The sequence below is a fragment of the Bos indicus genome, chromosome 16, assembly GCF_029378745.1.
Source record: "Bos indicus isolate NIAB-ARS_2022 breed Sahiwal x Tharparkar chromosome 16, NIAB-ARS_B.indTharparkar_mat_pri_1.0, whole genome shotgun sequence".
Classification (NCBI taxonomy): Eukaryota; Metazoa; Chordata; class Mammalia; order Artiodactyla; family Bovidae; genus Bos; species Bos indicus.
Window position 1 is genome coordinate 26,091,234 of NC_091775.1, and position 72,089 is coordinate 26,163,322.

The 72,089-nt window shown below is 43.0% G+C and overlaps 1 protein-coding gene across 2 annotated transcripts; it reads right to left on the reverse strand.

The window, feature by feature from the left end:
* Positions 1–3,588: 3,588 nt before the first annotated feature.
* On the reverse strand, positions 3,589–43,908 carry DUSP10 (dual specificity phosphatase 10). 2 transcript variants are annotated; one of them, XM_070767984.1, is made up of 4 exons: positions 43,772–43,908; positions 40,690–41,543; positions 7,833–8,204; positions 3,589–4,127 (listed from the first exon to the last, which is right to left on the reverse strand). In XM_070767984.1, the coding sequence occupies exons 2-4, from the start codon at positions 41,498–41,500 to the stop codon at positions 3,862–3,864; spliced, it is 1,449 nt and encodes a 482-aa protein (XP_070624085.1). In that variant the 5' UTR covers positions 41,501–41,543; positions 43,772–43,908; the 3' UTR covers positions 3,589–3,861. The 2 variants fall into 2 exon arrangements, with proteins under 2 accessions (XP_070624085.1, XP_070624086.1); XM_070767985.1 differs by lacking the exon at positions 43,772–43,908 and adding an exon at positions 43,058–43,179.
* Positions 43,909–72,089: the final 28,181 nt, after the last annotated feature.

A 72,089-nucleotide genomic window follows, 5' to 3' on the forward strand; every position in this document is an offset into this window, starting at 1 on the left:
TTTCTGGATCCTTACTCATCATTTTTGATGCTCTCTTCCATTCACATCCATATATTATGACAGTCTCCAATGAGACCTTAAAAACAAATATCAACCCATATTTCTGGAGATTGGATGTTACAATGCTTGGGGAATAAAATATAATGTGTTGTGGCTTATGTATAAGAGCCTACTCACAATCAGGGTGACACCCATATTTCTTGATTTCTATTCAGTTTTACTTGTCAAACTTCTCATCTTCCAGAAGATCTAGTTAGAGCAATTTACAAGCATTCTATCTTATTCCACTTCTGAAGTGATTGTTTTCCGAGTTCTATATAGTCTTTTTGTTTGTTTTACTATAAACTCCCATTTTCTCCTGTTCCCCATATTTTATCACCTTTCAGAGGGTTGCCTTTTCTCATTTACCATCAACATGTGGTTTGGCAGACATGTACATTTCCTCTTTCATATCTTCCCTTGTACATGTCCTCCTTTTGTCAGCTTCCCCACCCTTGCCGTACATGTCCTTTTCCAAAAGTTGCTAGCACGAGCTCTTCCATGAAATGTGAACTCTACATCTGGGTTAATATTCATTGATTGGAAACATATTAACTGGGGGGGGGGAGATGCTTATAGAGGAGCTGAAGCTGCTATTCTATTTAATTTAAAGTAACAATGCCTTTTTTTAAAAATTTGATTAGATATGTTACAGATTCATTCTATTGTTAAATTAATCCAGCATGAAATAATTCTTGCTGGACTCAGAGAATAATATGTGCATCAGTTATTCAGAGACCCTGTTTCTCAGGAAGACAACAGTGAATTCCCAGCTCAGTCCCAAAGCTCCGAGACAACAAATGAGGCTCAGAACCTCATTTGAGGTAACAGAGCAGAACCCTAAGGGACCTTCCCAGGGCAAACTCCTCCCTCATATCCTTGGCTTAGATCCTTTTTGAAGTGCCTAGATGATAGTATTGATGCACATTTCCTGAGTTGTTTCACAGGTGCTAAAACCACCATCAAAGAGAAGAAATTAACTACTTGATGCTCATGAGCACACAGCCCCCAGACCTACTGGCACCTAAGCAATGATAATGTTAAGCTCTGTGACGCTGCACTATTACCTCACCATCAATCGATCAGAGAATTGCACAAGCTGATCACATACCTCGGGACTCCAGTTCTTTACCTTGTCCTTAAAAATGCTTTGCTGAAACCCATCTAGGAGTTTGAGTGTTTTAAGTACCAGCTGCCTTGACACCTTGCAATAAACACTGCACTTTCCTTCACCACATCCTGGTGTCAACAGATTGCCTTTACTACTTGAGGGTGAGCAAACCAAAGTTTGACTCAGTAACAAAACCTGGGGAGTCTGGTTTCTGGTGCAATGGCTTGGTTAATCCATGTAAATTTCACTAAGTGGTTAACATTCCTCATGAAGAAAGAGGCTAAGTGATTCAAAACAGATTAGTAAAATAAAGACAAGTTTCTCAGAATTCTTGGTATGCTCATTGGCAGAATTCCTATCTGCCCTAGGACAATCTTGCTCTCAAAAGCATAAAGTTATAAAGTTCAAAAATCATAAATTATTTTCATATTTTGCTCAAGAAACTATAGCAATTCTTATTTTGTTAAAAAGAAAAAAAAGGGGGGGAATAAAACTCACACTATCAGAACTTTAATATTTGAACTTAGAATAAAGAAAAAGAAATATATAGTAAATCCTTATATATTTTAAATCCCTAATTACACATCAATCCCACTTCTTAAATACGTTCTAGCACCAAGAAAATTGTTAGACTGAAGAGTAGAAAGCACCATAGAGAAATTTGCTTTTCACCTTATTAATGCTTTGTAATAAACCAAACGAAGTCAAAACAACCTTCAATTAATTCTTGTTAAATTCAGTCTCTATTTTGCTAATCAAACAAAAAGTTAAATCACTTCTACTAGAAAAGCTATTTTTTAAATATTAAAAAAATTTCATTATAATACTGGTCGGCAAATGTTCACAAGGATATTATGTCCAAACGTACTCATATAGAATTGGAAATTTCAAAATCATTCTACTTTTTTACTCACCTTGGGCAAATTTTAATCTGCTGTGAATCCTCCCTATGGCCAATTCCCTGGAGGCTTCTATTTTCAATAAAAAGAGAAAACATTTGATTTGTTTTCTTCCCCTACCCCCTCCGTACTCCTCTGTGGACTGAGAACCCATGGAATACCAACTCTGTATTAACCAAGTGTGATGGGGAAGCTGTACTTATGAAGTTGAATTCAGTTTGCTGGCAGAAAAGTAGGAAACAGCAGTGTGTTGCAGTGCATACCAGGTCTTCCCTGGCGGCTCAGAAGGTAAAGAATCTGCCTGCAATGCTTCCTGATTAACGTTACCAAAGGTGCCAAGTGGGTAAGTGACAATGGAAGGGGGATATCAAGACCCCCACAATATTGATATTGTAGGGGTCATACTGTAGGGGTCACAGACATTGATCAAAGAGCCACTGGGGAGATAAGAGAATTCTAACCAATCAATCTGGCAGTGACCTGGTCACCAAGGCTCAAAGGCTGGTGTCAAACCTCACACCTTTTTCAAGGAGATTACCTGAGGTTTCCCCTTTGTAAGAGGAATTACATTGGCAGAAGTGGATGGCAGGACTGTGACAATAGAGGGGACCATGACCTGGCCGACTAGAGCTTTTTCACTTCCTTGCTAATTCTCTCTGCTTCACACTGAGGCCAGAGAATATTTCCTTTCCCTCATCTCTCTATCCCTGTATCAAAAATTTGTGTTTACTTCCAGTTACGTTACATGGACAGCTTATAAGAGGTAAGAGATGCTTGAACTTGAATTGAGGAAAAGAAGAGGAAATAGACACATTTCCAAATGATTTTCATTTATATAATGAAAATAAAATTTTTACACAATCAACAGAAACACACCAAGATTTTTTGCGAAAAATATTTTTAAATAAATTTTTGTCTTTTTTTTTTACATTCTGATATACATATGTAACAAGGTTTATGGCACTGTAACCAGAATCAAATCAAAGAGAAAAAAAAAAAAGGAAAAAGGTGGGAAAGAAAGTAACTGGTTTTGTTAAATTCCTTTCTATCTCCAAGCTGGCAACTTTGCACTATTTGTCTATTTTTCAGCTGCCAGCTCTAACTCATTTGCACACTCAAAACACCATATTATTGCACAAGAAGCCATTGAAGGCATATGGTATAATGGTCAGTTCCTTGCTATTTGAAAAAAAAAAATCTCTTAAACACAGAGAGGGAAGAAAAGTAATCCAGAGTATGAAACACACAAAATCAACAGTATCCTTTGTCTCTTTAAAGAATGTGAAGGGTTCTTAGACCACTTAAGCTGCCCTGGTCTTCTCTTTGCACCAGTGAGCACAGCAGGGCTTGGTTTGGTTGGGTTTTTGTTTTCTATAAGGACAGGTCAGGCAGATCCTAGGTCTTCATGATTCAATGTCTTTTCTACTTACTTTGGGTTCTTTTTAATTGGTTTAAAGTATAGTGTCTTCGGTCTATGAACCTGCACAGACTAGTTAATCGTAAACTCTACAAATAGCTTAAAAGGAAAAGGGGAAGAAACAGGTTTTATGATATTTTTATTGTTGGCTTAAAAAAATGACTTCTTTAGACTCCCTGCTTTGTCAGTTGGTGGGAAGTAAATCTCAACGGCATCAAAAGTTAAATTCTTCTCACACTGGTTAAAAATAAAGTTTTTAAACAAGTTTGTTTCCATTCACAAACTTTACCCCCATCTAAAAAAAGAAGAAAAAGAAAAAAAGAAAAGAAAGAATCCATACTCCTTCCTCTTCATCTCCTGATGGAGAACAGTCATCCTTTCCAGCCAGACTATGGTCACACAACTGTCTCCACACCCATCAGCTTTGGTGTAAGGATTCGTGGTGTCACACCATTGTTCAGGTCTTCCTCAAACTCCAGCAACTGCCCCATGAAGTTAAGGTTTGGGGAAATAATTGGTCGTTTGCCTTTGACAAATTTATAAGCATCAGTCATGGTCATCCGCGTGTGCTTCATCAAGTAGGCGATGACGATGGTGGCAGAGCGGGACACGCCCGCCTGACAGTGGATGAGTAGCCCCTTCCCACACTGGTGAGCTTCCTCTGGAATGAGGGAGAAAAGCAAGAGGTGCAGGGCAGGGGACAGAGAGATGGAAGGAGAGAGGTTAACGTTTATCTAGACTTGATGATGTCATATTCTATAGAGAAAGATGACATGAAAATGGTTTGGAAACTAAGTATAATTTCCTACTTAATTGTGTCTGTTTATGGCACAACCTCCAGAACTGGCTAAAAGCAGCATTAGCTTGAATAAGAAGCTTATTTTACATTTAGAGGGATGAGTAGGTGAGAGTCATTCACCATAATAGTGGACTTCACAGGTGATGGTGGTCAACTGAGGAATGAGTTGTGACATAATCAGCCTAAATGTAGTCACTGGTTAAGTAGACCCTTCTGATTAAGGATGTTAATTCCCATCGTCACACTGTGTCATTTATTGAAACTAGTGTTATTAACAATGTCTCTCCTACCTGTGATAGAGAAAAAGCACTTCTTTTTTTTATATTGTAGAACTGCTCTGTACAGGAACTAGTATTAAATAGATAAGAGTGTCACCTCCATCTGAACTGTCCAATCCCCTCACATGCATACATGATGTTCTAACATGGTAATGATATGGATGACAGAGGAATTCCAGTGCTGGCTCAGAATCCAGGGCAATCGAAAAAGATAATACTTTAAAGGTTTTCAGATATATTAAAAACCCAGGAGAACAGCTTGTGGGCACTGTCTGAATGGATTCTCAGTGACACTTCTAAACTATTGGGTTGGCCAAAAAGTTCGTTTGGGTTCTTAGAGTATACAAATACCCAAACAAATTTTTTGGCCAACCCAATAAAATTCATCCCAAAGACAGTATCCCTGAAAAATATACCAATTAGAAGATTGGGAAAGGAGTATGTAAAGGAGAGCCAGATTTTAACATAAACTACTTCTACTGGTTACCCACTTATAGATCAACAAAACAATCATTGAGCAAATTTTCAACTTAAAAATTCAGAGATTTGACTTACTTCTTATAGATAACAGTATTTTACAAAAGCATCTCCTGTTTTCAATTTCTTCTTTTTAGCACACACTATTTAACGGCCTCCACCCCAAGAGTGGAAAGCATGGGGGTAAAGAAGATGAGCCACAAAGGGCTAGGTCTGGCCATGGTTCCACCTCATAGAGGACCTTGCGTGAATCCTGTAACTGCTCAGAGGCTCAATCCTCCTATCTGAATAATGGGAGTAATACTAACCAGGCATAGAGGAATACAGGAATAATATCAGCCAACGCAGCAATAACCAACTGTCATAGTTAAATCCTAAACCTAGACTCTGCTTAGTTTACATCAAACTCTCTGTGGATGCTATTATGTTTCTAAAACAGGGTGTATTTTTCTTAAAGCAAGACTGTAAGATTTCAGTTTACTCAATGATATAACAATGAAAATTTAAAAATTGTGCCTGTGCAGGGTGTGATGTGGAATTGTTTCCAGCCTTTAATGCTATTTATTTTTGTTTTGTTTTGTTTTTAAAAAACTAGGTAAGCCTGAATAATTTATAAGGAATGTGGATGCTTTGATTGAAATCCTTAGACCCTAAGCACATCTTATGCTACTCATTAAATAGAAAACAATTTCTTAACTTCCCCCAACTGGAACTAAGACAAAAAGTTGCACTCATGACATTATATGCCAACCAGGATGTTCCTCATCTACTTGGATGCAAACTTTTCTCCCTTGGGGCTCAAGATTTGATTCAGATATCATTAACAAAGAGTTTAAGGTATCTTTGCATCCACAAGCATTATGCATTACAACTATTGTAACACTTGACTTACAGAAAAATCCAAACAAATTTTCTGGCCAACCCAATAATAGAGCCTTGTAAACACTGCCCACACTTCTGGCCCCAGTGTCTGGCCTTGGAGTCAAGAGCATTAGGCTCTGGTCCCTTCTCTAACACTAAAGTTCCTACAATCTAGGAGAAGTCACTTTACTTTTCTGAGTTCAATGACCATTCAGAATTTCCTTCCAGATTGAACATTTCATAGGCCTGCAAAACCAGGCAAGATCAGCAAGAAAATGCCTGGGCCAAGTGACCAGAGCTGCCAACTCTACAGCAAATCAACTACTTCAGTGGCTGATAAATCCAAATTTTTGGTTTTTTTTTTCTGACAAAGGAGTATTGAACTTGAGTGCATTCTTCCTGAGACAGAGGCCAGTGACAACTTGCTACAATATTTAGGAAAAGGACTGGGTCACTCTTTTGTAGTAAGAAAGACTAGAGTCACTTGAGAAAAAAATTGTTGAGTGCCAGGTCCTCTCCAAGTGATCATTTAAGCCTTGCAACAGTTTGAGGCTTAGAAGCAGCAAAAGTTAAAGTTGAGGATTAGGGTTAGGCTGGTCGTTGCTTCTCTGTGGAGATTAAAGCCTGCTGCTGCTAGAATTTTCTCTCCTTGGGAACTACACAGGCTATACCATTCTCTTTTTCCTACTTCAATGAGCCTGGATGAACTAAGGAAATCTAGTATCATCTCATGAGCGCTCAACCTCACATGCTTTGGCTACACAACTTTTAAGAATGGAGAGACAAAGCAAACAGAAGGGGAATACTACTCCCCACTCCCCCCACCACCTTTGCACTGATGTGATACATAAAGATGTTCACTATAGCACTATGTTTCTGAAAAATATCCTTCAGAAACGATCCTTCAGCAAATGCTACCTTGACCTCAAGCATTGGCAATTAACTCAAGGTAAGATGAGATGGCTGGATGGCATCACTGACTCGATGGACGTGAGTCTGAGTAAACTCCGGGAGTTGGTGATGGACAGGGAGGCCTGGCGTGCTGCGATTCATGGGTCGCAAAGAGTCAGACACGACTGAGCGACTGAACTGAACTGAAGGGAGACATGGATAAGCTTAGAAGTCTGTGTCATACTTACAGCCAGCACTCAGTACCTGCAGGGCATCGGTTCCTGCATCCCTCTACTCCTGTGGATAAAATCCACGGATGTTCAAGTCCCTTTATATAAAATGGCACAGTGCAATCAGCCCTCCATATCCAGAAATTCCATCAGTGGTTGGCTGAATCTGCAGAGGTGGAACCTGTGAATCTGGTGCTGTGCTATGCTTAGTCATTCAGTCATGTACAACTCTTTGCGACTCCATGGATTGTAGCCTGCCAGGCTCCTCTGGGGATTCACGGGAAGCCCATGGGGATTCTCCAGGCAAGAATACTGGAGTAGGTTGCCATGTCATCCTCCAGGGGATCTTCCCAACCCAGGTCTCCCTCATTGCAGGTGGATCCTTTACTGTCTGAGACACCAGAAAAGCCCACCAGAGGGCAGGCTATATTTAACTCCCTACAAGATGCCAAGAAATCTCAGTAGACCATATACTCACGCACCTGTTTTGGCCACCAACTTCTTCCTTTCTACCAATTCTTTTGATATGATGTCATAGAACATCTCAATGCTAACCCCTGCCACTTTTTCACTGGGAACTGGAGACATGAGGTGGTCTCACTGAATGGATTCCCAACCCAGTTGAATGACTGTACTTGGATAACCATGGCTCCAAAACACGTGCTGGGTTATGACTTAGGAGAATACCCTGCACCAGGTGGGGGAGCCCAAAAACACTTCCGTGGAGCTTTTCTGCAACTCAGGCAGAAATCTTGGACCTGCTATCAAAGCAAAAAAGCCGGAGGGAAAAGGAAGCCAGAAGACGAGACTTCCCCATGGGAGATAGTTACCGATGAACTCAAAAGCCTCTTCAAAGTACTGCCGCAGGTTCTGCTTGTTGCTGTCGGTGGCCGGCAGCCGCTTGTAGTTGAACAGGCCTTTCTCGTAGTGGTAGAGGGGCAGGTGGGTGGTGACGTTGATGACGTAGCCAATGTTCAGCCGCTGCATCGTCTCCAGGTCCTGAGCGTCCTGCTCGTTGCCAAGGAACAGGAAGGGCAAGATGGGTGTCAGCTCCGCGTTCTCGATGTCGGGGGTGCTGGGGATGGATTGAGGTAGCATGCTCGAGGCCGCAGACGCGCCGCCCCCCACCTCCCGGCACTCTTGGAGCTGGAGGGAGTTATCACAGAGGTTTTCATGGTTCTGCTTAAAACTGCTAAGTCCACCTGGAACACAAACACAGGAAGTGAGAATGACTCCCCCCTTGAACTTCAGAGCTGTCAGAAGAATGAATGCGTGTAGTTGCTTATTGCATTTTTAGAAAGAAAATCAAAACACAAATGAAAGTCCCTTGGGAGACCCAGGACAAATTTTGGAGGCTGCATGCAGTACTTTGGAATTGTGCCTTTTATACAAACTGGGGCATGTTCCCCTGGAAAGAGTTCCACGAAGCATCAGGTAATTTCATTAGCCGCACATTTGATCTGCCCCTAAGAGTCATATGCTCAGTGGCCTATATACAGCCTTGCACTTTAGGAGCCCAGGAAGGCACAGATGACTTCCTCGGGTGTAGAATTTCTGCCAGTAACTAACTGGGCAGTGGAGGTGTGTGACTTGCACCCTTTGTAAGCTCACCTCACCCAGAAGGCCAAGTTTGCTCCCAAACAAGAGAGTGGTTACAAGCAAGGACCTTAGAAGAACCCAGATTATCTTGGTTATAATCCCAGTTCCACCACTTCTTGGGTCTGTGATCTGGATAAGTTAATTTCTCTTTCTTGGCCTCAAATGCCCCATCTGTAAAATGAGGGTAATGGCATATACCTCTTAGTATGATTAGGAATCTGGTATACAGGGATCCAGAGGAGGCAATGGCACCCCACTCCAGTACTCTTGCCTGGAAACTCCCATGGACGGAGGAGCCTGGTAGGCTGCAGTCCGTGAGGTCGCTAAGAGTCAGACTTGACTAAGCGACTTCACTTTCACTTTCATGCATTGGAGAAGGAAATGGCAAGCCACTCCAGTGTTCTTGCCTGGAGAATCCCAGGGACAGTGGAGCCTGGTGGGCTGCTGTCTATGGGGTCGCACAGAGTTGGACACGACTGAAGCGACTTAGCAGCAGCAGCAGCATATAGGGATCCATACAAAGTATGCAAACCTCCCCCTCATCAAATGCAAATCATTTATGGGAATATATATCTTAAGGAAATCATCTGACCAAAGATATCCAGCTAGATGCATAAAGATGTTCACTATAGCAGTATCCGTTTTCTAGAAAGGCCAAGTAAGAAACAAAACCATTTTTGAAAAGAGAAAAGTTGTCAGTCACCCAAGTGCAATATTATGTAGCCATTCAGAGTTGTGAAAGGACCATGAAAATAAAGACTATGTTTCTATTTAATATTAAATGAAAAAATCTGATTCAAAAATGTTCACCATCCACATGATCAAAAGCTTAAGAACCATGCAAAAAAGAGCACTAGTTTAAATTAGGAAATGTATGGATTATAGTCTATTGCTTAAATTTTTTCTTTAATATTTGTTAGATGTGTTTGTGGGTAAGCCAAAAGGATTATTATGAAGGTCAGATTACACAATGTACATGTAAGGGCTATGAAATCAGAGTTGACAGTATTACCTACTCAGTGAGCTCTAATTCTTATCCATCAGATACACTCTGGCCTTGCCTTTGAACACAGGCAGAAGCTGGAGATCGCCTAGAAGCTGAAAGTCATCAGAACACATTTACCACTCCCTCTCTCCTCCAGACGGATGCCTTACTTCTCTCTTGATAGTTTGAGGAGATAAGAGAGGAAACATAAGTGTGAACAGGATATGGTTGTGTTAAAATAAATAAAGGAAGTTGAACTGTTCACCAGTTTCTGAATCTATGTCCTTCTCCATTTCAAGTCTCATCTCTGTCAACCACATCAGGAAGCTCCAGGCTGTACCCCAAGACCAAGTCTCAGTGCTGCTCACAGCCAGTGCACACAAGTTGTAAAAACCCGGGAAATCATTATTTTTATTAAGATGCAGCCATGACTCAAAGATGATTTGAAAGGAGTAGTATCATGACCATCTGTGTCTAAGCCTATTTGAAAAGAAAAACAAGAGCTACAAATTCATTTTAATTAATTTCTAGAATTAAACTCTGCCTTTACATCTTATTAGTTTATTCTGCTATGAAATAATGATTAAAATAAAAAGTTTGTCTGGATCCAAAGGGATCATTTTTCAAGCAGACGGAAGAAATGGAGATTATCAGTAAAAACTTCATTAGTGAATATACCTAAACAAGAATTTGAAATTACCCACCATCACCAACACAAGCTCCATGAAAGAGACTGAAGAGTTATTTAGAAGTTTGCTCAGCTTTGGCTCCATAAAATCCTAGTAAACAGTTCCACACCAGTTCTGTAATGGGAACCTAGTTCACTTTTTTTTTTTTCCTTAAGAAAAAGACAGTCGTTACACTTTTCCATATAAGATGAGAGGACAGAACAACAAAACAAACTCAAAAGAAGCCTTTAGGGGGTAGGTGGGGGGGCAGGGAGACTTCTCTGTGTCCTTATTTAGGGTACTCAAGCTGTAATTTGTCTTAAAAGCAGCTAGTTTGGGGGAAAAAAATGCATGCCAGAAAACCACACACACAGAAAAAAAGCAACATAGAGCTTTTTAAAATTCTGTCTCTACACCTCCTTCCCCAATGACATCAGCTGGAGACTCCCCACCTGCCCAGTTGCCATAGCAGTTACACAAAGACATACAATGACATCAGTTGGCATGATATCAGCTCTTTGAGTGCAAACAATACAAGAAGAACTACTTTGTTTAAGGCCTTTGGTGCAACTGTGTTCTGGGGAGCCAATGACGTAATGCTAACAGGTGGCATGAGCCTTCCATTTGCCTAATGGGGGGAAAAAGCCCATGGGGGAGGGGAAGAGAGGGAATTGGAGACAGACAGACACAAAATGCTCCGGATCCCAGGGGGTGCTCACGTGCGAAATTATGTGTATGTTTAAGCCATGTGGGAACTCTGTTCGTCGAATCTTTGGAGGCAGAGTGCATAGAAAAGGAAATATTCTAATTCACACATATTAACTAGACAAGGAAACGTTCATTGAGGGATATGAACAAACAGTCTGTTCAACTGCCAGTCTGCTGACCAATGTCAGCATCAGTTCTCCCTAAGGGTCATGCACAGCAAGATACTGCAGTTAAAGAACTCTGAGGATGGTGCTTACAGCAAAATGAACCAGTAGAATCTTATAGTAGTGGCTTTGAGAGAGACGTCTGTAGGGAGGACTGTTTTCTTCCCTTAGGGCTTTGGAAGTGAAGGGAAGGAGGAGGGCTTATGTGGTTCTCTCTTCCAAAGACTTTCCCTCCACCCTACCTCACCACATCCCACAGAAGCTGAACAGACTAGTCACTTCATGAGGAGTTTTGATTACTTTGTATTTGTTAGGACAACATAGGAGCATTACAAGATGACAACTAACAACTGAAGTGGAAGCAGTGTCGCATGGTGGTTAAGAGAAGGGTGAGAGACAGTCAAATACAGACTGCAACTGTGATTATGTCTCATGAGAGCTGTAAGACCTGGTACAAATCTCTTTTCCTCATTAAGCCTCAGTTTACTGATCTGTGAAGTGGGCATAATATCACCTACCCAAATTGTGGTATAGGATACCTATGTAAACATATGATCGGGCATTTGATAAGTAATATTTCATTACTACAATGTCATCATTGCTGCTGCCCTCACCTTCAGCAGATCTGCTGACTCTGAAGTTTGTGAGAACCCTCCACGCAGTGCCGTGACTCTGAGGCCAGACTGAATCCCAGCGCTGCCAAACACTGGCAATGAGACCTTGTACAAGGTCCTTACCTCTCGGCTTCTTCGTTTCCCCGCAGGTGAAACAGGGTCACCTGCCTTATCGACAGTCTTGAGAATTAAACTGATTTATAAGAATAAAGTATTTTGAAACAATATATAGCACATATTAAGCACTTTTTTCATTACTTTGGAAAACTACCATTTTAAAGATCTAAAAAAAAATTCTAAGACAAATACCATGTGATATCACTTATATGTGGAATATAAAATATGACACAAACAAATCGATCTATGAAACAGAAACAAAATCATGGACAGAGAACAGACTGGCAGTTGCCAAGGGGGAGGAACTTGGGGGAGGGGTAGAGTGTGAAGTTGGGGTTAGCAGATGTAAACTTTTATATATGGAATGGATAAACAACAAACTCCTACTGTATAGCACAGAGGACTATATTCAATATCCTATGAAAAACCATAATGGAAAAGAAAATTTTAAAAAAGAATGTGTATATAGGTGTAACTGAATCACTTTGCTATACACCAGGAATTAATACAACATTGTAAATCAACTACATTTTTGTAAAAAAAAAAAAAAAAACTAGATATCTCAAAAAAAAAAAAAAAATTCTAAAGAAGCCAGAAAAGGAGGAAAAATAAAGTACAAACTGAATGGATAAAAGAGCTTTAAGATATGAGGTTATAATCCAGAAAAAAATCTGCTTAATATAAAGACTCTAAATGATAAATAAGCTAATGTTCCAGAGTTTTTATTTTAAAAGTTTATTGAAAACGAACTAGGAACCAAGGTATCTGAGCAATTTTATAGTTTAAATAATATACTTTTATTATAAAGAAAGCAACAGCATTCTATGTTTCCTAAACAATGAAATCTGATTTCATTTTCTTTGTCCTAGCTTTCCCAAGAAAAGTCTGCATGTCTTTGGATTCCTGGTTTTGCCAGAGGAGAATTGAGTGTTTTCAATAAAATCCCTCTTCTCCCCTCCCTCCCCTTCTCTCTCCTGTGCCCCTAAGTCCCACTGGCTGAGCGATCTCTATAGACACAGAACTGCTCGAAGTTATCAGTGCAAATATTTCCCAGGCATGGGCAACAGAACTGGAGGCAAACATTTCAAACCTTATCTCAAAACCAGGTTCTCTGCCAAAATGAGTATGGTCAGCACGTGGATTCTGAACGGCAACAACAAAGAATACACAGCACCCCCACAAAACACGTAAAAATGCAACTGGTGCGTTTCCTCCAACAGAAGGTCAGTGAGGTGAGAGTACCACTGAAGCAGTGGATTCTAGTTGAAGTGGGAAACCTCTCTCTATAGATGCATTTCAGCTCCTGTAGCTGTTTTGGCTATTCCAGCCCTAGAAACATAAGAGCCCTCGGTAATGTGATTCAGAAGCAGTGCTCTGGGTGGCAAAATAAAGAAACTGCATCCAAATGCAGAATCTATAAGCAAGACATTTCCATCTTTCAACGATGGCCAGCACTTTGACACACCAGCTTTTTGGCTGTACGCTAAGTTGAAAAGAGAGCATTTTCCGGAAATCTAATAAAAATGCTCACTGAAGGTCAGCAAATGGCATGAACATCCAAAGAAAAGTGGAAGGGGGTGCAAGATGGACTTTGCTACAAGCCTGCTGCGAGCATATTCTTTGTCACTTTTTGTCATCTAGATTTTCTTACTGGGTAACTCGTTTTTTAAAGTAAAGTGGTGCTTAATGATAGTAGTTAAGAACATAGACTCTGGATCCAGACTGCTTGTGCTGAGAATCATGGTTTCTCTAACTAGCTGTGTTACCTTGGTGAGTTATTTAACACCTCTGCACCTCAACTTCCACACCCATTATGTGGAGCTAACAGAAGTGTTTATGTCATAGAGCCCTTAATATGGATAAGATGCTACATGAGTTATTACCACTATAAATGAGAAAGCGATTGTTAGAAGATGGGTCCTTATGGATACTATTTTGTGGGTCCTCTGTGGAAACTGGAGTCCATCTGAGCAGACTCTCAAGATCCTATTCTCACAAAGCCTGAATAAATCGGAGCTGACGTCAGGCTTCCAGAGTTGAAAGTCTCAAAGACAGAAGATGGGATTGGGGGAGTGGGGGAGTGGGGGTGGAGGTGGGGGATTGTTTCATACTTTTCAGGGAAGAAAATCACCCACCTTAACAGGAGAGAGGAATATTAGGATATTATAGGATATCAGGCATATAATCTAGATCCACAAAGATTACTTCTACCTCTTATTCTCTAAGAAATTGTCTTCGTAAGTCATAGATGCAACAGGGGATTTTATGGTAGGAATGGTTTCAAGTTCAATACCAGAAGGTATCACCTAAACTGTTTTATGATCAGTTGTGCCTCCAGGGAAGGCATATCCTTTCCTGAGGGAGGTGGCATTAAAGAGGGAGAATGAGTCAAAAGTACTGAGTCACCAGGTGTAAGGTAAGAACAAAAGGGATAAAAGAAACGACTTTGTTACCAGGGGAAGAGAGAAACTTAGAAGGCTGAATCCAACCGTGTTGCCGGTGGAGACTGTGAGTCAGAGAAGAGTATCCCTATGACCCTTAAAATGCTGTCATTTCATTGCTTACATGTGAACTGTCCAATGTGTGAAAAAAACATAAGCAACAAGTTACCATAAACGTTAAAACTCTTTAAGAAAAATTAGGATCTTGAATTCAAAGGAGCACATTTTTATTATTTGGGCAATATTTGTGTTCTGGGAAGATAAATCTGTTCATTTGTTAGTCCCTTGCCTCATGGATTTTTTTACTGTCTGTTCTCTCTAATAGGAGATAGAATTTCTCTACAGATGTATTTTCAAAGCCAACTGTAGAAGGTAGTCTATTATATACCAGGCATCAGGGAAAGAGTGCAGGAATAACCTGATTTAAATCCTTTTGTACACAGGACTTAGCTATATGTTATAGGAAGATAGGTGATTTGTTGATATATTTGATACCAATAACTGTAGGTAAGAGATCAATCTCTCAGTCATGGATGGGTGATCAATCTCTTTTTGGAAATAATTTAGGTAAGTTAAAAGATATGTAAAAGGATCTCTCTGGTGTCTACTTTGCTGCTGCTAAGTCACTTCAGTCGTTTCTGACTCTGTGTGACCCCATAGATGGCAGCCCACCAGGCTCCCCCATCCCTGGGATTCTCCAGGCAAGAAAACTGGAGTGGGTTGCTATTTCCTTCTCCAATGGATGAAAGTGAAAAGTGAAAGGTAAGTCGCTCAGTCATGTCCGACTCTCAGCGACCCCATGGACTGCAGCCTACCAGGCTCCTCAGTCCACGGGATTTTCCAGGCAAGAGTACTGGAGTGGGGTGCCATTGCCTTCTCCGGGTGTCTACTTTACCTAGTGACAAATCATAGGTGGAAATTACTTCAAGAACGTCCCTCACAAAACTGTCTTTCCAAAATAACTATTACCCCTATCTTTACATTTAATAGTAATTTAACAAAGTTATATTTAGTGATGTTTTGAGAGGGGAAAAAAAAACAGAAAAGTCTTCAAAAATTTATGCCAGAATATTCTCAAATTTTGAGTTAATAATATGGTCCTTTCATTGAATTTTCTGCTGGACAAAAATCATAATTTAGACTATTAATGCTTACTTGAAATAGACATTCCAGATTATTTGCCATCCTTTCTACTACAAAAACTCAGTAGGTTATAAAATCTAGCACTGTGGATCAGCTAATACTTAGCTATAATATGTATCAAGAGCTATAATAATTTTTGCTCTTTCCTAAATCTTTATATAAGATGCAATGTGCTTTCAGCTAAATATTTGTTTCTACATACTTCTATACTTCTAATTATTAACTTGTTTGGGGGCTCTGACTTCTTGTGTTTTAAAATATATCACTTCCTTCTTTGACAGAATCTTTATGCTGCCCTTAATGGAAAGAATTTTTTTGTTGTTAATTCCTGCCTGAATATTTACCTCAAGAAAGCAAACAGAGTCAGAAAGATCCAATGACTTAGGATCTTTGATTTATAAAAACTGAAAATGAAGCTTTAATTGTATGCATTCCAAGAAACGCTGACAGGGGCATGTTTTTGTCAAAGTTTAAAAGTTTCTCCTTCTAACTTTATCACCCTATCCTCAGCTCAAAAGCTGTCCCTGCTCCCTCCACTCTGGCCACAATCAGCTTGTTCTCCGTATCTAATAAGTCTGTTTTGGTTTTGTTTTGTTTGTTTATTTGGTTTGTTAGGAGATAGACAAAGTGAAGGGGATGCAGAGGTATAAAATTCCAACTGTAAAATATGTAAGTCATGGGGATGAAATTCACAGCACAAGAAATATCAATACTATTGAATAACTCTGTATGGTGACAGATGGAAATGAGGCTTAGCACGGCAATCATTTTGCAGTGGATAAGAATATTGAATCACTATGTTATACACCTGAGACTAATGTAATAAATGTCGATTATAATCAACAAAACATAAAGTGAGCTGATTTTATAGTATTTAAATAATAGATCAACAAAGCTACTTTAAAAACAAATCAAAACAAAACAAAACCAAACAAACAAAAAGGAACAAAAATGAAGTTGAACATGGAATGAATTTTGAGTTTGGGATCAGCAGATACAAACTATTTTGCATAGAATAGATAAATAACAAAGTCCTACTGTATAGCACAGGGAAGTAAATTCAATACTCTGTGATAAACTATAATGGAAAAGAATATGAAAAAGACTCTGTGTCTAGGTAGAACTGAATCACTTTGGTGTACAGCAGAAATGAACACAACATTGTAAATCAACTATATTTCAATAAAATGAATTTTTTTTTAAAGTTACCTCACTACAGAATTGGTGGAGAAGAAAGCTGGGGATTAAATTTCAGCCTGCTGAAGTAACTCTCAACTGCACACAAAAAAAGCAGTTTCTTGTTACTACCCTTGAAGGGTGGTGCACTTGTGTTGCCCCTTCTTAGCATTCGTACTTTAAGGCTTTAATGAGTAACTAGTGTTTGGGATAGAGCAGTTTAATTTGTGTGTATTTGAAGAACGTGGGCAGATTGTTTGAGAGCATACTTCGCTCTCCAAGTATGTAAATACAGCCTGTTTCTTTAAATCTGTTACCTCATTTATTTACATTAGAACAGAAAGCACTGCCAGAAGCAACAGCTGATGACAGTCATACAATTTTCCACAAAGACAGCAATTAAACAGCTTTGTGTTCTTTTAATAAGCAGATGACTTTTCTGAGAGAAGGCTTCAAACTTAAGATCGCTGAGTTCCCACAGCCAGGAACCCCTCAGGTTTGGCAGAAATCACTGTGACTTTAAGGAAAAACACCCTTTGGCCCCCAGTCCTGCCAGCCTGCCTGTGTTAGCCTATCTTTCTCCCTGGCCACCCTCCCCCTGCCTCTCTCACAAAACACTTTGGAAAGAAAACAAAAGGGAGCTTCTACCTGGAACATGTCTGATGCTTAAATGTCCAATGAATCCGCAAAATATTTTTGAAACCTATTTTTAAAGAGTTGAAGTGAAGATGGGAAAAGTGGTCAAGCCTCCCTCCTGTCCCCCACCGCCCCCCACCACACACATCATGAGGCCCCTTAGTGTAGAGAACACCATCTTTACATCACCCTCCCCATTCTGCCTCCTAAAAGTTTCAGGAAGCACCATCTGGAAGGCAGAGAGATCAAGCCAGTTAATCCTAAAGGAAATCAACCCTGAATATTCATTGGAAGAACTGAAGCTGAAGCTCCAATATTTTGGCCACCTGATGGGAAGAGCAGACTCATTGGAAAAGACCCTGATGCTGGGAAAGACTGAAGGTAAATGGAGAAGAGGGCAACAGAGGAAGAGATGGTTAGAGAGCATCACCAACTCAATGGACATAAATCTGAGCAAACCCCAGGAGATCGTGAAGGACAGGGAAGTCTGGCAGGATACAGTCCATGGGGTCGCAAAGAGTGGGACATGACTTAGGGACTGAACAACAGCAGCAGCAACCTGGAAGGCAGGGGCTAGGCATAATTGATTTTTCCAAGTCACTTCTTCAGCCTGAGGGGCAAGAGAAGTTGTCCATGCTCCCTTAGGCCAAGCCTGGACTGGTCAGAGCTGACCTCTATGGGTCTACTTGTACCCTTCTTCCCCCAGTCTGTCCAAAGTCCCACATTATGGTCCTTATTTTCATTGGGAGTTCATCTGCCATGAGACTGAGCTTCACATCCACTCACAAAAATGCCAATTAAAGAAATTAATGCAATAGTTTTTCTTTTCAAGACAGAGCTTTGGGAATCAATCAAGGGAACAACTTTCTGCTACAAAGTGTCCCTATCAAACTACAGATTGAGTATATAAAGGGGCTGATAGAAAGACAGCCAAGTTCAATCCTCCTGTTCCTGAAAACATTGAAAGTTCAGATTTCCTTCTGGTCCATCCACATCTAAACTTTACCTATTTCATCCCAGGCCAACCAGTTCCCAGAGAAAGGCACATCTCGAACACATAGCTCAGGCCTATGGGTTTTCTAAACAGACACACCTGATGAACACAACTTTTAAAAACTCTTTTAGGGACTTTCCTGACAGTCCAGTGGTTAAGACTCTGTTCTCCCAGTGCAAGGGGCCTAAGTTCAATCACTGGTTAGGGAACTAAGAACCTGGAAGCATCAACTAAGACCCAACGCAGTCAAATATACAAATAAGTATTTAGAAAATCACTTTTATTTGAGAGCAAGTCCTCCCAGACATTATGAGATTTGAGTGACAGGCTCATGATGCCCCTTCCCTCTCCCCTCCTCTCTCCCTCCCCACCAGTCAGGGTCCGATGGGAGGAGATGGATGATCAATATATAAAACACAAATAAAAAGATAATGATTAATGACGATGAGGGCCATGAGGTGCCCTCCAGGTCTCCGGTGCTGTGAGAGGGGGCCGATTAGATCAGGTTTCAGAGCAGGCCTCTCTGGGGATAAAAAGGGATTGATTGGTTTGGAAAACGGATGGAGGGGAGGGGACTCAGGAGAACAGTTGAGGCAGAGAGGACCGCAACTAGAGGCCAAGGCAGGACACTCATGAGGCCTCGATGACTCAAAGGGACAGAATGTGATGAAGCAGAATAAGGGAGCAAGAGTGGCCAGAGGAGGCCCAGGAGTCTGCAGAGGGCCTGAGAGCCGTTAAGCAATTGGGATGTTAATCTAAATCATCAGGAAGCTCCTGAATGTTTAGAAGTCTGTAATATGTGATCAGTATGAGTTTGAAAGGGAAAGAGAGAGAAGAGTGAGAAAAAAATTATTAATAATTTGGCAGATGGTACAGTTTATCTATACTCCAAACCTGGGCGAAATTCATACCCTTCCTTTTGCAGAATACACGTTCTGTACCCACTATGGACTGACTGTGTCTCCCTCTGTCTCCACCCAAATTCTCATCCTGAAGCCCTAATCCCTAATGTGATATTATTTGCAGATGGGACTTTTGAGAAAGAGGTTTAGATGCAGTAATGAGGCGGGGTCCTTAAAAAGGAGGTTAGAACCTTATAAGAAGAGACACCAAATACCTTGGTCTGTCCCTCTGTGTGTGTCTCAGATTGAGGACACAGCAAGAAGGTGTCCATCTGCAAGCCAGGAAGACCTCACCAGCACCTGACCATCCTATATCCTGATCTCGGACTTCTAGCCTCCAAAATTGTGAGAAAATAAATGTCTGTTCTTGAAGGCACCCAGTCTATGGTATTTTGTCATGGCAGCCCAAGCAGACAAACACAGCAATGCTTTGAATTCCCATATAGCTTACTTTTTGAAAATATAAATTATAATGCTTACTTTTGAAGTACCACACCCATGGCTGTGGACTGCCTGAAATCTGACCCCTGGGAGCCAGCTCAAGTAGGTACCGTATCTCAAATTCAAGCCAGAAGTGGTCCAAGGTCAAGATGGGAAAGCTGCCTAAAGCATGCCTGTGGAATCTTCCAGAACCTTCGTGCCACAAGCCAGCTACAAGTAGAGGAGCCCATTTCTTCCCCAAAACACATGTCTCCTCATTAGTTATACTCTCCCTGTGGATCAGTGCTGACCCCTGTCCTTCCTGCAGCCTCTGTCTGAGTTGAAGAAAGGTTTAGCTGGAGACTTTCTGTGTATCATGGAGGCCACTCGATACCATGTTAGGGCTTCTCCTCTGTTCACTAAAAAGCTCAATACCGGTTAATCCACCAGGAAGGATTAAAGAAGGGGGAAAAAAAAATCCATGAGATCATGCTGGAAGACTAGAGAGGGAAGAATGTTAACAGGAGAAGAGAGCTATAAAACACAAAGCCATGTTTTCCCCAAGAGCTCAAGCAGATAGTCTCCATGCTTGCTTAGGTCTCTGAAGAGAGGGGAAAGCATTCTTTGCTTTGCAGGGCAGGAGTTTAACTAATGAAGCACTGCTAAACAAACAAACAGAGGAAAGCCCAGGCAAGTTATTCATTAAACAAGCCCACTGTACAAAAGGAAAACTGTTGCTTAATGATCCACCTCCCCTGAGGACCAGCATTTATCTTAGACCCCAAATTAAACACATCACAACTTCACGGCAAAAGTATGTTTCCCAGAGGGATTTAAGTAGAGTCCAATTAAATAAATCTCTAGAAATATCAAGAGCAGGCCTCAAGAGAGAACATATTTCTACTGTGAAACATTCCCATTGGAAATCATGTTCGTAAAAGGTCATCTCCAAACATCCATGACAAGAGGAGGGGAAGAAAGGCAGGAAGTGAGACAGGGTCATGTGAGTGAAGGGTGGGTTCCATCCTTACTATCACGTAGGGAAGCGCTGGGCAAAGAGTGCTGTGAGCATCTCCGCTAGCTGTGGGTGACACTCCCACGTCCAAACAAATAGCTTTTACAAGGATGTGTTTTCATATGATCTGAGGGTCAAAGGGCTGTGGCTTAGGGAATTCAGGAAGTGGCAGGGGAAAGGATCAAGTGTCAACATCAAACCATGAGTTGTTTTACTGAACCAGTGTTTTCAGTTCACAAAACGCATAGCAACAACTTCCTCAAGCCACTGAGCTGAATTCTATATTTGGCAAGAATACTAAGCAAGTCTGAGCATTAAGGATAAACTGCCAGAAAGAGCAGGCATGAGCTCTCTTGGCTCAAGGATTCACTGAGTCAGCTGTGCCCAGTGGTCCGAGCCCCACATGAGGGCTGAACTTGGAAAGATCAGCCTAGTGCCAGGTGAGGGGCCTTTGTGTGCCGAGAGATACATGAGTTTGCACCAGGTCAAAAGCTGGTGTGTCCCCATGTCATGGATCACCTTCTGGGATGAAAGGGAAGAAAAAATAAACCAGGAAGCCAGTACATCTCTGGCAGGGAGGACTGGGATCATATATTTTCAGTGTAGACTTGAGGTTCAGTGGAAGGTCAGCCAAGGTTGGTTCAGCCTGGGATGGGTGGAAAGGAGAGGTGACTTGAGAGGCACCCCACAGCTGGCACCCTCAGGTTGCCCAGCGCCCTCCCTTGAAGCCAGGCCTAACATTGCTCAGGGATCAGAAGTCCTGACAGCAGGGACTTGGAACACTGCCCCTCTCTCCATGCTGCATTCATACTGGGTGCTAGCTCTGTGACCCCTCTTGCTGCTTCTAGAAAACCAGGGGTTTGGATCGTCTGTAAGTTTCTCCCCAAAATTTCGGCATTCTATAATTTCAGCACAGTGTGGACAAACTGGACATCAATGAACAACCAAGAGAGACATTATCACGGGATTTGTGAACCCTAGATGACCTGCTTCCCACCTCAGGGCCTCTGCACGTGTTGTTCCCTCTTCCTGGAACTCCCTTCCCCTAGGTCCTCGTGTAGGTGATTCATACCTCAGATCAAACAGGATCCCATCATAAAGGTCTTCCTTTTATTTACAGCAACTCTCCCACAGATCTCTTTCACTATGCTGTGAAGTTTTAAAGTTTCATAGTCTTCACGGAGAAGACAATGGCACCCCACTCCAGTACTCTTGCCTGGAAAATCCCATGGACGGAGGAGCCTGGTAGGTTGCAGTCCATGGGGTCGCTGGGAGTCGGACACGACTGAGCAACTTCACTTTCACTTTTCACTTTCATGCACTGGAGAAGGAAATGGCAACCCACTCCAGTTTTCTTGCCTGGAGAATCACAGGGACGGGGGAGCCTGGTGGGCTGCCATCTACGGGGTTGCCCAGAGTCGGACACGACTGAAGCGACTTAGCAGCAGCAGCAGCAGTCTTCACTGATCGCTTATCTGAAATCACTTGCTAATTTCTTCCCTTGTTTTTGTTATTATTAAAGTGTGGATCCCAACAAAGCTGAGCTGTTGTGCATCTTAGAGGAAACACAACATCACTGCCCTGTGGCTCAGGCGGCCTCTGCACTTTCCAATAGCATGATCTCAGCAAAGTTCCTTAGCCTCCTTGGACCCAAGCTTCCTCATTTGCAAAACAGGGCTAATAATAGTTCCAGTAGGCAACAATAGAGTCACTTCAAGGATTTAATGAACTAATACTGGGAGTTATTCATAGAAATTGGAAGTATGCACTGTTTAGCACTGAGAGCCATACCTGATTTATTATAGTAGGTGCTCATTAAATGTTTCTAGAGTTTAAAGAAGACACACATTAGTTGTGATAGGAAATGTCACTGAGGGTGGAAGAATAACTTGTTTGAAGTCAGTAGACCTGAATTCCAATCCCATCTCTGTCAATTACTAGCTGGGTATCCTTATACTATAACTTCTATGAGTGTCAGTTACAGGTAAATAGCTATTCCTAACTTATATCTCAGACTTCCCAGGTGGCACAGTGATAAAGAATCTGACTGCAATGCAGGAGACATGAGTTTGATCCCTGGGTCAGGAAGATCCCCAGGAGAAGGAAATGGCAAACCACTTCAGTGTTCTTGCCTGAGAAATCCCATGGACAGAGAAGCCTGATGGGCTACAGCTCATGGGACCACAAAAAGTCAGACAGGACTTGGTGACTGAACAGCAACAAAACTTATAGCTTCCTTGTAAAGAATAGAAACATTGACTATGAATGACAGAATTTCTTGACATGTTGATTACAAACAATAAACAGTATGGTTACATATTTATTAAAAATGTTTCTAGATTATATGAGCTTTGGAATGAGAGGAGAAAGATCCAGTTCATTGTAAAGATGTACTATATGTTGCTCAGCATAAAGCTAGGAATTTAAAAGATTAAAATGTTTTTAAAAATATATAGTCTCTGAAGATAAATCAAATGAGAGAAAGAATGAGATGAAGGAAAAATTGAGGAAATTTAGCAAAAGGCCTGGGCAGAAGAAACGTTTTAAGACTCCTCAAATACCCTGTGATAAACCACATTGGAAAAGAACATGAAAAAGAAGGTGTGTCTGTCTAGATATGACTGACTCACTTTGCAATACAGCAGAAATCAACACAACATGGTAAATCAGCTATACTTGAATTAAAAAAAAAAAAACCTGAAATGATGCCATCCCATTGAGACTTGTATAGGACAGGTACAGGGCCAGCCAGGTGAATTTAGCGTAAGGACACAGAAATCCTATCCCTCTCCCAGACTGGGAAGGAGGGCTGGAAAGGCTCATGGGGAAGAATTAGCCTGTAGGCGGGACAGACAGCCATGCCTGAGGATGACTGGGGTCAAAGACAAATCATTCCCAGTGGCCTTTAACATTTTCTCCTCTCTCCATGCCTCCTTCTCGCTGCTGCAGCTGCAGCTAAATTGCTTCAGTCGTGTCTGACTCCGTGCGACCCCAGAGATGGCAGCCCACCAGGCTCCCCCGTCCTTGGGATTCTCCAGGCAAGAACACTGGAGTGGGTTGCCATTTCCTTCTCCAATGCATGAAAGTGAAAAGTGAAAGTGAAGTCGCTCAGTCGTGTCCAACTCTTAGCGACCCTGTGGACTGCAGCCTACCAGGCTCCTCCATCCATAGGATTTTCCAGTCAAGAGTACTGGAGTGGGGTGCCATCGCCTTCTCCACGCGTCCTTCTTGGAGGTTCTATATAAGCAATGAATGAATAGAAACAGCCATGAACAAGTAGAAGCTTACTTAGGAGGGAGCACTCAGCTTGTGGGATGTCAGGGAACAGGGGGAGAGACCCCCACAGTCCATTTACACACTCATTTATTAAGTATGAACATGTGGGCTGCGGGCGACAGTACTGAAATCTAGTTGGGCCCCCTCCCAGCTAACTGGCTTGCCCAATGAGACAAGCTGAGTTAACAGACAGATGAGTCACACAGTGTGAATTTACCAGCCCCAGGGCCATTTCTTCTGCCTCCTGTTGAAGGGACAGAAGCTGGAAGTAAAATCAGCAATTCTCGGTTCCTCCCATCCCTCCCTCTCAACCTTGCACCTTTGAGCAAATTACTTAACTCAGCAGCCATTTTAAAATATAATCATCTCCTAAGAGCTTTTTCTTCAAACATAGGAGTTCCCTCTTCTTTAAAAAAGACTGTTCCAGCCCTGGTTCTCTCACAGGGGTCACATTACTGGTGTTCTTGAAAGACAGAAACAAAGGCCTCAGAGACACTGGTCTTCTGGAAGGTGAGGATCTCAGAGACACAGAGTGAGCAGAGAACGCCCAGTTTTCTGTGTCTTTTTGGTTGGTTCTCACAAACTCTTTCTAACCTTCCTAGAAACTGGTAGTTAGCTCCCACAGTTACTGAGAGTGGCAGTTACCTAACTCTCTGCAACCTCAAAGCCGAACAGTTCTAAAGAGCAAGCCTGGCATAGTGGTAGTATGCAGAGTGCCCAGAGCTGGCCCAAGTAGGTAGAAATCAAGTCACTGTGGGCATTTCAAGAGACTTCTTTTCCAATTCTGGAAGAGTCTTTGTTTCATTCCTTGTTTTCACTGGTAAAGGAATCTCCCCTTGCAGTAACTACATAGCTTAAGTTTGTCTTTTCTTAGAAATGAGCCTTCTAGGGCAGCCCCAAGATGCCCTTGTAGGAGTCCACTTTCTAGGAGCTGGTGACCTAAGAGGGCCTTCAGGAAGAGAGCCAGGCCTCAGCGGTAACAGAAGGGTGACAGTTAGCAGGACCACAGGGAAGACAGAGTGTCTATTTTAAGAAGGAAGGCGAAACCAAACTGAAAAAGAAAACACATGGAATGATGGTTTAAAAATCCAAACCAAAGCCCCCAAAGAAAAGATCTGAACACAGCATTTAGGAGATGTCAATAGGACACATATGACAAAAGTGAGATTCAAAACATTGCTGCTGCTGCTGGGTCACTCAGTTGTGTCCAGCTCTTTTGCGATCCCCATGGACTATTTAGCCCACCAGGCTCCTCTGTCCATGGGATTCTCTAGGCAAGAATACTGGCAACCCATTTCCTTCTCCAGGGGATCTTCCCGACCCAGGCATCAAACCCGAGTCTCCTGTGTGGGCAGGTGGATTCTTTGCTACTGAGCCTGGGAAGCCCCAGACATTGCGAACTACTTAAAAACCAACCAACAAACAAAAATTACTACAAAACACACTTACCTATGTTATCACCCTACAACAGTTTCCGGTAAGGAACTTAATCCCAACACCAATATTTAAAAATCTCTGGTATCAAAGTGATAAAAATGTAATATATATGTCATCACCCTTTATGTGGTATTGTTGGACATGAAGAAGCAGAGGGACCCCAAGAGTTGCAGGCTGGAAGGTTCTGGGCATGGTGGTGTCAGAGGCTACCCTGTCTCAGGGCCAAGTCTCGTGGTCAACAGCAGTTGCCAGAAGACTGAGTCATTTCACAAGTCTAGAGCATAACTGGCCATTGTCACCTGAGATGTGGGGTTAGAGAAACAAGCAAGTTAAGCTACAGTACTCTGTTTTCCTGGACACTATACCCCTAAAACATACATCTCAATGGAAAGCAGTCTATTCTTATAAAACCACACTGTTAGGGGCAGCCTGTAACTGCCCCTAACAACACAGAATCAATACAGACTCCACAACTTAAGGGCATGGAACCCAACAAGACTGTCCCTTACTTCTGACGCCAGCCACAAGCCCAGGGGTTCCTAGGCCACCCGCACTTTTGACCAATCAGCTTAAAATTCTTGGCTTCCCACACCACTCCCCACTCAGGTTGGATAATTCACTAAATGGCTCACAGAATGCAGGAAAGAGCTTGATGGTTTTATTACAAAGGATACATATCAGGACCAGCCAAGTGAAGAGATAGACAAAGCAAGAGCTGAGAGGGTCCTAAACAAGGACCTTCAGTGTCCCATGGACTCATCAGCCTTCCACTGTGTTCATGAATCAGAAAGCTGAATGCAGCTCTGGAGTTGAGTTTTCATTAGGGCTTCGCTACTAGGCCCCACTGAGTGAACCAGTCACGTGACTGAATTCAATCTCCAGCCTTCTACTTCTTCCTAAGTGGAGCTCAAACTACACAGAGAGTCCCTTCCCTATAATCACATTGCTTTACATCGGCTTTGCAGTAAGAATTTGACTTTCTGCTGTGTGACTTTGGCAATTTACCTAACCTCTCTGAGCCTCAGTTTCCTTGTCTAAAAAGTAGAGATAGTAATACTGTTATCATACATAGAGATCAGCACTATTCCATAGAAGTATGATGACAGTTACTATGTAGCAAATCTTTTTTCTCATAGCTGCAGTTTAAAAAAGGAAAAAGAAATTGGTAGAATTAACATTAATTGTATATTTTACTTAGCTCAACATGTCCAAAATAGTATCATTCCAATGTGTAATCTACCATAAAACAATGATCAACACAATATCTTAAATGCTTTTTACGCAAAGTCTTTGAAATCCAGCATGTATCTTACACACACAGCACACCTCAGTTTGGACCCATCTCATTTCAAGTCCCATGTGGCTCATGGCTATCATATTGAGACACGGCTGCAGATAGAGATGACTATTGCTGTCTTCATTGAATGAGTTAATGCTGAATGTCCATTTCGCAAATGTTAACTAAAATATGTGTGTGCACATACACACACACAGTGACCAAGGACTACACCCTAAGGTGGTCTAAGCCCTGTGTTAGGCAACTCCCACACAACATCAAATATCCTCCATCTTCCCCGGAAAAGAATAACTTTAGTTTGGAGGAGAGAGGCTCTTGGGTGAATCATTTACAGTATGTCCTTTTATTCCCAAACTCCATCTCCCCAGCCCACATTTGCCCTTGGCAAAATCAAGTAGCCATGGACAATAGCTTCTGATGAGAAAAGAAGCCCTGAAAGCAGCCAGATGGGGAGTCTCAAGAAACTCTGAATAGCTGGGAGGTGGGGAGGAAGAAAATTACAGTGGGGGGGGTGGTGCTGTGGCTCATGAAGTCACTGAGTAGCCCCTCTGCTCCCCCTCAGGCCGTCTTCCAGAGTCACCGCTTAGACCTCAGCAAGTGTACTTGCCAATCACCCCACTCTTCGGTCCCTAGAAAACGCTCTGCATTGTAAATGCAAAAGAATGTCATGAGTAGGAGATTGATTTCAAGGCAATTATTTAGGCAGCTTTGTAGCATCTGATTTCTCAGGACCCAAAACATAATCAAAGTTTTTGTTTTTTTTTTTTTAAGATATAGATATTAATAAGAAAAGGACTTCCTAGGTGGTACTAATGGTAAAGAATTCACCTGCCTATGAAGGAGATGCAAGAGACACCGTTCGATCCCTGGGTCCAGAAGATCCCCTGGAGTAGGAAATGGCAACCCACTTCAGAATTCATGCCTAGAGAATCCTATGGGCAGAAAAATCTGGTGGGCTACAGTCCACGGGGCCACAAAGAGTTGGACACCACTGAGTGACTGAGGACATACAACACATTATTAAGAAAGCCCTGTCTTTGAATAGTGGTACCCCACATTCAGCTTCTCCCAACCTTTATAACAAAGCTGCCCATCACCCTGGCATTCATCCAATTCAGTCAGTTCTCACTGGAGTGGGATAGAAGTTCCAAGCCACCCTTAAGGTAGGAATGAAGAGATTCACCTAATAAGGGCAGACAAATGCATTTTTACATAATATGCAAGATTAATTATAATAAACTCAATCCAATTCACATACTTTATCAAGAAAGACAAGCTAATTATCTGTCAGAGAATTAGCTCCTATTTAAAGGGCATTTTACCTTAATTTGGCAAATGAACTAATGGGAATTGTCTTTCCATTCTGATGTATTCTTTTGACTGTTTAAGCATTCAAATGATTTCCAAGCTGCACTAAAACCCCAGGGTTTTAAAAAAATAGGAGAAAGAGGCAGGGGCACAAACACTTAATAGCTTCTCACAAAATCTAACTCTTTCTGTTGTTATTTACAAGGATATTCCTTTCAAAATGCCTTATCAATAGCATCAAACTGCGATTTGATTCAGTGACTCAGATTTCTGAAACAAGGAGCTGGTGTTGGTCCTGCCAGATCATTCACGTCCACAATATTTTCTGGTTTTTAATAGTATTGACTGGGTGCCTCTACACTCCCTTACTCTGCCCACCAACGCAGAAATTGGAAATTTACAGTACATGCCTTAGGGCACATGTGTGGCACACACAGAATTTGTGCAAAGACTTCGTGATAAAAGATAAAGACTTCCCTACAAACTAGTAACTTTAACAGGCAGTTGGAGCTTATTTTTGAAGAGACACGCAGGAATGAAAAAATGAAGGAGGATTAAAGGGAAAAAAGAAACCCAAGGTGACTGGCCCGGAGCTTCCATTCCTCAATGAAAAAGTGGAGAAACTCCCAAACAAGGGGTTCCCTCCAGAGAGTTCTCTTATAATATCAAAAAGTTGGGACTAATCTTAACTTCATGAGTAGGCAAACGAATGAAGTAAAAAGTGATACAACCATAAAATAAGACACGTTATACATTCAAAGAGAACCTGTGATGATTATACAGGAAGTAAAAGCATAGGCAATATAAAGTGAAAATGAATTTCAGTTTCTGTATGAAAAACTCTGCAAAATATGCACATATATGGGTAAGGAATGCAGAGAATATGTAAAAGTGAAACTAGGCCAGTCCGGGGGATTAGCGTGTCATCTAATTTTTCTTTCTAAAATTTTCTTAATAGTCCAGCAGTGGGTATATAATTGAGTCTTTGCTAAGACTTAATTTTATAAGATTTCCTTACAGAGAAATAGTATATAATTTTCCAGAGTAGCACTGATTCAGAAAAAAGTCCTGATGTAGTTACCTATCCACCCCACTAGAAAGGCTGGGTTTTTCCAAACCTTTAAACATAAAAAAAAATTGCCAAGCATCAAAGAGCCATTTCTACTTACATTCAGTGGTGATATCAATTCATTTGACTAAATTTATTACTTATATATCCCTTGGAGATAGATATATGATGATGAGCTTTTATTACAGATATATGGTATTATAATTATATACATTTGTAATAAATGTTAGCAACTATGTGTCCGGCATTGTTCATATATATATATATATATATATATAATCTAATTTAACCTCAAAGAATCCCATGAGAAAATTGTCATTCCCCTCCCTAGTTTATGGAAAAGAAAACTGATGCACACCAAATTTATTTCACTCAACTTCATGCTGCTAATCAGTGGCAAAATTGAGATTCAAACTCAGCAGGCTGACTCTAGAATCTGTGCTGTTAACTTACTATTAATATATTCTCTCTGCTAGAAAAGATGCAAATTTCTAATAGGAAAGCTGAATACAAATGCAAATCAGCCAATCAATTCACTGAAAAGTCACTTAATCAGCTCCTTACAAAGGGGAAGGGAAGGAAAACAGGAAGCAACCTGGCCAAACACGTGAACCCACAGAATTTGCTTATTTAGTAACAACTCAAATGCAAACTAAAGCATTATACTCCCACTGGGGTTTAAAGGATTATTACTAAACTGAGAGTTAGGAAATATGGATTCTATGCCAGTGCTGCTACCAACTACTTACGTTCTCTTGGGTGAGTAATTAGTTTCCATATCTGTAAAATGGGACAGTGTAAAAAAATGTTCAATAATTCTGCCTGAATGAATACCACTTCAAGAACTTGGTTCCCAGGGGTCCACTCTGCTATCCTTCAAGGATGTTATTTATGCTTTTCCTGGGGTCTGTCCCTGTCACATTTTCAGGTTACCTGAGCTGTACTTATAAGCTTAAATTATAGAACGGAAGAAGAAAGATAAAGAAAGTAGAAGAGGAAAACAATAAATAGTAAATAGGTTGATAAGATTCTTATTCACTAATCTCAAGAGAATTGACTTCCCAGAGGTAATGATAACAACAAGAAAGTCTTTACACCCTTGAGGGGAGAAAATAACATAGGTAATATTATTATCCATATTAATAGAACAGATAATGAATATAAAACATAAATAATCAAATACTGTCAGGTCTTAGAGTCTTTGCGATATAGTCATATATACCTATCAAACATGCCTTCTTACTTACTATGTATAATTTCATACCTGTCTTCCTTCTTCCTTATCTACTCCCCACTCTAGAAAGTGAGTACATTCATATGGACAAAAGAAGGAAACTTCATCTTCAGATCCACAGGCTACTAGAAGAATGGACTCTAAACTTCTCTGTGTTGAAAATACACAGAGCAGAAGGTTCAGAACGCTGTGCCCAGCAGTCTCTACCAGGTACAGCTGAGTGACCTTGGACAAGTATCTGGACCTCTCTGAGTCTCAGTCACTCATATGTAGAATGCAGTGTTATCATGAGAAACAGCGTTCCCATGTCAGAGTCCACTAGATAGCAAACATTTCCTAAATGCTACAAATAATCATTGCAGTTTTCAAATATTTCTTTCATTGATTGGTGGCTGTAGTTAGAAACCTCTGCCATGACTAAAATTTGAAGTTTCCCAAAGCTGGGATATAATTCAGGATGAGGTCACTGAGCAGCCAGCTCCTCTCTGAGGACAGAGTCAGCCACTCTGAGCACTGGAATTTTCAGTTGAGGAAATACAAGAAAATGGTGGGGTGGGGCTGGGGGGCAGCAGATATTGTAACCAAGGACACTTCATAGATAAAGCACAGTTAAAGGGACCCTAAGGAATGAGATCTATAGTTCGCTTGCAAATAAACATGTGGCCAGCCTGGAAAGAACTGAGCCTTTGAGGTCCTTAGAGCTGGGTTTCAGTTCTCATTCTGAAACTCACTGGTTAATAATCGCGGCAGGGGAGGGTATTGAATCTCCTCCTCTGATTCTCCCTCTGTAAAACTAGGAATCTAAAACCTCTCTCAGGAAGCTGTGCTGGGAACTAACTAAGATGCTGATGTGATATCCCGATGCCCAGCACATAGAAAGCTTTCACTTTTTTTTTTCTCCCCGCAAACTATCTGGAAAATAATTTTCTAATTTCAGGGATGACAGGATGGTCAGTTATATGTGATTAAACAGTGTTCCACTGTCAGAGTAAAATATCACTCCATGAGAATCATCAGACCATTCTTATAGATCTTACCATAAAAAATATGTTTTTTAATAAGAAATACAAGGCCCAGGAAGATGTCCTGGATCCCTTCAAGGAAGCCCCTCTGAGAAGTCTGTCTTGTCTTATTATTTTAAGAGGGACACAGACATGTTGTCATAACTAATGACAGTAATTCACGGCCTTGGAAACTGGAACCCAGGACTCCAGTCGAGGAGCCTGACAATCTGGTTTCTGACTCGGACAGCACCCTCTGCCCTCACACCGGTCTCTTTCCTCTGCACCCCTGCCCCTCCTTCCTTTCCTCCCAATCTACTTTTTCTTCCCTGTCTGCCAGGAGCAACAGCTGGTGATATTTAGCCCAGTGGTAGCAAACCCCAGGGCCAGAGTACAAAGAATGTGGGATTATTTCTCCCATAGAATAAGCACCGAGTACTAAAGAACTGGACAGTAATGTTCTGCCTAAAGTGGTGACCACCACCTTAGCCAGGGACGCAAAGTAAGCTCACATGAGCTCACATCATAAGGGGAAAAGCTTACACTCCTCAAAGGGAGGATGGCCTGACAGTGCCCCCTGCATCGGGCAGCTCCGTCTATTTACTTAATTGAGAATTGGGCAACAGATGCCTGATGGGAGTCCACTGGGAAGTAGAAAGGCCAAACCACACCCTTTGTTGAAGAACTCTGAGAGAGTTTAGCTTGATTTCGATGTCCGTGAAATTCCAGTCTTGGGGAGGGGTGGTAAAAGAAAGATAAGTAGACTTCTATCACAAATAAAACATCATGACAATATGGATAATTTGATGAATCTGCAATCCTTTTCTTTATGTTAGTGATCTAGAGGCAGAGCATGGGATAGCAGACTTTATCTTATATGAAAATACCAGGCTGCACAGCTCATTTCTGTATCCAAAAGCATAGGCTCAAGCTTGTTTTCGCTTTAAGTTACATAAAATATGGGTCTTGTTGGGGTGGGGACTGGAAAAAAAAAAAAATATATATATATACACACACACACACATATATATATACACACACATATATATAATGTATTTATAAATATACCTATATTTACATAAATATAGATATATTTCCCAACTTTAAGTAATAATAGATTATACAGATATAAGCTGAAAAAAAAAAGATGCTGAGACTTTCCTCCTCACTTATGCATAAAAGCATCCAGAATCAAGGACTTCATAATTAGAAAGGATACTACATCAACATGAATATAAAATGTATATTGAAGTACTCTACAATAAAATTCAGACTGTGGTTCACACTCCCACTTTTTTCTTCCCTCCCATTTTTCTAATTAGTAAGGTTACAGTACATGGATCTGTAGCCACAGAAAATCTGTACAAGAGGGACCCACACAGTTTAGGGGAAATAGCACAGGCTTCAGAATGATAAATGCTTGTGTTTTTATTGAAGCCCTGTCCCTTAGAGTGGGCTTCCCTGATAACTCAGTTGGTCCCTTAGAGTAATTTTTAATTGTACTTGAAAACTCTTTTTTTCCTAAGCAGGCCAAAACCTTGTCTCTGAAATACCATTTACAATGTTTGTTTGCTTTGCATGCCCTCTTTTCATAGAGAGCTTGCAGGAAAAAATAAATGCAGGTCTTATTCCTATCAGCAACATGTCCCAAATTAGTGAGGTTCAAATGACACAGTTCCACTCCAATGCACAGAGGAAGCCTGTCAGCCCTGAGCTTCTTGAGACAGAGTATGTGCATTTCCTTTTTTGATAAAAAACCCCAAAATTTTTTTTAAAAAAAGTAAATTTTTGGATCAAGACTTTGGAAAGAAATTGTGTTGGCCCAAGGAGATGTGCTTAGAAAAGGCCAGACTCTATCTTGAAAGGGAAAAATAAAGGAGAAAAAAGCCAAAGGTCACACAAACATGGATTTCCTAGGAGAATGATATTTTCTCCAGATAAACTGTTCCCTAAACAAGATTTTGTTGCAGAAGAGAATGAAGAATCCACACAGGTACATGAGCTGCAAAGTGGAATGGATTTGGAATATTAGCCTGGTCCACATATGCTCTCATTTTAACATTCAAATTATCCTAGTTATGATGGCAGATGCCTTAGCCTAAAGACCAGTGCTGAGCCGTAGAAGGCATTCAATGATACCTGATGAACAATCACTTTGCTGTATAGCAGTAATTAATGCAACACTGTATTGTAAATCAACTATACTTCAATGAAAAAAAAAACAAAAAAGAAAAATTTAAAAAGTGAATGAATCTCCCATACCCACAAGGGTTTAACATCCATGGAAACCAACCAATCCATAAGTCCTTAGACATCTAGGTTCAGGGATGCATTTTGATAATTGTTTTCCAGCTCTTCCTGAAACCATTAAATTCCCTAGAAGATGGGATCAAATAATCATTAATATTGTTCCATATTTCTAAGACCCAGGTAAATATCAGGGCTATGAGCTTGCTGGTTTCAAAATATCTTAGACTTAAGTCCTTATACTTCCGGACTGAAATCCCAAAATTCAAGAACAAAGGTAAAAATACTCAAAATGATTGATCGTTGTTGCTGTTCATTCACTAAGTCATGTCCAAATCTGTGACCCCATGGACTGCAGCACACCAGGCTTCCCCATCCTTCACTATCTCCCTGAGTTTGCTCAAACTCATGTCCACTGAGTCAATGATGCCATCCAACCATCTCATCCTTGATTAAATATATTATTTTAGGGACTTCCCTGGCAGTCCAGTGGTTAATACTTTGCCTTCCAATGCAGGGTACCTGGGTTTGATTTCTGGTGGAGGAGCTAAGACCCCACAGACCTTGAGGCCAAAAAAATAAAACGTAGAAAATGAACTTATGGTTGCCAAGGGGAAGGGATAATTAAGGACTTTAGGAAGGTCATGTACACATTGCTGTATTTAAAATGAAAAATCAACAAGGACCTATTGTATAGCAGGTGGAACGCTGCTCAATGTTATGTGCCAGCCTGGATGGGAGGGGAGTTTGGGGGAGAATGGATACATATATATGTAAGGCTGAGTCCCTTCACTGTTCACCTGAAACTATCACAGCATTGTTAATTGGCTAAATTGGCTATACCCCAATACAGAATAAAAAATTTAAAGTTTGGTGGGGGGGGGAACATAGTGAACTTAACAGGATGGATGGATTTAAAAAAAATTAGAAGCAATATTTAACAAATTCAACAAAGATTTTAAAACAGATACATCTTTAAAATTATGTATGCATTATTTTATATTTGCATGCAATATAGTAGATACTGTTATCATTAGATTATAGTACACACCTACACACACAGACACACACAATCAACCTATCGACCTGGAAAGACCTATTTTTGCACTAAGGCTCTGAAATTAATCATGCATGTGACCTTGGACGAGCAATAAACCTCTCTAGGCCCCAGTTCCGTAACTGCATAATAAGAAGACTGGACGAGATCGATGGTGTCCCAGTTCACTGTGTGTTTGAATCACCTGGGAGCTTTTAAAAGTCCTGATACTTCAGCTGGACCCCAGACCAATTTAATCAGAATCACTGGGGGTGGGAACAGAGCATCCTAGGCCTTAAGTTGCCTCAAATGATTTCAAGGTGCAGCCTGCAGTGAAGGTTCCTGGACTAGTGACCTCTAAGCCTCCTTCCTCCTCTATAACCTGGGAGTCTCAAGTTCAGAAGAGGTGAGATGACTTCTCCTGGCCTTCTCCTGGGATGAGAACTGCTGCCCATCTTGTGTCCTGTAGCTGTTTGAACCAAACTGCTTCAGAACTGCAAACCAACACATTCCTATGCCCAAACTAGCGCTCCCCAGGGATGCTGGGCCAGGCAGAGTCTGGTTGGTGCTAACACTAGAAATAAAGGAAGCAGGCCCAGCTCCTGGTCAGAGGTTAATGCCAGCTCCTGAGAGCAGGAACACCACAAGGCTATGTCTAGAGAATGTTTCGGTTCTGTAATTTTGCCAGATCTCCCTTCCTCTACCCTGCTTTTTCTCATCTAAAAGGAGTTTCTTGAACTCGTCCTTCACAAGCCAGATGGTAAACTTAACTGATCTGAATGGGTGAGGACAGTGGTTCCTACTTAACATGCTCTCTAGGGCTGTGCTTAGAAAAGGGACACCCCTTCTTCCCATCCCGCTGCCCCCTCACCCAGTCTCATGGATGAGATTCTGAAAGGACGTGGGGGTAGTGGGGCAGAGCCCAGGGCCCTGATTTATTGACAGCTATCTATGTGCCAGACACTCTATTTACATTGTCTTTCATCCTTGATATTGGAATTATCCCTGTCTTACAGTGAAGAGAAATGGGCTTGGAGTGGTAACCTGAGTTGCCTAAGGACAACTTCAGTTGGTCAGTGGCAAAGTCCCGATTGGAGCTCAGGTGAAAGTGAGCTAAACTCTGCTGAACACACAGTGAACAGACTTTTCACTCACATTTTAATTAGGAAGCAGCACAGTACATCCAAAAGCTTAAGGAAGATACAGTCAACTCTGAACCAGCTCGGAGGAAGGTTCAAGACTCACTGAAAGAAATGAGCAGGCCTTTCCATGAATTCCCTCCTTTTCCCTGGCCTTCCATCTCATCAAAACGCAAAGCTTCAAGAACTTTTCAAAATGAAGCATACTCCCCACTCCTTCCACCTCCCCTTTTAAAGTCAGACTACAATCCTTATTCCAAAAATAAATCAGCCTGATGAGAGGCCAGAAAAAGCAAAGCTTAATAGTTTTATACTTTCATTATTTAGTTAAGGGACATTCGTTGGACAGATTTATCATCACATTTTTACAAATTCCCCACTGAATAAATAATTCTAGGATATGCCGAAATTACTCTGGCCTTCTGACCCAACATGTCTTTGTAATTACTTGGCACTCCAACTGTATGCTACTTAAATTAGGTAACAGTCATCAAGTTATTTTTAGGCCATAGCAACACACACACACACACACACACACACACACACACACACACACACACACACACGGCTGTACCTAACTTGTTATTCGCACTCCTTTGGAAGAGAGGCCAAAACTGCAGTTTTACTGACACCATCATTTCTGTTCAACCAACAGTAATACTACTGGGCTACATGGAGGGAGAGTTCACTCTGTATGAGGAACTGTTCTAGACACTTGGTACACATTAATTCATTTACTACCTAAACTACCACCAGGAGAGTGCTGCTACTACATCCTTTTTGTAAACAAGGGAAATAAGGAAGTAAGGGAAGTAGCCATTGGCCAAGGGCACATAGCTAGCAAGGCATGAGCCAAGACGCTCAGACAGGCTGGCCCCCTGCTCCTGCCTGAATCTCTCCGCCATTTGCTACACGGCTAATATTCAGTATGTCTGGATGTTAAACAGAAGCTCAGAATCACAACACTAAACATGTGAAAATAGATTATGCCTTTGTTTCACATATCTTAAAAAAAAAAATCCTAACATCCCTGACAGACAAGAGGAAGACTTTTGTTTCTCCCACAAAACAATGCAGAAGATAAAACATACTTCCTCGGGGTCTCCGATGTCTAAGCTCAGCCCTTCACTTTGTCATCAGACTCAGTACTGTCTACAAGTGTTGACTTCAGAGCCTTTTGTGACTATGGGAAGATGTGCCATCTATGTGGCTCACTTCAGGAGTTTTGATGGAAAGTTTTCTAGCATAAAAAGTTACCTCTCTCTGTGATCAGATCTTTGCTACTGAATCAGCTTCCTGAAGTGGTACTCACTCATCCCCCGCCAGCCCTGCCCCCAGTAAATACTACTGACTCAGAGGCAGGCTTGTCAGTCACTCTTTGTTTTGTGACAGCACAGAGCAAGTCCAGGTATTGGACCTGATGGACTCCTATGGAAGAGGATGCTATAGATGCCTCCCAGTCTGGGGGAGTGCGTGGGTGTTGGTGGGGTGGGAGGCGCTGCCCCATAGATTCAATAGTAGCCAGTTAGTCAAAGTGGAATTCCAAGCTTGAAAAAGTCAACAACAGGGACATGACACCAATATTTAGGAGTGAAAATGTTGTCTGTACTGTACTATAAAATATGCCCATACTTCTTAATTTGAAAGCATTAAGTTTAAACATGAAACATACTGAAATATAGTCAAACATTATCTATATTCTAATATATTTCAACAACCAATAAAGGAAGAGAAAGCAGAGAGGGAAAACATTAACAATTGTTTAATCTGGGTACTAGGTATATGGCGATCATGATACTCTTTTCTATGTTTCTCTGTATTTGAAAACTTTTATAATAAAAGTTTTAAAGACACAGATTGTCTTTAAAGAGGAGGTGATAATAGACTATCCATTCCTACATAGGTAAATGACAAATTACTTCCCTGAACCCAGCCTTGCTGAAAAGGGAACCTTACAAACATCATAGCAAAGATGGTAGCTCTCATTATGGAAAACCCAGAATCGTCTAGCCTCCTTATTCAGCTGGGTGAAAAATCACATTAAAAGTCAACTTTGTGTAAAACAGATTATAATTCTCTCAAAGCCTTTGCAAGTCTCTATACATGTACTTATTCGACTCATGGTTTGCCAGGTGGAGTAGAAGCACAGGTCTGATGCCATTTCTTCTTTGGAGGATGAGAATAAAAGATGAATTCAGACATAGGTCCCAGTGGGGAGGGGACTGTAAATTAGAACAGTCCCTTAATCCCAGGGTCTTCTGTGCCTCTGATCAGTTTCTTCCCAACCTGACACAGCATTACTAAAACAGTGTCTGAGCAGCCGCTCTACTTGACAGGCAGCACCAAAAATGGAGAGCATGGCACTGAAACAGGGGGGACATAAAACTTGGACAGGGAGGGCAGCAACCAGTGTTTACAAACAGAAACCAGAGACTCAGATGGGTCAGCCATAAATTAACCCGGGATTGTACTGAAATCTCTGAAAATAAACTCCCGAAGCCTTAGAAGCATCTACCCCAGATGCTAACCAACCCCCACCCCTAGCCCCACCACATCTTCCCTGCGAAAACCACTCCTTCCAAAATGGTACCGCTACTACTCTTGCTAAAATAAAATCTTACATCACCAAGGGTAGGGATTACTAAAATAAACCTCAGCAGAAAAGCCCGATCAGAATGGTCTGATAGACTCACTCAAGAACCTAGGAGAAGTTTGCTGGCCATGCCTTCTCAGAGGTACCCACCCCATTTTCACCTCAGTGGTGGTATGGTATTAACTTTTGGTTTACCCAGATGAAAGGGCAGCTAGAGGGGCATTCTAATATTGATCTCTTTCCCTTCTTTACCATCATGGCCCCAATTTTAGGCCATTCCCCTCCAAAGAGACCAAAATCACAATGACAAAAATAATAAAGTACATTACAGACCCTTCTGCTCCCAAACTACATATCTTCAACAAAATCCCCAGATAGTTGAAGAAAGAGCCCAAACTACAAATAATACAACCTCTACCACCAGTGCAACTTCCAGGTCGACCGCCGCTGCGTCTCACCAACCCGAAAATGATGAGCCCTGTGGGCGGTGGTGGCGGCAGGCGCCCAGCTGTGACATCAGCAGCATGTCTGGCCCCGCCCCACTGAGGCAACCTTACTGACACTGAGGAACAAGCCCAGGCTGCCTGGGCTCTCAGCTGCATCCACAGGAAATGGGGAGAGGAATCCCACTTTGATCAGCAACACCTAGGAGATTCATTTCCCAGCAACCCACAAGCCACTGCCATACACAATAATGCCCACTCCAAAATAGAGGGTAGACTCTACAGCTCCTCCTTAACACTCTCAATGTTTAAGTCCAGGGTCATCTTCATGTGGATTATTTGATGCCTGTTCTCAGATCATTTGGATGCAAAAGGCCTGCTTTCCCTCAACGGCATCTACTCTACATGAGCAAGAGACCACCCTGAAGATCATTCCATTGGTTCTCCACTTCTTGGCTCCCCAGTACAAACAACTGAGAAGTTTGTAGAGTGTATTTTCTCTTCTGAAAGAGATGAGACAAGCCAGGAGCACAGAGACAGAATGCTAGCTGGGTAAACCTACTGGGAGTCACTCAAAGTCAGCCAAACAAGAATACAAAACGACAAAATACAAGGATACACAGAGGAAATATGAGCATATCAGTAACCACAAGAAAACCCATCAAAAACAACATAAAATGCCTGGGTGCTGCTGGAACACTCTGGATGTAACTTCCATGATGTTCTCCTTCCCCTGAGAGCCCACCAGCCCTTCCTTAAGGGAAGCTGTACCTTTATGCTAGTTGAGCCCAATAAGAGTAGGCTCAAGGCCAGTGATGGTGGGCAGGGGAGATGCGGTCCAAGGAATTTAGAACTGGATTTCTAAGAACACTCCTCAACAAAAGGCAGAATGCACCACTGGGAAGACAAGAAGAATGGCAGAACTAGCCCACAAAGGAAAACCAACTACCTTGCTCATTCCAATGGCCTTTTGCAATTTAAATATGCAAGGTGTTCAAAGGAACCCAGCGATGCCTTTGGTCTACACAGTGCAAGAGACTGGCTGCCAATGTGGCCCAGACTGTGTGCCTTGACCCAACCCTCAAGGAAAGAGAAGAAGAAGACTACCACCATCACCACCACCACCTGACAGAAAACACTGAAGATGAAGTGTGGTGTACAGTGTCCCAAAGGATGGCATCCAAGGGCAAAGAGACACATCTTGGAGGGACAGCGGATGCAGACTCCCTCTAGGTTAGGCAACACTGTGCAGAAGGAGCCCAGAGACAGGTGGGCAATTAATTCCTCCTGCCAGGGCTCAGTGACACTGACATCTAGTTATTCACGCTCAGTGTCCTGGGGCAAGCGACCCACCATCCCATCTTGGAAGGAGCTATGATGTCAACGGTTGTCAGGTGACACCAGAAGAAACAGTGTGTTGGGAGTATTTCATAAAATGACTCCATCCCTTGGAGTTTTGGCAAAGGAATGGATGTTCGAGGTGAACTCTTGGAGGGGCCCTAAAATAAGGATCTCTGCCCTTTTTGAAGGTCACTTTCAGAGAGGTGAGAAAGAGGAAGAATTTCCCACAGAAAGAACTGGTACCTGGAGGTTTACTTGCAGTTCACCATGGTTGCGGTTTTCTCTGTTCCATCAGCTTTGGTTAAATCTGAGAGACAAGAACTTTCCAGCTAGTTTGAATGGAACAGAGTTACCAGCGCAAGCATGACTGCAGATGCCATCTGGTGTCATAGAGCCCCTTTTTAGAAAGATGAGAAAACCATCTCCGAGAGGGGGAAATGACTTGCACAATGCAAATGAGAAGGTGAATTAAAGACTAGAGCCCAAGTCTTCTGGCTTTCAGTTCAAGGTTGCTGGGTTTCTCTCCCAACCCCAAAATAATTAAGAGAGGGCATGGAAGGGAAGACAAGAAGAAGAAAGGCAATTCTGGTCTTTTGCAGCCAGCGGAAGGAGGATGCTGGTACTTCTCAGATAAAACCCAGGGTGACCCCAGGGCTGTGCTTGGGGAGAGGGTGGGGGCATTACCTTTCAACACCAGAGGTTCTTTGCCTTCTCTCTTCAGAGACTCGAGGACTATGTGGAGTGGCTGGGAGGGTACCACTCGGCTTGGCTCATTGGTATTCTCATCGTAAACTATAATTTCTTTGGAAAAGATCCTCTTGAAAGAGTCCTTGCCTTCCCTACAGGAAATCAAGTCTAAGACAGTGATCTTGCCCTGCTGCAGTCTCCGCCGGCTGATCTTATCGGCACAGTTAATGTGGACAGCTCCTTGGATGTGACTTTTGTTGTACTCCATGAAGGGCCGGCAGTCAATGATGACAGGGCCCTGGCTTGGCAGGTGACTCTTGCTGCATTTGGTCATCTTCTTGGCCAAGTCATTGGGGTAGATTATTTTGATGCTGGCTAGCTGTTTGGGGGTCCCTGCCATGGGGCTGCCCACCCCACCTGATGGACTTAGAGAGCCTGCATTCTCACTGTTGTTGACCATCTGGCTGGCAGGACAGGTGGTAGAGCTTCCGATGGCGGTGGTGGCGGTGCCAGCGGCAATGGCCTGGGTTGGGGCCTGATTGTCCTTGTCGTAGGTTGCCACAGTGCAGCAGCTGGCACTGCTGCACCCACAATTCAGGGAGCGGGCAGAGCCGCTGGATGAGGGCATATACGTCAGATTCGCAGCCTTTAGGGACACAACGGTGGTGGCGATGACAGGAGGGTGGCTGGTACTGCCAGGGGCGGCAGAGCCAAGGTAGCTAGAGTCTAAACAAAGGTTGAGATCCTGAGGTCGAACGGGCCTAGACAGTGCCACCACTACCCTGTCGTCTAAAGGAGACGGAGGCATGAGGAGGCTGAAAACTGGCAATTCAAGAAGAACTCAAGACAGTCTGTAAAGAAGGGGAGGGGGGGAAAGAAAGAATAAAGTCATGTGACACAAAAAGCAGTCGAATCCAATCCCTAGGAAAGGACTTTGCATCCCTCTTAGCGAAGTCGTCCTAAGTGCCCAGTATCCTGTCACTCAAAGCTTGACTCTCACCACTATGGATTCAAAGAGGATGCACACCTGAGGACCACCCCCGCCCAACGCCCTGTCCTGGCTGAGTCTAAGGTTAGATGTAAAGTCTATGCAAATGTTGATGAACAACCTTTCATGGACCCACATCCAAGTTCAGCCTTAGAAAAAGTACAAGCACAAAGGATCAGAAAAGCTCAAGATGGATGGGAAGGTTCTTAAGAGGCATCTCTTCTGGGCCTCATCTCCAGGGCAGAAGTATACTGCAATCATCTGAGAAGGACCCATACGTCCGCTCTTGCATACTTTCCATGTAATTCCTTCAGCCACTGCAAAGGCAAAGGAATGACCAAGAGTGCTGGCAAGGCTCATGGGAATATACAGCAGCTAAATATACATCAGGGGCAGATGTCAACTTTCTGCATATCAGAATGAAAGTAGCCCTCTAAGTGAATCTCTTTAATTTTGAGCTATTCTTACTTTTCTTTCTCCCAAGTCCTTTGAAAAGCACAACAAAGTCATATTAAAACCTCCCATGTTTCCTATTACCCTCTTATTTATAAATTAATCTGCATGTCCTCTTTCATTACATACTGGTCCCCTAAAATGAAGCCTCAAGCTACAGAGGCAGGTCTGAAAACCCTGATCCTGACAGATCCATCCCTCAGATGGCTCCCTTGCCGCACCACCCACTCCACTCCTGCCTTTAAGAAAAGAACCACTTCAACTCTCCATTCTCCTCCTTTCCCTACAGGAACATCCTAGAGCTTCTCTCAGCGGAAGGTAGCCACTATGCATAATCTTTTGATCTCACACAGATGTGCCCTCTCTTCAAGAGGATGGATTCATAAAGAAGACTTCCCAGTGAGAAGTAAAGAGTTGCCCACAGGGGTCTATGTCCTGTCTCATTGAGAGGGTACCTGCAAAGGGACAGTTCCTTCCTCCCTATAGGCATAGAGGGACTCCACTCCCGGGCCCTGCTGGCTCCTCTCCTACTAGACATACACACAGAGGAGAGGAGCTCATCTAAACCAACTTTAAGAGATGTCTGGAAAAATGTCATCCAACATCCCTCTACACAGGACTGTCACCATTCTCAGACACAGAGCCAAAATGTCACAGGCAGAATACACACACACACACACATACACACACAGGGGCTCGCACCTATCACATCCACAGATCCCCACCGGACTCAGCTTTCCCTCACCACCTTTAGATGGGCAAGAAGAATCCAACCCCTGTTCTCCCTCCCTTTCTCCTTTCTTTCCTCCCTCCTCCTCCCCTTCCTCCCTTGCGTAGTATTTTTTGAAGAGCGAGTACTATTCCAGAAGCTGTAACTGTTTCCCAGCTGGACCCAGCAGTGAAAAGTCTTTGCTATTGTGTTACCTGGTAGGGTACGTCCCAGGATCAACAGTCCATTTCCCTTGAGAGGGACGCAGAAGCGTGCTCATGGAGACACAAGCTGGGACCCCCACCTCCACACAGAGTGCTCGGCGCGCACAAACGCGCTCGCTCGCTCGCTCGCTCTCTCTCTCTCTCTCGCTCGCTCGCTCTCTCTCTCTCTTTCTCTCTCTCACACACACACACACACACACGCACGGAGTGTATAAAGAGACCTGCATCCCTGCAGCACAGGGTCGGGCATATATATTGCCCGTGAAACCATCCAGACAGCCTAGGAAACCTCCCGAAAAACACTGAGCTATCCCCCTCCCACTCTAGTCGCCCTTCCACCTCTAGTTAGCGGCTGGAAAGAAAATTAAGTGGTCAGAGAATGCTGCTTCCCCACTCCCAGGCACTTAACATCCTCCTTCGCAACACAGCGCACTAACAAGTCCCTGGCCTTTAAAACTGCCGCAAAGCATCCCAACAAACCTCATTTTTTCCTTCGCCCCCAATCCAAGTAGACTGCAGAGAGAGTAAACGCACAGGGCGGCGTGAGCCAACAGCGGGAACACTTTAACCTCACCTGCTGTGGCTCCTCCATAAACATCGCAACACACACACGCGCGCACACACACACCACATACATACTCACTCACACTCACACCGCCTCACACCCCTGGACTCTCAGGAGTAGCCACGGTGACTTCCACTTACTTCATAAATAAGTGTAACCCTCCACCATCTGGCGCTCCGCTTCAGCAAGGGATTCGCACATTCAGCCCTCATTCACTAGGCTTCATTGATCTCCAGCAGCAACATAGTTACTTTCTCTTTTGCTACACTGTAAATGTAAGGTTCTGAGGGGGCGGGCCGGCTGCCGACCGACGGTGTGTTGAACCAATAGGAATTCGGAGAAACCTGACCGCTACTTCGCTGCAGCCCGCGACCAATGGGCACCTGGAGGGGGCGGAGCCAGGGCGTGGCCATGGCTCTTTAAGGAGGGTTTATCCGACGCCGCTTTGGGTCCACAGTGTTATAATACGGACGGTGATGTCATTGGCAGCCAATCAAAAACTTAAAAGGGCCAACTGGGGCCCGCGCGGAGCAGCTGCTCTCTATTTACATGTAAACCGAACCTGCAGGATGCACTTAACCCTTTCCGGGGCTGAATTGTCAATGGGCTGTGTTTGCCGCTCCGCCTAAAACTGGCTCTGCAAACTTGGCGGGATCCCTGTACATCGCCTCAACAAGGGACAGACCACGCTGTTTATTTTCCCTTCTTACTCTGGCTGGATGATCAACCGTGTTAGAATAACTTTCTAAAGGCAAGAGGCAGCGAGAATAATCACTATATCCCCAGTTGGAAAAACGGGTTCCCTGAGTCCCTCGAGGTGACTTGATAAACCGAAGATTCACGGACATCGCCCAGCTACCCGAGCGGGGGGATGAATGTAAGCGCGCGGCCAGGGACATCGCTTCTTCTACAGTCTGGGCCCGGGGCCACGCGCTGGAGGCCTGAGCTCCAGCGGGACTGGCAAGTTTGCCGTCCATCCACCGGCAGTGAGGCCCGCCAGCTTCGCCACGGCCCAAGTCCTCGGGGCCGCCCCGCTTGCTCCGCGCCGCCAGGAAGCATCGACCGCCCGCCCGCAGATGTCGCTGCCCCTCCGGCTGCCCTACTGCTGCCCGGCGCGGCGGTGGCGCGGCGCCCTGTGGCTCGCCTACTTCAGCGCCCCAGTCACGCCCCCGCTTCCCTCGCCTGCCTCCCGGAGCTCCATCCGTAGCTCGAAGGCAGCGATGCGGAGGGCTGCTCGGAGGCGGCAGCCTGGTTCCCAGCCAGAAGCTACAGAGGGCGCGTCCCCGAGGGGCTGCACAGGCGCCACCCCATAGCCCGCGCGCCCTTCCCGGCACCCGGGCAAGGCCTCCTGCCCGCTAGCGCCCCCTCTTCCACCCAGCGAGCAAGGTCCCCGCGCCGCATTCAGCAGAGCTGCACGCTACCGGCCTCCTTCCCCTCGCCCCTCTTCAGTTGCCCGCCACCCTGTAGGGGCCCTGGGAGCCGAGGACCCAACAGCCCAGAGCTTCTGGAACAGCAGCGGCTGGAGGAAAGGAGCTGAAGCTGAGAAGAAATAACCAGCTTGAAGTGGAGCCGACGGAGAACTGGAGGCGGCGCCACCCCTCTGGGTTCTCCTGTATTTCGTCGCCGGAGGGTCGCGGTCAGAGGTGACCATCTGAGCAAAACAGGGGATTTGGAGGCGGGTGTGTTGCCAGCTGGCCTGTTTATCGTCAGGAAAAATCAGAGAAACTGCTGGAAAGTCTTGGGGTAGGAAAAGAAGTGGAAATGATGAGATAAACTGCAGAGAGTTTGCATCAAGGAACCCTAAAGAAATAGAGCTTTTTTCTTTTTCCTCCGTCTCCTGTCTGAGAGAGGCAGGGGTGACAGAGTGAAATAATTATAGTGGAGTAATATGTTATGAGCACTATAGACTATTTGGCTATGAATTTTTCTCTTACCACATTGAAGGTGTCTGGAGACATACTTCAGGTTGTAAGCCTGATAGGCAAGCTAAGTGACCTGGGGACATATTCACATCATTGCCTTAAGTACAGACCTGAAATTTGAAGATGCCAAACCTTGGCCTGCTGGCCAGCTATGTTCAGTGAGCTGAGAGATCCCATATATACATAAGCACACAGTCTAGGCTTCACAGAGGTGTTTCAAACTGAAGTGAATGCATGCATTCATCTTAAACAGAAAAGGATTTTTGTAGCCCCCCTCTCCACTCACACACCAACACACATACACATTGCCCTTTAATGATAACCAGTGACTGGCTTGGGGACACCACTTGGTCCTTACATTTTTGGGGATCAGCAGATTCTGGCCAAGAAAAATGGGTTCTGGATAATTTCCACAGAAATCAGAAAACTTCCCAGAGGATCTAACCCTGGATCTATTTGCAGCTTTAATAACTTGCCTTTTCCTAACTGTAGATAATTATTGAAAAAATATTGACTAATCCAGGGTTGGAGAGTTCTGACTATAAGTCCTGATTCTGACTCTCATCTCTTATACTGTTCATCCAGAGACACTATGTTTTTTATATGTCTGTAAAATAGCAAAACTCCAGCTCAAAAGAAAAAGGAAAAAGTTCAGTTCTAGTGTAAGCAGTTTGGGGGTGGGAAGTGGGGAGGTAGGGGGAGTAAGGGGGAAGGTGAGGGGGGAGAGGTTCTCTGCAGATCAAGGGCATTCAGTAAAAATTAATTTTTTAATTTTAAAAAGTATTGTCTTTGCTTCAGGAAATGCTGTGCTTCTAGTTAAAGGTACTCACCATCTATAAGTTATGAATTCATTGCTGACACCTCAGTATCTAAGTCCAAACAAAGCAGGAATTTATGCAATTGAGGAAGACTTCTTAACAGCCTTTCTACAAGGCCCTAAGGGGAAAGTAACTTCAAAAGGAAATGCAGTTCATTTAATGAGATGATTGTTTTATTATAGTTTCAAACTAGTGGATTATTATAATTTAGTTGGCTAAGACTCTAAGCCAGTTCTACTGAAAAATCGGGAAAGATGGCAAAATTCCTCATCAGTTATCAAGCCTAAAACTTGGAATAAACATGTCATTAACATATACTAAGATGTAATTATTTTTTAAATTAAGCATCTCTAAGTGTATAGTTTATATTCAAATTATAGTGGTAGGAAAAAAACAGATTTTTTTGTACAAAAAAGAGTTGATTTTGTTCCATTTTTTGAGTCATAAGTGAGGAAATAGTATCTGAAGTACTACCTTTAGATTTAAATTAGTAATACCAGCCAACCAATGGCTGTGAACCTGAGCTGTATACAAATATCCGGCAAAGCCTTAATGTTCGATTTTAGTCCCAAAGAAATAGTGAAGCATCTTCACTGCATTTGAGTGTTCTAACATGATTGTACTGAGCTGTATCTTTGTTCTGACCAACAAACATTGTGAGAAAAATATGAGTTCCTTCAGTGCATAGCACTGTGTTAAAGTAAAAAGGTGAAGCTAACTTAAGCCAGGATATAAGACATAATATGGATAATATCGAAAAATATATTAAGGACTTCCCTAGTGGTCCAGTGGTTAAGACTGCACACTTTCACTGCAGGGAACACAAGTTTTATCCCTGGTGGGGAACTAGGATCACAAATGCTGTGCAGCTTGACCAAAAGAAAGTGAAAGTGAAATCACTCAGTCGTGTCTGACTGTTTGCGACCCCGTGGACTGTAGCCCACCAGACTCCTGCGTCCAAGGGATTCTCCAGGCAAGAATACTGGAGTGGGTTGCCATTTCCTTCTCCAGGGGATCTTCCCAACCAAGGGATCGAACCCAGGTCTCCCACATTGCAGGCCGATGCTTTAACCTCTGAGCCACCAGGGAAGCCCAAAGAAAAAAAGGATGTATTAATTAAATGACTGCTTTTACGTGCATACAAATGGTTAAGTGTGTGGGATGATGGCAGAGGGTTGGGACTGGTGAGAGCTAGGTTTTCAAAATACTCAAGGTTGAAGTGGATTCCTGAAGGTACTAGAATTAAGGAAGAGAAAGGCTTAGAGAACATTTAGAAAGAGGAAATTGTGGGATAAATGTGATGTTAAATCAATAAGCAGTGGGGGATGAGCAGTGGGATAGAAAAGTGAGGTGACGAGCAGATGAAGCCACTGAGACCAGCCTGTGGAATATCCTGTGACACTTCTAGGCCTTGAGGAAGGCTAAGGAGAAGGATCCCCTGAAAGAGTGGGCCACCGCAGTGCCTGTGGGGGTGACAGAAACAGAGGACCCACCTACACTTTTCACGGTCTCTGAGTTTTGAACACAGGAGGCCTGCAGATCTTTCCTGTTAAATTCATGGGTAAAATGCAGTTTGGGGCTTCCCAGATGGCTCAGTGGTAAAGAACCCACCTGACAATGCAGGAGACCTGGGTCTGATCACTGGGTTGGGAAGATCCCCTGCAGAAGGAAATGGCAACTCACTCTAGTATTCTTGCCTGGGAAATCCCACGGACAGAGGAGCCTAGCGGGCTGCAGTCTGTGGGGTCCCAAAAGAGTCAGACATGACTTAGCAACTAAAACAATAAGTAAGTGTGCTTGGGACTTAGGAAAATGTTCTGAGGCACTGAAGTTTCTTTATCTGCATGTACTAGTGTGATAGCCACTTGCTATTGACTGTTGAACACTTGAAATGTGACAAATCTGATTTGAGATGTGCTCTAAGTTTACACTGGATTTTGAAAACTGTATAAAAAATGTAAAATATCTCTGTTACTCTTATGTCCATTACATATTGAATTGTTTATGGTTTGAATATATGAGTTAAATAAAATATGCTAATAAAATTCATTTTACCTATTTCTCTTTTCTTCTTAGAATATGACTATTAGAAGATGTTCAGTGACTTATGCCATTTACATATTTCTATTGGACAGTATTCTTCTAGAACCTGAAATGGCTTCTTTGATTTGAGGTCACTTTGGTGCCAAAGGCACCAGAGCCACAGAGCTGGTCTAACATTGACCTGGAGGGGACTTGAGAGCTTATCTAGGCCAGTGGTTTTCAAACTGTGTTAGGATGAGCCAGAGGGAGGAGGGATGTGATGCAAGTGGGGTGACTAAATCCAAGGCAGCAGAGAGCTGGTGGAGCTCTAAGACCACCACCCACCCCCGCCCCGACTGCTCCACTCTTAAGATGTATCTACATATATTACTCCTGAAACTCCAAAGTAAGATTTCACTGGAAGGAAACAACAGATTCTGGCTATTTTATTTGTTCTTTCTTTCTTAATTTTTTAATGCTGGTCCATTGTTTTACCTGCAAACCAATCTGAGGCCCAGAGAATGCAGAGGGCAGGGCCCAACACCAGGCTTGACATCAGCCCTCATTTCAAAGTCCAGCCTGGCAGTAGAGGAGGTGACTGACCTGTTGCCTTGGGAATTAAGCAGCTCTCAATCCCATGGACAGAGGAGCCAGGCAGGCCACCATCCTTGGTGTCGCAAAAGAGGCAAGACTTAACAACTAACCAGCAACTATCTCAAGTGCAGTGAGAAATGCCCTTTCTGTAGTTAGGTACTCCTCCCCCATGTTCCACACCATCTGTGGTCTCACACATGCCTCCTGTTCTTTGTCAAGAGGGTTCTGACTAGGCCCAAGTGTGTGGATCTTGACACCAACTTATTTCCTTGTGAAAATAACAAACACTAACTCATTGGCCCCAGGTCTCTGGCAATGCCTTGCTCTGCAGTGGATGGCTTATTATTATTATGTGTTGCTACATCAAAAACTTAACATTTTCCCCTTTGCCAAACTGAGCAATCATTTTCTCATTAAGAAATGCTGTCAGGCCCAGAGGCCTTCAGCCCCAGGAGGCTATGTCAGGCTGTGTTGTTCATATTGTGGGAAGCAAAGATAAGAGATAAACACACATCTTTAGCATTCTTAAACCCCCTTAGGACTTGTTGCAGGTCCAACATGAAGGAATTAATCTAACCTTCTCAGCATAGCCTAGTGGATTAAGACAGTACCACTTCTGGATACTACAGTTCCCTTTAGGTTACTGAGTGTGGCTTGAGCTTTATGTCCTTCACAATTAAACATTGATTAAACTAATTCTAAGGGGAAAAAAATAATAACAGGTAACATTTTTTAGTGTTTTGTTTTGTGCCAAGCACTGTTGAAAGAGATTCACAGACATGAACTCATTTCAATCTTCATATCCATATGGATGCTGTAAGTAGGTACTTTTATTAGCCTTACTTGAAAGATGAAGAAACAGAAATACAGATGGATTAAGTAATCTGCCCCAAATCACACAGCTGGAAAGCAGCAGAGGCAACATTTGAACCCAGACAATCCGGCCCCAGAGCATCTGCTTTTAACAATTCTGTGTCATTTAATTCACGTTCTCTATGATTTTATAAACTTCTATCATATCCCCCTCAGCCTCCAGACTGCCAGGCTATTTTTAATTACCTCTTCGGAAGAATTCACTGTTTTTTCCTCTACTTTCTCCCGAACTTCTCAGAGTCTACTATGTCTTGGTGTGGTCTCTCTCACCACTGCATCTTCCATGCTTCAGTTCAGTGCAGTTCAGTCACTCAGTCGTGTCTGACTGTGACCCCATGAATCGCAGCACACCAGGCCTCCCCGTCCATCACCAACTCCCGGAGTTCACTCAGACTCACGTCCATCGAGTCAGTGATGCCATCCAGCCATCTCATCCTCTGTCGTCCCCTTCTCCTCCTGCCCCCAATCCCTCCCAGAATCACAGTCTTTTCCAATGAGTAAACTCTTCACATCTATTAAGCTTCTACTTCAGTTTCCAGAGTCCTCTCAAATAGTTCTGTAAACTCATCAGTGTTAGGGTTTCACTACAGGCTCAACTGACAGATTCAAGGAAGGGCCAATGACTTCTCGTTTGCCAACCACGTCTTGTTGCTGTCCTATCCCTAACATAGGACAGGAGCTAGCACAGGGTGAGCACAGAAGCTCCATTGAATAAATGAATGACTGAGTCAGCAAATGAATGAATGAATGAATGGCATTTTTCTTATATGTGCCATGAATTGTTGGGTTTTTTAGCTGCATACCTGGGTTCATCTGACACTTTTCTAATTACTCATTTTGGCTTCTCCCTGATAGCTGAAACTTGAGGGACCTCTGAAGTCCCTAAATTCAATCCTCTCCTGAATGATTCATGCAGATGTTAATCAAGCATCTGTCTTTGGGGATCCCTGTTGTTTACACATCATTCTTGTTTGTTTGTTACCATATTATCCCATTTACAGTTCAAATCCAATTTCTTTTCCATTAGCACCTATGGAAATATTAGCTTTCTCATTATATTCCACACAATAGTTGTATTTTTGCATTTGCCAGCACTAATGACGTTATGTTCATCTTCCACACTTAGGAAAATATCCCTCATTATTTTCACTGTTTCAACAGAATGAAGGTATCTTCATTTTCCCTTTTATTTTCATTTCTAAAGCAAGCACTTTAGAATTGCACTCTTGGCTTGCAAGGGCCAAGAACGTACAAATGTGGTGGATGAGTCCCTTTATGGGTGAATTTAAGTATTCTCTATATGCTGAGTACTAGGCCTACAGTACCACCCCTGGCACATAGTAGGTGTTCAAATGAACTCAAGTCAGGTCAGGTCAAGTCACTTCAAGGTGTTAAACAGGTAAGAGAAAAGTCTCTATTGGAACTGATGACATTTTTAGTTCAAGTTGGAATCTTTAAGATGGAGGAATGGATGCCATAAACTTTCAGCTCACAAAAATTCAGAATTTTAAGAGAGAGAGATTGGGTCAAAGAGCGGCCAAATGGAGTGCTGGAGCTCTGTTTCATTCAACTACTGATGCGTGGACCAACCTGTGAAATAGCGGAAATGGATGAACCAACAAATGTCTCCCCTCTCTGTCAGGTCAGGTCAGTTCAGTTGCTCAGTCATGTCCGACTCTATGTGACCCCATGGACTTCAGCACACCAGGCTTCCCTGTCCATCACCAAATCCTGGGGCTTGCTCAAACTCATGTCCATTGAATCGGTGATGCCATCCAACCATCTCATCCTTTGTCGTCCCCTTCTCCTCTCGCCTTCAATATTTCCCAGCATCAGGGTCTTTTCCAATGAGTCAGTTCTTCACATCAGGTGGCCAAAGTATTGGCGCTTCAGCATCAGCCCTTCCAATGAATATTCAGGACTGATTTTCTTTAGGATTGACTGGTTTGATCAACTTGCAGTCCAAGGGGCTCTCAGAAGTCTTCTCCAACACCACAGTTCAAAAGCATCAACTCTTCGGTGCTCAACTTTCTTCATGGTCCAACTCTCACATCCATACACGACTACTGGAAGAACCATAGCTTTGACTATAGGGACCTTAGTCAGCAAAGTAATGTCTCTGCTTTTTTTTTCTACCCCATTCTCAGGAACTAGGAAAACTGGTGCTACTTGATAAACTTCTCATCTGAACTTTAAATGGCATTTCTGACAGCAACCAGTCCAACGAACTGTTTTCCCTGTGTTATGCACAGAACAGAAATGACAACAAAATTCCGATTCCCTTGTCAATGCACAATCCCAGTCCTCATATATTATGTGAGTTCTCCAAAGTAAGAACTAGAAAAGCTAGAGACTTAGACACTCTCCAAGGTGACCCAGAATATTTTACCAGTTGTTTTTTCTAGCCCATATAGAATTTGTTACTGCTTTCCCTAAAGTTCAAATTTTTTCTTTCCCACTTCCTGTCTTCCAGTCGTTAAGATTACTTTTGGGAGGAATAACAGAGAAATCAAAAGAAGGAAGAAAAGAAGAAAAAAAGAAGACTGAGAGGGCTGGAAATTTTTGTTGTTTTCTTTTGCTTTTTTTTTACATGAGATATTAAATTTTTTATTGACACATATTTAGTTTACAAGGCTGTGTTAGTTCAAGTGCATGGAAAGTGATATATAATATGCATTATTTTTTATTCTTTTCCATTAAAAGTTACTAAAAGATATTGAGTGTAGTTCCCTGTGCTACACAGTAGTAGATCCTGTTGTTTACTTGTTTTATAGATAGTGGTGTATACATATTAATCCCAAATTCCTAATATATCTCCCTGGCCCTGCTATCCCCTTTGGTAACCAGAAGTTTGTTTTCTAGGTCCGTAAGTCTACTTCTAGTTTGTAAATAAATTCTTTTTTATCTTGTTTTAGATTCCACATATAAGTGAAATCATATATTTGTTTTCTTTGTCTGACTTCACTTAATATAATAATCTCTAAGTCCATCCATGTTGCTGCAGGTGACATAATTTTTTATGGCCAAGTAGTATATATATCGGAGAAGGCACTGGCACCCCACTCCAGTACTCTTGCCTGGAAAATCCCATAGGCGGAGGAGCCTGGTAGGCTGCAGTCCATAGGGTCGCTAAGAGTCGGACACGACTGAGCAACTTCACTTTCACTTTTCACTTTCATGCATTGGAGAAGGAAATAGCAACCCACTCCAGTGTTCTTGCCTGGAAAATCCCATGGACTGAGGAACCTGGTAGGCTGCAGTCCATGGGGTTCCTAAGAGTCAGACACGACTGAGCAACTTCACTTTCACTTTTCACTTTCATGCATTGGAGAAGGAAATGGTAACCCACTCCAGTGTTCTTGCCTGGAGAATCCCAGGGACAGGGGAGCCTGGTGGGCTGCTGTCTATGGAGTTGCACAGAGTCGGGCATGACTGAAAGTGACTTAGCAGCAGCAGTATATATATACATATATCTTTATCCATTTATCCAGTAATGTACATTTAGGTTGCTTCAGTGTCTAGGCTATTGTAAATAGGTGCGGCTATGAACATTGGGGTTCATGTATCTTTTCAAATAAGAGTTTTTTTCTGGATATATGCTGAGGAGTGGGGTTTTGTTTTGTTTATAAATTATTTCTTTGTACTTTTGATTATGGGACTGGGAAAGGTACATTTGGGCAGAGAGGGGCAAGGACTGGTCAAGCAGAAGAAATGTTGCCAATTCCAAACATTTTTGTTTTCATGAGATAAACAGACTAGAACAGAATTTGGCCACAAAAAGGAGTTGTTGAAATCTTTGCAGCCAAAAATGAGGTAGCATTGAAGCTCAGTCTGGCTGTCCCCAGCAGATGCTGGGCCCACACTCATGGGGTGGGAGGGAAGCAGTCACGCTGCTAGTCTTGCTGCATCTCTGTGAGGGGCAACTCTGACCCAGACAAAAGCTGATTGTTTTTATGCCAGATCAGGGGGCATCAAGTATGAGAGGATCTGGTAGCAGCCCTTGGGGAGGCTTAGTGAGTTCAAATGCATGCCCAATCCAGTCGCTCAGTCTTTTCCAACTCTTTGCGACTCCATGGACTGCAGCACGCCAGGCTTCCCTGTCCATCCCCAACTCCCAGACTTTGCTCAAACTCATGTCCGTCAAGTCAGTGATGCCATCCAACCATCTCAGCCTCTGTCATCCCCTTCTCCTCCAGCCTTTAATCTTTCCCAGCATCACAGTCTTTTCCAATGAGTCAGTTCTTAGCATCAGGTGGCCAAAATACTGGAGCTTCAGCTTCAGTATCAGTCCTTCCAATGAATATTTAGGACTGATTTCCTTTAGGATTGACTGGTTGAATCTCCTTGCAGTCCAAGGGACTCTCAAGAGTCTTCACACCACAGTTCAAAAGCATCAACTCTTCGGCACTCAGCTTTCTTCATGATCCAACTCTCACATCCATGCATGACTACTGGAAAAACCATAGCTTTGACTAGACAGACCTTTGTCAGCAAAATAATATCTCTGCTTTTTAACATTCTGTCTAGGTTTGTCATAGCTTTTCTTCTAAGAAGCAACCATCTTTTAATTTCATGACTGAAGTCACTGTCTGCAGTGATTTTGGAACCCAAGAAAAGAAAGTCTCTCACTGTTTCCATTGTTTCCCCATCTATTTTCCATGAAGTAATGGGACCGGATGCCATGACCTTAGTTTTTTGAATGTTGAGTTTTAATACATGCCCAGAGACACTGTACTCAAACCTTGGAGAACCCCAAAGATGAGTTTCTCTGATTCCATAGTATGAGGAACAGATTATGCCTCCTTCTCTCATGATGATGCAGAGCTTTTCCCTTGTGTTTTTGAGCTGCTGTGATCTCCATCTGTGATGGTTAATTTCAAGTGTCAGCTTGACTTGGCCATGGTGCCCAGAGAGATGATCAAGCAGTATTCTGGCTATTTCTGTGAGGGTCTTTCATTGGGTGGGACCAATGTTTAAATCAGTGAATTTTGAGTCAAGCAAATTGCCCTCCTTAATATGGGTGGGCCTCATCCAACCAGTTAAGGATCTCAATAGAACCAAGACTAATCTCCCCCTCTGCCAACAAAAGAAAGAACTCTACCAGCAGATGGCCTTTGGACTTAAAATACAACATTGGTTCATCTTACATATCCAGAATGGCAGCTCATTCAGCAGATTTTGGACTTGCCAGCCTCTATGACCAGAAAAGCTTTTTCCTTAAAACAATCCCCCGTTTCCATGCTTCATACACATAAACATACATCCTAGTGGTTCTGTTTCTATGGAAAACCCTGATTAATACACTAATACAACCTTCATTTTTGGGGACAGAGCAGAGCAAGATCTGGGAAATAAGCATTCTACTGAGTGTTAACACAGCTCTGTTGGGGGCCGGCGTGAGGCACTCCGCCCGTGGCAAAGGTCATGAGGAAGGAGGCTCGACATACGCAAAGGCAGGATCGAGCCTCAGGAGTCCCCCCTGGAAATTCTCGAGCATCTACCCCCATAACCAGAGCCTGCCTACTTTGCTACTTTGTGCTCTCATCTACACCTCTGACTTTAAGGGGGGCTGTCCCCCACCACCTCTTTTGGAGAAGGAGTTTTCTTAGAGCTCCAGTTTAATGATAATTCCTGGGCGTGATAGGAGTGTTTCAACCTATAAACTCCTCTGAAGGTTCTCTAGCCTGCCTGACAGGCTTGTCCGGCCACATGTGATTGCTCACAGCCTCCCAACTGTGAGAGGCACAAGATGCCTTAAACCTTCTAAAAACTTCCTTAGAAAAGTTAGAAAACCATTAGTATAAGTATAGTGGGCTGATTAGAAATTGTATTAGTGAAGGATTTTTCATTTGTTGAGCCAACGTTTGCTGCTAAGTCTCCACATCTCCTGCCCTTACACACATTAATGAATATATAGAAGAAATAAGTATTAACCTTTGATATTAATCACATTAGACCTTAGGCTAAGTAAATTCTTTCCTTAACTAAAACCCACTATACCCTCACCCTATAGGTATGTAACTTTATTTGGGTGGCGTCTGTTTTAAGAATAATCACCCCTGGAGAAATAAGTGTCCAGGTTGACTGACCGCTGTCACAAGGAGAGGGTCATAAATTGTCAGCAGGTCCCCTGGCCAGAAGATGATGTAACACCCCTAAGACCTCTGTATACATTTGTATGAAGCACCTGACTTTGATAAAAGTCAGGACTGCTGACCCCGCGTGACTTTTGCATAACATCTCAGTGTATAAAAGTAGACTATGGAAAATAAAGAATTGGGATCAGTTCCTCTAAAGACTGGTCTCCCCATGTCGCTCTCTCTCTCACTCTGGCTGAATCTCCATCTGGAGCGTGGAACCCACCAAGCTTACTAATTTTGCCTGAGCTTCTAAGATCTGACTGGGGAGGCCTCAGTGTCTCCTCTCCTTTGGGAGAACAGAAGGATGCCTGCGGCCTACGTAAGTGGTGCAAGCTTCTTGTCTTGAAGCTTTATTGGTCTCCTGCATAAACCAAGCTACTCAGCCTCTTATCTCTATTTTTTCCTACTGAGCTATCCTCATTCTATTACTCTTTATATCTCTAATTAATATCTAATTGAAGCTATTATATCCTGATCCTCGCCAACGCCGTCCCCACTTCAAACTCCCTGGATCATCTGGGGCTGGACCTCGGCACAGCTCCATTCCTTTCCTGCATTACAGAAGACACACTAAATTCAGTGTACCTCATCTTTGAATGCCTTCATTTTCAAGAGTGTAAAACTACTCTGAAACAGTAATGACTACACACTAAATAAATCTAGGATAGAAAAAAAAAATTTGGAAATCTAAGCTATGATTATTAATGAAGGAAAACAAATCCCCCTGCCCCCCACACTATAATTTTTTAGGAGAAAGCAGAAAAAAGTAGTAAGGCTTCTAGTTTTAGAAATCTAAAGCCATCTAGAGATTGGAAATACAAAAATAAACGAGATAAGTTTCTAAGCCTCTGATTTGTGTCCATTTAGCCTGAAGGAAGAAAGATGAATATTTTTGCTTTCCCCCACAAATGCATATTTAATCTTTATCTAAACATCCTGAATTTTGAGCCCATCAGGAGCTTCTATAGTCAATGCAGATTGCTTTCCCAGTGTTCTATCATGTATTAAGAAAGCTATTTTAAATCCCAGAATTAATGGTGACATCTTGTTGCAGTTATTTATTCCTTGTTTTGCTTTCCCAAGTTAATCGACCTACAGTTGAATTATTACAAGATCTCAGCATAAGGGCCTAAGGAGTGGATTTGGCAAAATGAAGAGGTCACAGTTCACAAAACCGCATGGGACATAAAAATGTACTGTATTTTTGCAGCTGCCTAATGTTTTTGGTTTTCCTGGCTCTTTATCAGGAATGTGTGAAGCGCTTGACTGTGAATATACAGCTCTCTGCTTCATCCTCTTTGGCTTCCAGCAGACTGGAAGCTCCTGCCTGCTCTCTAGACCAAAGCTCCTCCAGCTTCAAGTACACACAGATTCCCCAGGGTATCTTGTTAAACTGCTGATTCTGACTCATGGGGTCAGGGGTGAGACTGGAGCCTCTGCATTCCCTCACACTTTCCAGAAACTTTGATGTAGCTGGTCCACAGACCATACTTTATATCTAGACCCACACTGTCTAATACGGTAGCCACTAGCCACACATGGCTATTTGAGCACTTGAATCATGGCTAGAATGAATAAACGCCTATTGTCCATATAGAATGCACGCTTAGATTTTGAAGATTCAATAGGAAAAATAGACAAAATACCTCGTGAATAATTTCATCTTAAGAACATCTAGAAAGAACATTTTAGAAATATGGGATTAAACAAAACATACTATTAAGCTACTTCCACCTGTTCCTTGTTACATCTTTTAAATGGAGTTACTGGAGAATTTAAAATTACGTCTATTGTTTGCACATGTGGCTAGCATGACATTTCCGTTGGATAATGCTGTTCCAGATCAACAGAGCTGGCTCTCAAGGTATTTGTAAGGGAGTGAGTTTCCTATACCTTTGATCACTTTTTGCCAGACACTGAATCCATCTCCTTAACTCCTTAGAACTTCTTCCTATGGTGCTGTCTCTCACCCGCTTCCCACCCATTCTAAACTCAATCCCAACACTGCTTGGCCATCTTGGGTCCTATCTCTTAAACTGTATACTCTCTAGCAAGGCCTAGCCAAAAATGACACAGAAACCCTCCCCCAAATTCATTAATGGGACTCTCCTTTGTGTTTCCCGAAAGTCTGTGACATATACACATACATATATGTCTGTGACACATAACATTCATAAAAGACCAAGTCTCTTAACAAAAAGGGCATGGGCTTTAGAATCAAGAGACCCTGGAGTTTAATTTGATCAATTTATTACTTAACTTATAGTCTACCCCGTGCCTCTCTTTTAGATGCTAGGGATTCATGACTGAACAAAGTTAGCATACTCTCTGTCCTAAAGAGTTTACAGTTTAGAAGAGAAAATAGACATTGTCAGAAAGTACATGAAGAAGCAGATTACAAAATACCATCCCAACTTCTCTCTCTTTTTTTTCTTCTGTGACTATTCATTTCCCTTTCTGAGCCTCAGTTTAATTTTTGGAATAGGAATAATAACAATGCTTTCTGAGGCTCTGTAAGGATTATAAACAATGACTATATTTGTATAGCTAGCATAATGTCTGGCACAGAATAAGTGTTCAATGAACAGTTGCTGGCCGGCTAAATAAAAGTGAGCAATGCTGATCGTATTTATTTGTTTGCTTATTTGTATGCTGCCTGTTTCTATGTTAAGCAAACAGCTCTGGTAAAGCATCATTTCTACCTGAGGTCTATGAGGGTGTTCCTGGAGAGATAAGCATTTGAATCATCACAGTGAAGAAGATACCCTCACCAATATGCATGTTGCTCAGTCGCAACTTTTTGTGACCCCCTGGGACTGCAGCATGCCAGGCTTCCCTGTCCTTCACCATCTCCGGGAGTCTGCTCAAACTCATGTCCATAGAGTTGATGATGCTATCCAATCATCTCATCCTCTGTCACCCCTTCTCCTCCTGCCCTCAATCTTCCCCAGGATCAGGGTCTTTTCCAATGAGTCAGCTCTTCGCATCTGGTGCCCAAAGTACTGGTGCTTCAGCATCAGTCCTTCCAATGAATATTCAGGATTTATTTCCTTTAGAATTAACTGGGTTTGATCTCCTTGCTGTCTAAGGGACTCTCAAAAGTCTTCTCCAACACCACAGATCAAAAGCATCAATTCTTCAGCACTCGGCCTTCTTTATGGTCCAATTCTCACATCCATACATGACTACTGGAAAAACCATAGCTTTGACTATACGGACCTTTGTCAGCAAAGTGATGTCTCTGCTTTTTAATAGGTTTGTCATAGCTTCTTCCAAGGAACAAGCGTCTTTTAATTTTATGGCTGCAGTCATGGTCCACAATGATTCTGAAGCCCAAGAAAATAAAGTCTGTCACTTTTTCCCCATCTGTTTGCCATGAAGCTTTTAAAAACTAAGATCATGGTATCCAGCCCCATGACATCATAGCAAATAGATGGGGATCAAAAAGTTGCATGGGCATGAGCCAATCTCTGGACAGCCCAAACAGAACAAAAAGGTAAAAGAGGGAAAATTCCCTCCCTCTTTCCTACCCTTGGACATAGGAGTGGTTTGCTGGCCTTCAGACTCTGGGACTTATGCCTTAGAACTTTACCCCTGAACCAGGAGTTGCACCATCAGCTCCCCTGGTCTATAGGCCTTTGGACTCAGACTGAATTACTGGTTGTCCTGGTTTTTCAGTTTGCAGACTGGGGCGGTGGTGGTGGTGGGGATGGCTTTGGCACCTCCATGACTAAATGAGCCAACTCAAGTAACATATCTCCTCTTATATGTTTCTATACACATCTTATTGGTTCTGTTTTTCTGTAGAACCCTAACACTGTCTCATTCCACTAAGTGTTTGCAGTAGCTGGTTGGGTCATTGTCACATTACAGATGATAGAGCAACTTTGGCTCCTGATGTCATTCAAACTTATTGAGTACATTTCCCAAAACCATTCTTTGCACATAAGAACTAGTCAATAAATAGCCATTGAAATCAAACTACTCCTGAAATAGACAGTGCAAGTGTCCTCATACAAAGCTCCTCATTTGCAGAAAACAATAGTAGCCAGTGGAAGCAACTTACCCAGTAATACACTTTCAATAGTAGTTCTAGAAAAGAATATGTTGGCCCTTGATGTATGGCAGAAACCCATAAATATTACAAAGCAATTATCCTCTAATTAAAAATAAATAACTTTTAAAAAAAGAATACACTGATCCTATTTGCTAGGCACTTGTGGGAAAAGAAAGAATTTGTGGAAAAGCAGTCAGAGAAATGAGGGAAGATCAGGAGAAAGAGGAGCTTAGAAAGGAATTTCAAAAAAAGAGGATAACGATGTGTCTGACACTGTAGGGAATTTTAGTAGGTTGAGGTCAGAGAAGACACTTGGGCATGGGAACTAGGAGCGAGTGGCAGAGACATTGGGAAGAAGAAGCCCGGTGACAGTGGAGGTGACAGTGTCAAAGACTTCCTCTTCAAGAAGTGCTGTGATTAAGGAAAGGGATGAGATAAAAAGCTAGATGGAGGAAGCAGAAGCATCAGGGAACTCTGTTTCAGAAAGCAGGGGTTGGGTGTTTTGGTGGCTGAGCTTAGTTGCTGCTTGAAATGAGATGCAGAAGGTACAAGAGAGGAAGAGAGCAGTTGTCATAAAGAAGCCCTGGAGGCGGGACGATAGAGGAATGGGTCAGCAGGATGGGGACAATCGTTAGCCAGGGGATCCTTTCCTCCAGAAATGAAAAGGAAATGTGAGTAAACTTTCCATTAAGCATTGAGGGCAGACAAGAATTGTTTAAGAAGTGAAGTAGGAAGCAGGACAAAGAAGGAGGTGAGGAGGGGATGATGTGCTGGCATTTTACCTGTGCATCCAGCCCAGACTCTTCTGACCCAGGCTTTTCAAAGTATGGTCCATGGACCAGTGCAGGACCACAGGCTGCTTGTTGCTGGTCTCAATTCAGAGAAGCAGCTTATGTCAGATGCAAAAAAAAGAAAAGAATTACTAAGCACACTATTCTATGCAGCTGAAATTTTTCCCTCTTTGAAAGTGGCAGAGTATTCATTGACCTTCTGGCTGGGTTCCCTTTCTCATCTTGGTGTACAGAGCAGGGAGTTTTGGGTAACATCTCCTACTGACAGTTCTGCCTTAATATCCCATAGACCTCTCACCATCACCTACCTCCTAAACCAACTTTTGCTCCTTGACTGTCTCCTGCAGGGATCTGATGCCTCCATGCACCAGGTCTCCAAGACAGAAACATGGGGGAAGGCAGTTTATTCTAGAACTCCAGCACCCTCCTTGATCAGTCATTCACCAGACTCCTCATTACTCTTGCTACTTAGCTCTCAGATCCACCCTCTTCTCTCCAGTCTCAAGATTGCCAATCTAGTCCAGAGTACCAAGACTGGGCTTGGATATTACCACAAACCTTGGGCAAGCCACCCATCAACACTGCTACCCCAGTGAGCTGTCCACACCCAAATCTAAACACCTCACTTCCTGGGCTAATCCATCAATGGTCCCTCCTCATCTATAGAAACACCCTGGAATGGTCCTAGACCCTGCCTCACAAGCTGGGCATTTTGAACTACTGGCGTCTGCCCTTTATCTGACCTCTGAGTATTCAAGCACTCTGCTCCCTTCAAGTGTGATTTTTGGTTTCCTGTGTCTGTCACTGCAATGCCTTACCCCTAGGAATAGAATCTGCCACACCAACACCCAGAACAGTGTCTGGGAAAGCGTAGGCTCCCAGTGCTTGTTTGTTGAATGATTAAATGAAGTCAAGACAGAAAGGGACAACGTTGTTGGCCTCATACTGAGCAAAGGTGATGAAAGTGGGGTCATGAAATGCCACGTGGCTATGGTCAAAGTGGGCATTGAGCCTGGACTCCACAGAAATTTGGTCACAGAGATGGCAGGGTAGGAAAGCGGGAAGTTATGTGAACCAGGGCTTAACATGCTTCCACTGGCTGTGACTTCTCTGTCTGTATCTGATACATTCACTACAGCTCTCCTGCCTCACATCAGAAGCATCCATGGCTGAGATCACCTTGCAAAATGAGCGTCCTACCATCTGCACATTTTGTGTCTTCTCTTCATGTCTGTCTGTCTCTGGTTTCTCTCTCTTCCAACCCAAATACCACTACACTCCCAAGCCCTGCCCCGCCCCCAGCAATTCCACTACTATTTTGGCCTCTGCCCTTGACTTTGACCCTATTTACTTACGATGTCATTTTTCACATTCCTTTAAGATATGACTGGCAGAATCTGGCCCCAGATTCCAACATAAGCAATAGATGCTAAGAGAGATCCAATTCTAATATTCTACCCTGGTCTTTAGGACTCCATTTGTTATTATTGTCACTTTATGCTAAAGAATGTCAGGTAGGGCAGGGAAGGGAGTCTGGGGGTGGGGTAGGGGCAGAGGAAAACTAGCACAACCTTTTGGAGCCAAATAATAGATTATGGCTGGAAACTCCCGTCTTGATTTGCCTCGAGGGCCACAGTTATATTTGGCTGGCCCCCGATTGACATAATTATTATTGCCAGAAAGTAATTTTAGAAAGAACTTAAAAGGAGGACATGGGTGATTAAAGTTCTAATAATAACATTTCTAAAAAGTCTGGGTTAATGAATCTATAACTCAGGTAAAAGAAAAGAGGCTTCAGGTGTTCAGGGATTAGTGCCTGGAACTGAGTTTGGAAAGAAATATTCTGTGGGGAAGTCAAGTAGGGCAGAGACAGATCACATGCCCCTAAGAAATCTTGGGGAAATAAAAAGAGAGAGAGAGAGAGAGATGTAGAGAGATGTAGTTCTTTTTTTTCTTTCTATCTTTTTTTTTTTTTAACGAGGAATGTTCCTCTAAAATTTTTGCAAGTAGAGTTATACAAAGTAGATAAAAAGCAGCAAAGCAGCTTGGTTCATTCACTGAGCATCTCTTACGTGTAAGGTACTGTACTAGTTCTGGAAGATTCCCATGGGTTAGAGCAGGGCTGATCTAAGGGCAGACTTAGTCACTCTGGCTGTTTATAACCAGCATCTGCTTTGATTAGGCCAGGGTCCAACCTGATTGGCTGACACCCTGCCAGTTGTTAAATATTTTGCATGTTACCCTTGGATATAAGGCAAACGTTCTGTCCTAAAATAAATTACAGTTTAGAGGATGAGATGGGCCCACAAATAATAGTGCAATGCTGTGTCGTAAGAATTGAATTTCACATTGTCCTTTACAAAGTGTTTTCACTTTCTCTATCACATCTGAACTTAACAACAGTTCCCTGGTGGGCGTTCCTAGTCTCATGTTGCAGATAACAGAGCATAAAGTTCAAGAGGCAGTGATGTTTTCACATTTCATAGAGCAAGATCCTCCTCTAATTGGCCTCCATCTGAATTTCCCACAATGCCCATTGCCTCCCTATTTAAAACAGGAGATTCATGAAAGCAAACCATTGTTTATTTCATGAATTGATTCTTGATTTCTAAATACAGATTTTCATACTTGAATAACTGATGGAGAGCAATCAATGATAGCTCTGTCACTCTGGTCAGATCAGATCAGTCACTCAGTCGTGTCCAACTCTTTGCGACCCCATGGATCGCAGCATGCCAGACCTCCCTGTCCATCACCAACTCCCGGAGTTCACCGAGACTCACGTCCATCGAGTCAGTGATGCCATCCAGCCATCTCATCCTCTGTCGTCCCCTTCTCCTCTTGCCCCCAATCCCTCCCAGCATCAGAGTCTTTTCCAATGAGTCAACGCTTCACATGAGGTGGCCAAAGTACTGGAGTTTCAGCTTTAGCATCATTCCTTCCAAAGAAATCCCAGGGCTCATCTCCTTCAGAATGGACTGGTTGGATCTCCTTGCAGTCCAAGTGACTCTCAAGAGTCTTCTCCAACACCACAGTTCAAAAGCATCAATTCTTTGGCGCTCAGCCTTCTTCACAGTCCAACTCTCACATCCATACATGACCACAGGAAAACCCATAGCCTTGACTAGACGAACCTTTGTTGGCGAAGTGATGTCTCTGCTTTTGAATATGCTATCTACATTGGTCATAACTTTCCTTCCAAGAAGTAAGCGTCTTTTAATTTCATGGCTGCAGTCACCATCTGCAGTGGTTTTGGAGCCCAGAAAAATAAAGTCTGACACAGTTTCCACTGTTTCCCCATCTATTTCCCATGAAGTGATGGGACCAGATGCCATGATCTTCGTTTTCTGAATGTTGAGCTTTAAGCCAACTTTTTCACTCTCCTCTTTCACTTTCATCAAGAGGCTTTTTAGTTCCTCTTCACTTTCTGCCATAAGGGTGGTGTCATCTGCATATCTGAGGTGATTGATATTTCTCCCGGCAATCTTGATGCCAGCTTGTGCTTCTTCCAGTCCAGCATTTCTCATGATGTACTCTGCATATAAGTTAAATAAACAGGGTGACAATATACAGCCTTGATGAACTCCTTTTCCTATTTGGAACCAGTCTGTTCTTCCATGTCCAGTTCTAACTGTTGCTTCCTGACCTGCATGCAAATTTCTCAAGAGGCAGATCAGGTGGTCTGGTATTCCCATCTCTTGAAGAATTTTCCAGAGTTTATTGTGATCCACCCAGTCAAAGGCTTTGGCATAGTCAATAAAGCAGAAATAGATTTTTCTGGAACTCTCTTGCTTTTTCCATGATCCAGCAAATGTTGGCAATTTGATCTCTGGTTCCTCTGCCCTTTCTAAAACCAGCTTGAACCTATGGAAGTTCACGGTTCACATATTGCTGAAGCCTGGCTTGGAGAATTTTGAGCATTACTTTACTAGCGTGTGAGATGAGTGCAATTGTGCGGTAGTTTGAGCATTCTTTGGCATTGCCTTTCTTTGGGATTGGAATGAAAACTGACCTTTTCCAGTCCCGTGGCCACTGCTGAGTTTTCCAAATGTGCTGGCATATTGAGTGCAGCACTTTCACAGCATCATCTTTCAGGATTTGGAATAGCTCAACTGGAATTCCATCACCTCCACTAGCTTTGTTCCTAGTGATGCTTTCTAAGGCCCACTTGACTTTACATTCCAGGATGTCTGGCTCTAGGTCTGTGATCACACCATCGTGATTATCTGGGTCGTGAAGATCTTTTTTGTACATTCTGATAGAAAGTTATAAAAGCCTCATTCTGAGAAAGGAGCCATCAGGAAGCTCAGATGAACTACACAGGGGAAGCATGGATCTCCTTCACGCCCTCTGCTAGGTAGTTCTGTGTAAAACAGACACATGCAAATCAAAACAAAAAAGCAAGGACAAGGACAGAGTGGACTGCAGAGAGAGTGAAAATAAACAAAGACGCAAGGAAACAAACAAAAGCTTTAAAGATGAAGAGCACCCGGTTATCCAGAGTCAGAACTTTATTCCTAAACAAGCCACAGTCTATCAGGTAACACAGAATAACAGTACGTGTTCTTCACACCAGCCCTGAGGAAAATAGGTTAAACCTAGTGAAAGTAGTGTTGATAGCTGCAGAAATATACTTGGGATTTATCTGGGAATTCACTCATGCAAAGCACCTCATTCTCCCAAGAGCTGCCTACACATGCAACTACTCTTAAAGACCCTCCAGTCTTGATCTACATGATCACAACTTGTCCCTTAGGCCACAGAGAGGAAAACAAAATCTCTCCTGAGTGTGTGATACTCGCAGTCTGTATCATCATCTGTGCAATCCTCCTGATACAGGAGGATGCCTAGATCCAGGGTCTCAGAGCTGCGACCCTCGGCTGATGTATGTCTTTTCTTCTCCCGCACTTGGTAGGCATCTTAGCCCAGCTCCATTCATGCAAATCCCCTAGTGATTTTCTTCATGGAACCTTGCAGAAATGCTACGTCAGGATGGGAAGGGAACTTAGGAATTGTTTAATGCACTCTCTCTTTTACTAGGAAAGAAGCCCGGGGTTTACAAAGGTGAAATGATTTGTTCAAGGTCACAAGAGAGGTTAGTTGCACAATTAATATTAGAGACTCTAATTTTTGGTCCTTGCCATAGGCATTTGTTCATTTAAATGTTTGGAATAGCTTTACTATCACACACCTTACAAAACTAGTAATTTCAACTGGTGTTATAGCGTCAGTCACAGAAATTAGGCCACCTTATTAGGACCTGCTCACTGGGACATCCTGACCTGTCTGAGGCGAATTTCGGAAAAGTTGATCATAAATACACTTTTGATTAGATTCTGTTTTGCATGTACTGAGAGAATTTTCTCTAGTATGTATTTGAAAAGGTTTCAGAGTAAACTCTTTCAAGCAAAGACGTTTGCAACAATAAATATTTGTTGCCTGATTGTTCTTTTATTTTTTAAATAAAAACAAAAATTTCACAGACGCTGCCAGGCTTGAATTCCCCTGGGCCAGGACTAGAGTCCTCCCTCCAGCTCTCAGCTCCAGGACACCCGGGACAGAGTCCCTGGCCCTTTGGCCAGGCTTCTCCACTAGCTGGGAGGCCCAAGGAAAAGGGATCATTGACCCTGACTCGGGGCACAAGCCCAGACAGTCATAAGCTAAAGAAGCTGCACCATCCCAGTCAAAGCTTGTCATGAGCCCAGTTCAACAGAAGAAACACATTTCCTCCATCAGCTGCAAATTCTTTGCAGAACTTCTAGGAGTTTCCAGCACCCCCTGCAGCCTCCCAACTGCTGTCCCTGTCCTCCTCCACACCCCCTGCCAGACCCCCATCCAGGATGATTCATTCTTCTGACAGCTCTAACTGTATGTCTTCAGGCCTGGCACACTCTTCTCACTGTCGTCCTCCAGCGAATTTTGGTCACTTTGCTACAAGAGTGGCACCAATTAAATCTCCGTTGAGCAGAGGCATTGATCAATTCTGTTCAATCATGAACACCCAGTCCTGAGTCTCAGGCTGGGGACACAGGAGGTGCACAAGTATTTGATGACTAAATAGATGGATTGATTTTCCAAAAGGGAGTCATTGGCCCTGACTCACCTCTGTCATAGCATAGCACCTTCATAGATGCCCCTCCTGCCTGAGGCTGCTTTCCTGTTGCCCTGACACCTAAGATGGCCTGGCTTTGCCACATCTTTTTCCTGGATCTACTTCCTGTGTTCCATACCAGCTCCTGAGACCATCTGCCAGGTTTCTTTGGAGGGTTTTCTTTTTCCTGTTGAGAGCCATCCACTCAGGCCCATCCTAACAGATGAGGGCACTCTCTTCATCCTCCATCTCGGAGAGAACACCTCCATCTAATGCTGAGTCCAAATGCCACTTCCATAGTGGATGGCAGGTCCCCTGACCCCATTCTGCCCTCCAGGAAACAGAGCTGCCCTCTCTATGAGCAGGTACAACTTGGTTTCCCATGACCCCTGTTACCTTGAACACGCCTCCATCCTTGTGGGAAGGTCATCCAGAGGTTACAGGTTTTATCATCGTCACTTGGAGGCAGGATGGTATAATAGTTAAGAATGTGGCATTGGGGATTGAGCAACACGAGGTCAAGTCTGGCAACTTCTACTTCCTATAGGCAATTTGCTTCATTTCACTACCCCTCAGTTTTCTTATTTGTAAAATCTGGAAAATACCAGGACCTAGCTCATAGGGTAGAAGTGAAACTTAAATGAGAAAAAGTTACTCAATTCATAGTACATATTATACATGCTCACTAAGTGTTTATGTGTCTGAGAGTGGAAAAAAAAATGATGAGTTATTTTCAGAGGAGGGCCATGCAAATTGGAGAAGTTGAGAAAGTGTCAGATATGTCATGGGGGAAGCAAAGAGGCTCTGGGTAAAGATGAGGAGGTTGTTGGAGATTAGGCAAGTTTGGAGTGGAGACAATGAAGAATTAGAGAAAGAGGAGGAGATGACAGAAGAGTAAGAGGGAGTTACATGCTAAGCTTCTCAGGTAAGAGGATCTAGGGGAAGAGTCTGGATGTTTTAAGCAAATTTCCTGACCAGCTCTATTCATCCCCCAGACAAAGGTATGGTCTGCAGACTATGCGAACTCACGGCCTTTCTCTTATTTTATAGCTTTATCATTTCCACCACAGTGACAGATACTACTCTGACACTGGGTGGATCCCAGGTGTCTGGCAGATCCCCTCAGCCGTCCTCAGGCCAACTGCTGCCTGCCCACATACAAAGCTGGAGCCCCTCCTAGCCTGTCATGAAGCTTGAACTTCAAATGACTGACTAAAATACGATTATTGAAGAGGTTCAAGGAGTTAGTTCCTTCTTGCTATGAACACAAGAACAGCAAAGTAAATAAAAGTTCAGTTTATTCTCCTGACCTCACTTTGAGAGATAGCCTCCTGTTCATTTGTTCACTCGATACTGTGTCTGGCTCGCTGATGAAAGTCAGGGCTGAGACAAACCCTGACCTGGAACACCAGAAATTTCCACCATTCTTCTGCCTCCTAGGTGGTCTGTGTCTCAGCAGAGGACTCCATGGGCACACTAAGGGCAGGCTGAGGGGCCAGCTTCTCAACCCACCCCAACTTTGAGCTGAGGCTGCTGCTGCTGCTGCTAAGTCACTTCAGTCGTGTCCGACTCTGTGCGACCCCATAGACGGCAGCCCAACAGGCTCCCTGGTCCCTGGGATTCTCCAGGCAAGAACACTGGAGTGGGTTGCCATTTCCTTCTCCAAAAAATGAAAGTGAAAAGTGAAAGTGAAGTCGCTCAGTCGTGTCCAACTCTTAGCGACCCCGTGGACTGCAGCCTACCAGGCTCCTCCATCCATGGGATTTTCCAGGCAAGAATACTGGAGTGGGGTGCCATTGCCTTCTCTGGAGCTGAGGCTAAGAGAGGTTAAATAGCTTACCCAAGGCTACCTGGTCTGGAAATGGTGAAACCAGCTCTCCACCCAGATAATTGGTCTCCCAGCTTCCTTTATGGCCTCCCCTCCCAATCTATTCCCCTTACAGAACTCTCCTTTAAAAGAAGAGTTTCCTCTTCTTTAAAAGAGGAAAGTCTCAAACAGTCACTCTCTTGTTAAAAATATTGGGTTGGCCAAAAATCTCCTTTGGGTTTTTCCATAAGACACAGTGAAAAGATCTGAAAGAACTTTTTGGCCAACCCAATACTTCAGCACTTTCTCTTCCATTTGAATACAACTCATTCTTTCCTTGTGGCTTAGCTGGTAAAGAATCCACCTGCAGTGCAGGAGACCTGGGATCAATCCCTGGGTTGGAAAGATCTCCTGGAGAAGGGAAAGACTACCCACTCCAGTATTCTGGCCTAGAGAATTCCATGGACTGTATAGTCCATGGGGTCCATGGGGTGGCAAAGAATCAGACAGGACTGAGTGACTTTCACTTCCACTTTCATTCTTCTCTAGGCCTGCAGAGAATGCCCTGTAGGGTCTGGCTCCCATTTCACTGCACTGCCTCAATAATGTCCCTTTTCTTTCTCTCACTAAACTCCAGCCCGTCAGATCCGGAAGGAGGCTGATCTCTTTCCAGCCTGAGTGTATGTCTGTGAGCCATTTCCTTCCCAGAAGGCTCGTCCCCAGCTCTTTGCATACTGGACTCCTTTTCTTCCTTCTAGTTTGAGCTTAGATATCACCTCACTTGCAGTTTAAAAAAAAATTAGTTCCTACTCTTATTCTGCATCATAGCCCCCTGTTTATTTTCTTCATGGAAAATAAAATTTTGAAATTACTTGTCAATAATCTGTACTGTTTCTTTCTACTGAAACAGGTTTCTGAAGGCATGAGGTCAGGGGTTTTGTCTCATTTTTCACTGAACACACTCCCCTTTACTTGTGAGGTGATCATTAAATGCTTGTTGAATAAATGAATGAAAGGTTTGACTCAGAGGTAAATTTACATGAAGCCAATAAATTTAATCCTCAGGGCCCCTCATTTTCTAAGGAATGTAGGCTCATGTCCACATGGTAGTATTTTTGAAAAACTTGCAGCAACAAAGATATTTGAGCTGCAATTATTTAAACCTGCAGAAGTGTTTTACATGGGTCTAAACACTTCCAGGTATAGTTACGTCACTACTGGCTAGTCCAAAGCAAGCATGGTGTCCAGGAATACTGCTACTGTCCTCTGGGAGGGCTCACTTGATCTTGGGACACAAGGGTGTGGGCCTGTGGCATCAGAAGTATGTGGATGCGGAGGAGAAACAAAGCCTGGAGTGCACGGCCCCGGCTGGTAGTCTGTGGAAAGTTCTCCCAAATCTTACAGCTTGTTCGTGAAACCTCAGTAGAGTTTTACCAACTTTGGTCACAATCCTAAAAATGTATGTGACATCCCTAAGACTAAGTAACACATCTGAAAGGAACTTTTCCAAATTATTATTTGCTGTTCTTGTTGTTCAGTCTTTAAGTCATAGCTGATTCTTTTGTGACCCCATAGACTGTAGCCTGCCAGGCTCCTGTCCATAGGATTTCCCATGCAGGAATACTGGAGTGAGTTGCCGTTTCCTCCTCTGGGGGATCTCTCCAGGGGCCAAACCCACGTCTCCTGTACTGAAGGTGGATTCTTTACCACTGAGCCACCTGGGAAGCCTGGTAAACACTCATGCAGTTCAGTTCAGTTCATTTCAGTCGCTCAGTCGTGTCCGACTCCTTGCGACCCCATGAATTGCAGCACACCAGGCCTCCCTGTCCATCACCAACTCCCAGAGTTCACTCAAACTCATGTCCATCGAGTCGGTGATGCCATCCAGCCATCTCATCCTCTGTTGTCCCCTTCTCCTCCTGCTCCCAATCCCTCCCAGCATCAGAGCCTTTTCCAGTGAGTCAACTCTTCTCATGAGGTGGCCAAAGTATTGGAGTTTCAGCTTTAGTATCAGTCCTTCCAAAGAACACCCAGGACTGATCTCCTTTGGAATGGACTGGTTGGATCTTCTTGCAGACCAAGGGACTCTCAAGAGTCTTCTCCAACACCACAGTTCAAATGCATCTTATAAGGAAAAAACAAATTTCCTACAATTATGGATCCCAGACACTAGTCATTTTGCATCACAAAAGGTGAACTATTTCTTAAAACCTTTTATTGGAAAATTAGTTGATTTAAAATGTTGTGTTAGTTTCAGGTATACAGCAAAGTGGATCAGTTATTCATATACATATATTCACTCTTTTCTTTCTTTTAGATTCTTGTCCTATATAGGCCAAAAGAGAGCACTGAATAGAGTTTCCTGTGCTATACAGCAGGTTCTTATTAGTTAACTAGCTTATATATAGTAGCGTATACATGTCAATCCCAATCTCCCAATTTATCCTTCTCCCGACCCTGCCTTATCCCCCATTAACTACAAGTTTGTTACAGGCCTGGCACATAATAAGTACTATATAAGGGTAGGCAATTGGTAGTTGATTGAAGATGTGGAGTATTCACTGAGGGTGAACTTCACACAAATTAAAAAATATAATTTAAGAGGTCAGGAGATCTTAGGATGGAATGCAGAATGTGACAAAATAGCCTAACTGGTGGTGTTGGAGAAGACTCTTGAGAGTCCCTTGGACTACAAGGAGATCCAACCAGTCCATTCTGAAGGAGATCAGTCCTGGGATTTTTTGGAAGGAATGATGCTAAAGCTGAAACTCCAGTACTCTGACCACCTCATGCGAAGAGTTGACTCATTGGAAAAGACTCTGATGCTGGGAGGGATTGGGGGCAGGAGGAGAAGGGGACGACAGAGGATGAGATGGCTAGATGGCATCACTGACTCGATGGACGTGAGTTTGGGTGAACTCCAGGAGTTGGTGATGGACAGAGAGGCCTGGCGTGCTGCGATTCATGGGGTCGCAAAGAGTCAGACATGACTGAACGACTGATCTGATCTGATTACTAATGTGTGAAACAACCTTACTGAAAGGGATGGGGGTGGGGAAGGAGTGACCTAAGTCACTTTGCAAATTAGTAGAATCTGTAAGACTTAAGGCCAAAGAAACTGTGCGTAAGTACTGTACTCTAGCTGATAAAGCTGAGTCTCACAGGAGGAAGAGTTAACAATTCTGATATTGCTGCACAACTGTACTGGAATTGAACAATTAAAAGAGGGTGGATGGTGGAAGCAGGCTTCTCACCGTTGAAGTGGGAGGTTAGCAATATCAAGGAAAAGCGTCTGGAATGATACATGAAGTAATAGTTGAGAGAGGCAGACCTTTGTACTAAC

Excerpts from the sequence above, each read along its gene's own strand:
- DUSP10 (XM_070767984.1), bottom strand. The coding sequence starts at position 41,500 with ATGCCTCCGTCTCCTTTAGACGACAGGGTAGTGGTGGCACTGTCTAGG. Across the intron at positions 8,205-40,689 it reads AGAACCTCTGGTGTTGAAAG|GTGGACTTAGCAGTTTTAAG; the intron begins GTAATGCCCCCA and ends TTTGTGTTCCAG. Across the intron at positions 4,128-7,832 it reads AGAGGCTTTTGAGTTCATCG|AGGAAGCTCACCAGTGTGGG; the intron begins GTAACTATCTCC and ends CCCTCATTCCAG.